At 46.7% G+C, this 72,089-nt stretch overlaps 4 non-coding genes across 4 annotated transcripts; all 4 read left to right on the plus strand.

Annotated features, from left to right (window-relative positions):
- Positions 1–13,519: 13,519 nt before the first annotated feature.
- On the plus strand, positions 13,520–13,591 carry TRNAD-GUC (transfer RNA aspartic acid (anticodon GUC)). Its single transcript has one exon. It is a non-coding gene; the product is annotated as a tRNA-Asp (tRNA).
- A 22,577-nt stretch (positions 13,592–36,168) lies between these two features.
- Positions 36,169–36,240, plus strand: TRNAE-CUC (transfer RNA glutamic acid (anticodon CUC)). Its single transcript has one exon. It is a non-coding gene; the product is annotated as a tRNA-Glu (tRNA).
- A 5,230-nt stretch (positions 36,241–41,470) lies between these two features.
- Positions 41,471–41,542, plus strand: TRNAD-GUC (transfer RNA aspartic acid (anticodon GUC)). The gene has a single exon. It is a non-coding gene; the product is annotated as a tRNA-Asp (tRNA).
- Positions 41,543–45,696: 4,154 nt separating this feature from the next.
- Positions 45,697–45,768, plus strand: TRNAE-CUC (transfer RNA glutamic acid (anticodon CUC)). Its single transcript has one exon. It is a non-coding gene; the product is annotated as a tRNA-Glu (tRNA).
- The last annotated feature ends 26,321 nt before the right edge of the window (positions 45,769–72,089 follow it).

Raw genomic sequence — 72,089 nt, forward strand, 5'->3', positions numbered from 1 at the left:
GTATTGAAGTGTGGTGTATTGGGGAGTTGGTGGATTGGATTGGAGTGGGGTGGATTTGATTGGTGTGGGGCAGATCATAGTGGGTGGACTGGATTGATGTGGGAAGGATTGGGTTGGTGTGCATTAGATTGAGTGGGGTGGTCTGAATTGGAATAGGTTGGATTGGAGTGGGGTGGATTGGTGTATGGTGAGGTGGATTGGACTAGATTGGATTGGGATGGATTGGAGTGCAGCAGATTGGATTGTGGTGGATGGGTATGGGGTGGATTGGATTGGGGTGGGTTGAGAGGACTGGAGTGTTGTGGAATGGAGTGGATTGGACTGGGGAGAGTGGAGCTGATTGGAGTGGGTGTGTTGTGGGGTGGATTGGAGTGGTGTGAGTTGGATTGGTCTGGATGGATTGAATTGATGTGTGGATTGGATTGAGTGGGGTGAATTAGTGTGAGGTGAGGTGTGGTGTATTGGAGTGGGGCAGATTGGACTGGAGTGGGCTGGATTGGGGTATACTGCACATGTAACTGTTAAAGCATAATTTCGGAAATTACACATAAGAAAGAAACAATGTTGCTTTGCAATATTGTTGAAAAGTTAATTGTCATCTATTGAGAACAGCGCCCACGAGCAAAGATAAAACAAAACATGACTGCAAATTGAGAAAAGAAGACTTGGCAAAATGAAAGAATTTAAGTATAATAAATAATAATTTTAATTTTGTTTGTCCTGCTGTGCACGTTTCTGCCAGTCACACACATTCTGTTTACAGTCACTATAAGTTAAAACAACAAAATAGCACCTCAGTCTTGTGGAGAGCAGCCAACGGGCACTGATTTAGTTGAATCAATCAGCGCTTGGTACCTGCTCCTCAGAAAGGAATAGAAATGATGCTAGGCCTGCAGTGACCAATTACGATGCTGTAAAGAAGAGTGCCACGCGAGCCAATGAATGGTAAGCAATGGGCGGGCTCCAAGCCCCTTTCTGTTTACAGCAGGGTCTCGCGAGTGAGACGCACACGCTAGCGCACGCTACTGCAGGCTCCACCATAACAATTAGCTGCAGAAGACACAGCCTGTCACTCGGCCTTTATCTTTGAAGCGGCTGTAAATGTAAAACCATAAATACAGAATTTAAAGGCATCTTTATCTATGGCCTGGACTTTGGGACCCACCATTTGGGAAACACTGCTGTACTGTATGTAATGTTTCACTAATCTGTTTAACTTGCATTTAATTTTTAATTTAATGTGTGTGCATTCATATATAGTCAGTTTTCTGAAACTAATAACAGAATATGTTCTTCTTTTCAGCCGCCCCTTGGGCCCCCGCCCCATTCTCTGACCAAACCCCATCACACCAAGGATCACAGTTTCCAAACTATTTTTAATGCACTTCGACTGGTGCTTGGCGCTTTCAGGTGTCTCTCCTGATCACCTTGATGAGGGGGGATCTCACTCAAGAACACTGACCCTGCTGTACTCAGTGCCCCTTGGATCCAGTTTACACGGTAAAGTGAGAAGGCGCCTTGCAAACCCTCTCGGCACTAGCAATGCAGTTCACCTGCGCGTACATTTTACGATTTTGTATTCAACCTGCATAGAAATGAAGCAATGCACAGAACATGCAGATGTAATTTCAGACAGAGAGTCAGAAAGGTTAAAAAGTTTGAATCTCCTCCTGGTTTCTGTTAAACGTGAACCGAAAAAGCAGGCTGAGCTGTAATTTGCCCCTTTTCAGAGCAAGGAATTAATCTATCAATTTTTTTTTTTTAAAGTTAAAAACTATTGAAGGGGTCATCCCGATTTGAACCGGGAACCTCTTGATCTGCAGTCAAATTAGTCAAATGCACTACCACTAAGCTAAATTCCCATCCCTCCACACATGCTTGCCAGAGTCTTATAAATGCAGTCTGTTCATGCTGAACGATCATGCTGTACTGTTGGTCTTCAAGGCGCTACTGACTTAATATCCCACTTCTGTTAGCGACAAAAAACGCCTTCTCTTAAATTTACTTTCTTTTATTTTTAACATGTGGGAACCCCAAGCACGCTGAAGAAATGGCAAGAGGGTGTGATGGGGGGAGGAGGGGGGAGAGGGGGAATGAGTAATAGTAATGGGGCACTGAGGGTGATGATGGGGGCGGGGGGTGCAGGAGCGGCCCTCCCCAAACACCAGTGAAGCCAGGTGCACGGCCCCGGAGGTGGACATGATGAGGGGGTGTCGGAGACCCCCAGGGGCAGCGAGGGCCCAGACTAGGGGCGTCGTAGAAAGGCATCATCACCTCCCTGCATTCACCGTGCTCGGCAGCAGGGGGCGCTGCTGGGTCAGAAACCATCAGAGGTGAACAGACCGAGGGGCCCCCGGTTACCTGAGCCCCCAGTGGGCGGGCTTTGGCACAGGGAAGGAAATCAAGTATTTGTAAAACTTTCAAACCAAGATGAACAGGAATGAATGATGTCGGATTTGAAAGATCTCACCTGAGAGGGAGTTCTTCGGGTGAGCTCACAGCCATGCAAGTTCTCCAACGAAAGACTGAGCTGAGGGATGCGCACATCCTTATGTGACCCCCAAAACCTGGAACGATCTCCCATTCCACATCAGAGCCATCAGCTCCATCACAGAATTCCACAGGAGACTGAAAACCCGGCTTTTCAATAGTTGATATGCGTGCCATACGCATGAATAATGTAAGGGAACAATGTACTCACCGGGGGGGGATGCTCACTCAATGACTGAGTTCATCATTTGTCTCCTTGTGGGGCGGATGTTGTGTTTATATTACCAGTGGAACTCTCGCCGGTTTAAGACTCGCCAGGTGAATTATCACAGACACATGCACTGATTACACCTGGCAGAGGCTCATCAGCATAGTAGAAGGACTGAATGAGTTCCAGCTCTACAGCTCTTCCCATTCGCCTCAGCTTCTGAACAGTAAACCTGATTTCTTGATTAGTAACATTTTTAATAGGTATGGGATCCATACCCAGGAACCTATTATAGTTATCTAAGTGGATACATTTTGTAACAAGCTATGTTAAAGTGAAAATAACACAATGATAATGCCATAGCAGGTGTTCTGCTGCGTAATTTGCCTTTGATTGCACATAACACACCACAGATTCTTTAAAAAAAAAAGCCCTCTCCGATGCGTTTATAAACACACAGAGGCGGCCTCCTGCAGGAAGTCTAGAGCACTTCTGACCCCTGCAGGGGGTTTGCAGGAAAACCGCGGCCACTTGGACCCCCTCTTAGGTGGAGCTTCTGTCCGGCTTACAGAAAAGTCAGGTTCAATCTCACTTCAGTGTAAATCAGTCAAAGATGGCGACGTGTAGCCGGAGCAGGACAGAAACTATCCTTCAGCACATAGCAGCGGGGCCCGGAGGGTGAGACCCTGAAAGTGTCCCCCGGGCAGCCCTGGTACCTTCCAGGGTGATGAGTATTGCAAAGAGTGGGGTTTGTTTTACCCCATTGTCATGTGTGAGGAGTGACTGTGCGTGTGGATTGAAACAAGAGAAATGGAGGATGTGATTGTGTCTATTCAGCTCTTTGAGCTGCATGGAGGGGGGGTTGTTTGGGAAAGGAAATGTCCATTGACAACTTTATTAAACCTGCACTTGGTGACTAGAACCAGGAAGTGGTGGGAGACAGCGTGAGAGTCACCATCCGAGCCTTCGGTAGCTCAGTGGGTGGAGCGGGGCCTGGAGTGAAGAGCTGACGTCCTCAGGTCGCTGCTTCAAATCCGTTTCGGATAACTTTTTTTTTTTTCTTCACAAACTCTGCTCTGTTTCCTCCGCTTTCCAACCCCGAGCAGCTCCTTTCTCAGCCCCTCAGACACCTTGGTTTTTCCCGCCTCCTCTCCTCTCTCCCCCTTCCCAGTCCAGCTCCCTCCTCCAGCTGGGGGGGCGGGAGAGTGTCCCCTCAGTCCCTTTGTGCAACCCCCCCTGATGAGACAGAGCCGGGGGCCCTGGTGTAGGAGGCTGGACTGGCTTGTAGTGAGTACCAAGGGGTACTTGCACCTTGCACCAGGCCCAGTTATCCCTTATTAGTGTATAGGGTGTCTAGCAGCTTAGGCTGATAGATAATGGTAGCTTAGCAGAGCAGCTTAGGCTGAACTAGGAGACGTGTGAAGCTACTACAGTACCACCTAGTGTCATATGCACAATATCATAAGAAAACACAATACACAGTTATACTAAAAATAAAGGTACTTTATTTTTATGGCAATATGCCAAAGTATCTTAGAGTGTACCCTCAGTGAGAGGATAGGAAATATACACAAGATATATATACACAATAGCAAAAATATGCAGTATAGTCTTAGAAAACAGTGCAAACAATGTATAGTTACAATAGGATGCAATGGGGAAACATAGGGATAGGGGCAACACAAACCATATACTCCAGAAGTGGAATGCGAACCACGAATGGACCCCAAACCTATGTGACCTTGTAGAGGGTCGCTGGGACTATTAGAAAATAGTGAGAGTTAGAAAAATAACCCTCCCCAAGACCCTGAAAAGTGAGTGCAAAGTGCACCAAAGTTCCCCTAAGGACAAAATAGTCGTGTTAGAGGGAGAATGCAAGGAAAACACAAATCAGCAATGCAACAACGATGGATTCCTGTCTGAAGGTACCTGTGGAACAAGGGGACCAAGTCCAAAAGTCACAAGCAGCTCGGAGATGGGCAGATGCCCAAGAAATGCCAGCGGTTGGTGCAAAGAAGCTCTTACTAGGCTGAAGAACTGTGAATACTGCAGGAACGACAAGGGCTAGAGACTTCCCCTTTGGAGGATGGATCCCCCACGCCTTGGAGAGTCGTGCAGAAGTGTTTTCCCGCCGGATGGACGCCAACAAGCCTTGCTACACGCAAATCGTGCGTTTGGCGTTTTTGGACGCTGCTGGGGCCCAGGAGGGACCAGAAGGTCGCAAATTGGACCTGCAGAGAGAGGGGACGTCGAGCAAGACAAAGAGCCCTCACTGAAGCAGGTAGCACCCGGAGAAGTGCCAGAAACAGGCACTACGAGGATGCGTGAAACGGTGCTCGCCGAAGTTGCACAAAGGAGTCCCACGTCGCCGGAGACCAACTTAGAAAGTCGTGCAATGCAGGTTAGAGTGCCGTGGACCCAGGCTTGGCTGTGCACACAGGATTTCCGCCGGAAGTGCACAGGGGCCGGAGAAGCTTGCAAAGTCGCGGTTCCCAGCAATGCAGCCCAGCGAGGTGAGGCAAGGACTTACCTCCACCAAACTTGGGCTGAAGAGTCACTGGACTGTGGGGGTCACTTGGACGGTGTCGCTGGATTCGAGGGACCTCGCTCGTCGTGCTGAGAGGAGACCCAAGGGACCGGAGATGCAGCTTTTTGGTGCCTGCGGTTGCAGGGGGAAGATTCCGTCGACCCACGGGAGATTTCTTCGGAGCTTCTGGTGCAGAGAGGAGGCAGACTACCCCCACAGCATGCACAAGCAGGAAAACAGTCGAGAAGGCGGCAGGATCAGCGTTACCGAGTTGCAGTAGTCGTCTTTGCTACTATGTTGCAGGTTTGCAGGCTTCCAGCGCGGTCAGCGGTCGATTCCTTATCAGAAGGTGAAGAGGGAGATGCAGAGGAACTCGGCTGAGCTCATGCATTCGTTATCTAAAGTTTCCCCAGAGACAGAGACCCTAAATAGCCAGAAAAGAGGGTTTGGCTACCTAGGAGAGAGGAAAGGCTACTAACACCTGAAGGAGCCTATCAGCAGGAGTCTCTGACGTCACCTGGTGGCACTGGCCACTCAGAGCAGTCCAGTGTGCCAGCAGCACCTCTGTTTCCAAGATGGCAGAGGTCTGGAGCACACTGGAGGAGCTCTGGACACCTCCCAGGGGAGGTGCAGGTCAGGGGAGTAGTCACTCCCCTTTCCTTTGTCCAGTTTCGCGCCAGAGCAGGGGCTAAGGGGTCCCTGAACCGGTGTAGACTGGCTTATGCAGAATTGGGCACATCTGTGCCCAACAAAGCATTTCCAGAGGCTGGGGGAGGCTACTCCTCCCCTGCCTTCACACCATTTTCCAAAGGGAGAGGGTGTCACACCCTCTCTTAGAGGAAGTTCTTTGTTCTGCCATCCTGGGCCAGGCCTGGCTGGACCCCAGGAGGGCAGCTGCCTGTCTGAGGGGTTGGCAGCAGCAGCAGCTGCAGTGAAACCCCAGGAAGGGCAGTTTGGCAGTACCAGGGTCTGTGCTACAGACCACTGGGATCATGGAATTGTACCAACAATGCCAGGATGGCATAGAGGGGGCAATTCCATGATCATAGACATGTTACATGGCCATATTCGGAGTTACCATGGTGAAGCTACATATAGGTAGTGACCTATATGTAGTGCACGCGTGTAATGGTGTCCCCGCACTCACAAAGTTCAGGGAATTGGCTCTGAACAATGTGGGGGCACCTTGGCTAGTGCCAGGGTGCCCTCACACTAAGTAACTTTGCACCTAACCTTTACCAGGTAAAGGTTAGACATATAGGTGACTTATAAGTTACTTAAGTGCAGTGTAAAATGGCTGTGAAATAACGTGGACGTTATTTCACTCAGGCTGCAGTGGCAGGCCTGTGTAAGAATTGTCAGAGCTCCCTATGGGTGGCAAAAGAAATGCTGCAGCCCATAGGGATCTCCTGGAACCCCAATACCCTGGGTACCTCAGTACCATATACTAGGGAATTATAAGGGTGTTCCAGTAAGCCAATGTAAATTGGTAAAAATGGTCACTAGCCTGTCAGTGACAATTTGAAAGTAATGAGAGAGCATAACCACTGAGGTTCTGGTTAGCAGAGCCTCAGTGAGACAGTTAGGCACCACACAGGGAACATATACATGCACACCTATGAGCACTGGGGCCCTGTGTGACAGGGTCCCAGTGACGCATACATATAGGCCACAAACTTATGAGCACTGGGGTCCTGACCAGCAGGATCCCAGTGACACATAACAAACATACTGAAAACATAGTGTTTTCACTATGAGCACTGAGGCCTGGCTATCAGGATCCCAGTGAGACAGTGAAAACAGTGACAAACACTCTGACATACACTCACAAACAGGCCAAAAGTGGGGGTAACAAGGCTAGAAAGAGGCTACCTTCTCACACAACCCCCCCCCCAAACGAAGGACAATAAGGCTAACCTTGGCCAGTTGAGACTTTATTGTCTAAGTGGTGATAAGTAGAGAGTAGCTCTGCAATAGACTGGTTACTCCCTTTATCATCTACTATATGGTTACTTCCCTGTGGGGATGTAAACCACCCTGTTTGAAGTTTTTTAGCTAACCAACAATGTGAAGATGTATTTTCAGAGTTTCTATCAGTAAGTTTTAGTTTAGAGCAGTGGGAATTATCCACTGAACCTATTTGTAATGATGGAAATGCCAGACAGGGATGCTGTCTCAGTAAAGCCATAGCTGGGCAAAAACTTTGTCCATTTGGCTGGAAGAGAGAACAGGGATGCTGTTTCTCTTGAGTTGGAGCAGGGCAGGGATGCTGTCCTATGAGCTCCACACTAGGGCAGGGATGCTGTCCTAAGTGTTGTGAGGTAGTGCAGGGTTTCTGCACTAAAGTTTCTCTGGGAGGGTTGGAGGGATGCTCCATGTTAACTAAAATGGTGCTGTTTTTCTCACCAATGTTAGTTATCCCACAGAGAGGTACTTCCACCTCAGGGAGTCCAGCTTTTCCAGCTGATGATTCCCTTGGAACAGGTGCCACCCCAGGAGAGGTTTCTCCCACCACAGGAATAGTATCCTGAATGGTAGGGTGGTTAGGGGATACTGTGATACCCTTTTTACCTGTTGATGGAGAGGGATCCTGAGTTTTCAGGCCTTCTCTCCTTTGCTTTTTCATTTCATTTGAAATGAGAGGGAACAATTCCTCAGGGATGCCCAGCATGGCTGCATGGGCATAAAACTCTACATCAGCCCAACCTGAGGCCTCTAGGTCATTACCTAAGAGACAGTCTACAGGTAAGCTAGGTGATACCACCACCTGCTTAGGGCCAGTAACTCCACCCCAACTAAACTGAATTATAGCTAAGGGAAGAAACTTAGTGGAGTTATGGACATCAATAATCTTATACTGTTGTCCAATGATGTGTTGTTCAGGAGGCACTAGGTTTTCAGTCACCAAAGTGAAACTGGCACCTGTGTCCCTGTAGGCCAAGGCCTCAACACCATTTATTGAAACTGTCTGCCTGTACTTATCCATTGTAAGGGGACAAGCAGCCAGTGTGGCAAGGCCAATGCCACTAGGTGTGACAGAAACTGTCTTGGGACTGATTACATCAGTTTCCACTATGGACCCATAAGTGAACCCAACTACACCCTTTGCTTGACTGTTGCCAGCAGTCCCACCACTAGTACCACTACTGCTAGGGGCACTAGAGCTTGATGTATTAGTGGTGGTAGGCTCAGGGGGTTTACCTGGACAGGACTTATCCCCTGGCCTATGGCCTCTGTTTTTACACACAAAGCACCAAGGCTTTTTAATGTGTGCATGTTGGGAAGAAGAGGAAGAATTTGTTTTATCCCCACCCTCTGAAGAGTGTTTAAGATTTGAAGTGGGATCTTTGGTTTTACCCTTATCCCCATGCTTATCTTGAGATTGTTCACCATCTTTCTTCTTATTGCCATCTTTGTCACCCCCTGTATGAACTTTTCTGTTCACCCTTGTTCTGACCCATTTGTCTGCCTTCTTTCCCAATTCTTGGGGAGAGGTCAGATCAGAGTCTACCAGGTACTGGTGCAACAAATCAGACACACAATTATTAAGTATATGCTCTCTCAGGATTGTGTTATACAGGCTTTCATAATCAGTAACTTTACTGCCATGTAACCACCCCTCCAAGGCCTTCACTGAATGGTCAATGAAATCAACCCAGTCTTGTGAAGACTCCTTTTTGGTCTCTCTGAACTTTATCCTGTACTGTTCAGTGGTTAAGCCATAACCATCCAGGAGTGCATTCTTAAGAACTGTAAAATTATTGGCATCATTTTCTTTCACTGTAAGGAGCCTATCCCTACCTTTTCCACTAAATGATAGCCATAGGATAGCAGCCCACTGCTTTTGAGGGACATCCTGTACAGCACAGGCCCTCTCAAGTGCAGCAAACCACTTGTTAATGTCATCCCCCTCCTTATAAGGGGGAACTATCTTGTGCAGATTCCTGGAATCATGCTCTTTTGCAGGATGACTATGGGGAATACTGCTGCTGCCACCATGGGTATCTAAACCCAACTTCTGTCTTTCCCTCTCTATTTCTAAAGACTGTCTATCCAAATCCAGCTGTTGCTTCTTGAGCTTCAGTCTGGTTTGTTCCACTCTCAATCTATTGAGCTCCCTTTCTAACAATCTGTCATCAGGGTGGGTGGGAGGGACATTTCTAGATACAGAGGTATGATGGGAATGAACAGAAGGAGACCTGTCCCTTACAGAGGGCACCCTAACAGCTTGGCTACCAGTATAATGTGAGAGCACATCATCAGTATGATGTGATTCAACCTCTGTACCAACTATGCTAGACTGTCTAGTAATGGGCAGGCTGAGAAGTTTCTTTCCTGAGCCTTTTCCTGGGGGAGTCCCTGGATCAGATTGAGAACCATTAGCTACTTTTTCTACAGATTGGGCACTTATGGCCTTATCCTGTACTCTAAGCATATTAATTAACAGTTCTAAGGAAGGATTCTTCCCTACACTCAAACCTCTCTCTATGCAGAGACTCCTTGCTCCTTTCCAGCTAAGGTGATCATATGCAAGTTTGGACAGTTCAACTTTTTGGCCTGTGCCAGACATTTTTAGAGAGAGTTAAAGTGATAGACAAAGAGAAAAAAGTTTTCAGAACTTTTTGGAAAGACAGAAAAAAACTTTTTAAACTTTTAAGAACTTTTTGAAAGTTTAGAAGTACTTTTCAGCACTTAGAAAAGAGTGAAAAGAGGAAATGCAAAACTTTTTGGCTATGTGTATATACACTGACCTTGTTTTGTATATTTTTCTCTTATGAAAAGTACAATGACAAGAGTGGTAAGCAGTTTCAAAGCACTTATCCCACCGCTGCACAACCAATGTAGGAGGCTGGACTGGCTTGTAGTGAGTACCAAGGGGTACTTGCACCTTGCACCAGGCCCAGTTATCCCTTATTAGTGTATAGGGTGTCTAGCAGCTTAGGCTGATAGATAATGGTAGCTTAGCAGAGCAGCTTAGGCTGAACTAGGAGACGTGTGAAGCTACTACAGTACCACCTAGTGTCATATGCACAATATCATAAGAAAACACAATACACAGTTATACTAAAAATAAAGGTACTTTATTTTTATGGCAATATGCCAAAGTATCTTAGAGTGTACCCTCAGTGAGAGGATAGGAAATATACACAAGATATATATACACAATAGCAAAAATATGCAGTATAGTCTTAGAAAACAGTGCAAACAATGTATAGTTACAATAGGATGCAATGGGGAAACATAGGGATAGGGGCAACACAAACCATATACTCCAGAAGTGGAATGCGAACCACGAATGGACCCCAAACCTATGTGACCTTGTAGAGGGTCGCTGGGACTATTAGAAAATAGTGAGAGTTAGAAAAATAACCCTCCCCAAGACCCTGAAAAGTGAGTGCAAAGTGCACCAAAGTTCCCCTAAGGACAAAATAGTCGTGTTAGAGGGAGAATGCAAGGAAAACACAAATCAGCAATGCAACAACGATGGATTCCTGTCTGAAGGTACCTGTGGAACAAGGGGACCAAGTCCAAAAGTCACAAGCAGCTCGGAGATGGGCAGATGCCCAAGAAATGCCAGCGGTTGGTGCAAAGAAGCTCTTACTAGGCTGAAGAACTGTGAATACTGCAGGAACGACAAGGGCTAGAGACTTCCCCTTTGGAGGATGGATCCCCCACGCCTTGGAGAGTCGTGCAGAAGTGTTTTCCCGCCGGATGGACGCCAACAAGCCTTGCTACACGCAAATCGTGCGTTTGGCGTTTTTGGACGCTGCTGGGGCCCAGGAGGGACCAGAAGGTCGCAAATTGGACCTGCAGAGAGAGGGGACGTCGAGCAAGACAAAGAGCCCTCACTGAAGCAGGTAGCACCCGGAGAAGTGCCAGAAACAGGCACTACGAGGATGCGTGAAACGGTGCTCGCCGAAGTTGCACAAAGGAGTCCCACGTCGCCGGAGACCAACTTAGAAAGTCGTGCAATGCAGGTTAGAGTGCCGTGGACCCAGGCTTGGCTGTGCACACAGGATTTCCGCCGGAAGTGCACAGGGGCCGGAGAAGCTTGCAAAGTCGCGGTTCCCAGCAATGCAGCCCAGCGAGGTGAGGCAAGGACTTACCTCCACCAAACTTGGGCTGAAGAGTCACTGGACTGTGGGGGTCACTTGGACGGTGTCGCTGGATTCGAGGGACCTCGCTCGTCGTGCTGAGAGGAGACCCAAGGGACCGGAGATGCAGCTTTTTGGTGCCTGCGGTTGCAGGGGGAAGATTCCGTCGACCCACGGGAGATTTCTTCGGAGCTTCTGGTGCAGAGAGGAGGCAGACTACCCCCACAGCATGCACAAGCAGGAAAACAGTCGAGAAGGCGGCAGGATCAGCGTTACCGAGTTGCAGTAGTCGTCTTTGCTACTATGTTGCAGGTTTGCAGGCTTCCAGCGCGGTCAGCGGTCGATTCCTTATCAGAAGGTGAAGAGGGAGATGCAGAGGAACTCGGCTGAGCTCATGCATTCGTTATCTAAAGTTTCCCCAGAGACAGAGACCCTAAATAGCCAGAAAAGAGGGTTTGGCTACCTAGGAGAGAGGAAAGGCTACTAACACCTGAAGGAGCCTATCAGCAGGAGTCTCTGACGTCACCTGGTGGCACTGGCCACTCAGAGCAGTCCAGTGTGCCAGCAGCACCTCTGTTTCCAAGATGGCAGAGGTCTGGAGCACACTGGAGGAGCTCTGGACACCTCCCAGGGGAGGTGCAGGTCAGGGGAGTAGTCACTCCCCTTTCCTTTGTCCAGTTTCGCGCCAGAGCAGGGGCTAAGGGGTCCCTGAACCGGTGTAGACTGGCTTATGCAGAATTGGGCACATCTGTGCCCAACAAAGCATTTCCAGAGGCTGGGGGAGGCTACTCCTCCCCTGCCTTCACACCATTTTCCAAAGGGAGAGGGTGTCACACCCTCTCTTAGAGGAAGTTCTTTGTTCTGCCATCCTGGGCCAGGCCTGGCTGGACCCCAGGAGGGCAGCTGCCTGTCTGAGGGGTTGGCAGCAGCAGCAGCTGCAGTGAAACCCCAGGAAGGGCAGTTTGGCAGTACCAGGGTCTGTGCTACAGACCACTGGGATCATGGAATTGTACCAACAATGCCAGGATGGCATAGAGGGGGCAATTCCATGATCATAGACATGTTACATGGCCATATTCGGAGTTACCATGGTGAAGCTACATATAGGTAGTGACCTATATGTAGTGCACGCGTGTAATGGTGTCCCCGCACTCACAAAGTTCAGGGAATTGGCTCTGAACAATGTGGGGGCACCTTGGCTAGTGCCAGGGTGCCCTCACACTAAGTAACTTTGCACCTAACCTTTACCAGGTAAAGGTTAGACATATAGGTGACTTATAAGTTACTTAAGTGCAGTGTAAAATGGCTGTGAAATAACGTGGACGTTATTTCACTCAGGCTGCAGTGGCAGGCCTGTGTAAGAATTGTCAGAGCTCCCTATGGGTGGCAAAAGAAATGCTGCAGCCCATAGGGATCTCCTGGAACCCCAATACCCTGGGTACCTCAGTACCATATACTAGGGAATTATAAGGGTGTTCCAGTAAGCCAATGTAAATTGGTAAAAATGGTCACTAGCCTGTCAGTGACAATTTGAAAGTAATGAGAGAGCATAACCACTGAGGTTCTGGTTAGCAGAGCCTCAGTGAGACAGTTAGGCACCACACAGGGAACATATACATGCACACCTATGAGCACTGGGGCCCTGTGTGACAGGGTCCCAGTGACGCATACATATAGGCCACAAACTTATGAGCACTGGGGTCCTGACCAGCAGGATCCCAGTGACACATAACAAACATACTGAAAACATAGTGTTTTCACTATGAGCACTGAGGCCTGGCTATCAGGATCCCAGTGAGACAGTGAAAACAGTGACAAACACTCTGACATACACTCACAAACAGGCCAAAAGTGGGGGTAACAAGGCTAGAAAGAGGCTACCTTCTCACACCTGGGCTGAGGAGCGAGGCCGGTGCCCCCCACCCCCGGCTGAAGCAGCCCCGGAGCTGCTTGTAGTGAGTGTGGAAGGTGATGCTGCTGGGAGCTGCTGCTGGGAGCGTCTGCTGGGGGGGGAGGAGGTTGTGTGAAGTGTTGAGGAGGAGCCGGTTTGTGTGTGTGTTTTGTGCAGTGTGAGTGTGTGTTTGTTGAGCCTGTGGTGGTGGGAAGGAGCTGGGAAATGTGAAGAATGAATAAACTGGCAGGAAACAGCGGATTAACAAACATGAGGAGGAGCCACACAGAAGACTTAGTGCCAGCTGCTCCTCGTTAGTATAGTGGTCAGTATCCCCGCCTGTCACGCGGGAGACCGGGGTTCAATTCCCCTACGGGGAGAAGAATAATATTTTTTTAATTATTCTGATTTTACAATTCATATAATAATACGCAGCATTCAATGTTAATTTTAAAATTCTTCTGATTTCATAAATTTTAATTGCGGCCTTTAATATACGCACCATTTAGCGCGTTAGTCAGGAGCCCATGACCAAATTGTAATTGTAATCGTATTTATATAGCGCTTACTACCCCTGACGAGGCGTCAAAGCGCTTTTCGATGAGTAGCACGCTACTCCGGTACCCAACAAGAATTAGTGATGGATTAGTATAATTTAAATAAGGAGTACAGTTTTAGTATTATTATGAGTTAATTTGAGTTGCGGATATGAGAGTTTGTTAGTTAGATTGACTGGAGTAATGGAGGGGTGGAGGAGGAAAGAAATCCAGAAGTGTTAGTTGGGAGTTTATCCTTCATTTACTCAATCCAAAGGCTTGAGATGAATAAAAGGGGAGCGGAGGAGAAAGAGGATGTGGAAGGGTTAGGGAGAGCATAGTAGCAGGGTGAGATGAATGCAGGAGAATTTAGTAGGGTTGTGTGGGAGGTCACAGAGGTAGAGTGAGGTTTGGTGAGTTAGATGTGGAGGTGGAGGGAAGAGCTTAGGCAGAGATATTTAGGAGATGAAAGTGGTCGAAGGGATTTGGGATGAGTCCGAGTGAGAATGGAGGATAGTTTGATAGAGACATGACATAAGAGTGATGAGTAGATAAGTGTGATAAAAAGAGAGCAGAAATTCATAGATATCTAGTATAACAACCCATGCAATGATCCACAAACATGCCAGGCACAGAAACAACATATACACATACATACACATATATATATATATTTATACACACACACACATGAATACACACACATATGCACATACAATACATAATTAGAATCATGGGTAAAAAATACTTAGTCAGACAGGTTTAAAAAGAGTGTGTGTGTATTTTATTGTTATTGGTTTAGTTTCTGTCAAATGAGCATCGGGGCCTACCCAACCGGAGTATTTTCTACGAATATGTCAGTAAGCGTTACCTAGCATGTTTTATATGCCCCGTTTATATTGTACACTAAGGGTACGTGATGGGCCACGGGGTAAGCGTCTCCAGCAACCTTGTGTGCCTTTCGCAATGTGATTGTTACTAGTGCGTTTTTGTGGAGATGTCCTTGTGCTTCTGAGCATCAACAACGCACCACCGGAATCGGCGGTAAACGCATTGGGGTCGTTTTGGAAAGCTGTCCATCATCCTGGTAAAAGGCGGGAATTCCTTTACCTACTTCGAGGGTGGATGGGGCGTGGCTCAGCGGGCGGAGCTTACAGGTGCTTTATAAAGGGAGAACCTTCTACTCTGTGTCTCCAGCAGAGGAAGATAGAACCCGAGCGTCACAGTCAGATACAGATTACGCTCTAGTACATCATCAGTTCACCTCCAGGAAGGATTCTAGATCTTTTCTGCTATGGGATCTCTGAGCGTACAGCCTTGCTTTATCTTTGCCAAGCCCAAGAGTTAGGGTGGCTTGTCCTTTCCAGAGGCTGAGCTTCAACTGCGGCACCTGCTACGTTTATATTTCTAAGTGCTTCCTGTTGAGGTTTAGTTTCTGTAAAATGAGCATCGTGGTCTACCCAACCGGAGTATTTTCTACGAGTATGTCAGTAATCGTTACCTATCATGTTTTATATGCCCTGTTTATATTGTACACTAGGGGTACGTGATGGGCCACGGGGTAAACGTCTCCAGCAACCTTGTGTGCCTTTGGCAATGTTATTGTTACTAGTGCGTCTTTGTGGAGATGTCCTCGTGCTTCTGAGCATCAACAACGCACCACCGGAAACGGCGGTAAACGCATTGGGGTCGTTTTGGAAAGCTGTCCATCATCCTGGTAAAAGGCGGGAATTCCTTTACCTACTTCGAGGGTGGACGGGGCGTGGCTCAGCGGGCGGAGCTTACAGGTGCTTTATAAAGGGAGAACCTTCTACTCTGTGTCTCCAGCAGAGGAAGATAGAACCCGCGCGTCACAGTCAGATACAGATTACGCTCCAGTACATCATTAGTTCACCTCTAGGAAGGATTCTAGGTCTTTTTCTGCTATGGGATCTCTGAGCGCACAGCCTTGCTTTATCTTTGCCAAGCCCAAGAGTTAGGGTGGCTTGTCCTTTCCAGAAGCTGAGCTTCAACTGCGGCACCTGCTACGATTATATTTGTAAGTGCTTCCTTTGAGGTTTAGTTTCTGTAAAATGAGCATCGTGGCTTACCCAAACCGGAGTATTTTCTACGAGTATGTCAGTAAGCGTTACCTAGCATGATTTATACGCCCCGTTTATATTGTACACTAAGGGTACGTGATGGGCCACGGGGTAAACGTCTCCAGCAACCTTGTGTTCCTTTGGCAATATGTGTCAGGTGAACCTTAATGGATGTGCGAGAGAGACAAGAAGATACAGAAGTATCTGTTCTGGAGAAGATGTCAGAAGGTGGATACTGGAATCTTTACACCACATACAGAATCTTTTCCATTTGAGTTTGTATGTTTTATTTGTAGCCTGGGCTCTGGCATTAGTGAGCACTTCATAACAGTCTGGTGGAATATCTAGGTCAGCAAATTCATTGAATTCAAGAGCCAGGCCAATAACCGAAGAGAAGTCGGGTTGGAATGAAGGACCTGGGGCCGATTCACCTTTAGCAAGTGCGGTATTGCTTTCAACAGAATGTGAGGGTGCCCGAGAGGAGCAGGCGCTCCGTGAACCAAAATTGGTGTGGCCATCTGGGAGCTATCAGTAGCAGTTGGCAAGGTTCACTCTTCATTTATTGCAGAATTCAGTATTAGCGGAAGCAGGGGAAAAGCGTAAGCATAGATTCCCAACCATTTGATCAAAAATGCATTCCCCATCGACCCTCTGTGCGGTTGCCAGCTTGCATAGTATTGGCATTTTTTTGTTTTACTTTGTCGCAAAGAGGTTCAAACTGGGATTGCCACCCGTGAAGAAAAATATGATCGAGAGTTGCCTGGCTGAGCTCCCACTCGTGATAGGTCGTTGAGGTTCTGCTTAATGAGCCCACCAGGGTGTTGGATACACCGGGAGCATGGTCTGCTCCGAGAGTTAAGTGATGTTGAAGTGCCCAATTCTATATCTCTTGCGCCTGAAGAGAGTGCTGGAGATTTTGTACCTCCCTGTTTGTTGAGGTAATGCATACTTGTGTTGTTGGTTAGGACCAAAATCGATGAGCCTTTGATTTTGGTCAGGAAGGATTTGAGTGCTAGGAATATGGCTTTTAATTCAAACAGGTTGATGTGGAATATTGCTTCCTGTGTGGTCCATTTCGCTCTCACTGTCAGGTCTTAGAGGTGAGCGCCCCATCCTTCCAGAGATGTGGGGTGGGGGGAGGTTGGGCTGCTGAAGTGATCTCATGAGCAGACGGCAGTTTGGTATCAACGAAATGCACGCGGACAGCATCGCCACAAAAGATTTGTAACTCCGGACAGAAGTGGACTTTATTTTGCTGAGGTAGAGCGATGGATTTCAAATCCTCTTCTGCCTGTTCTGAGAGGCGACATCTTTTGCTTGTTCTGTATCGCATTAGGTGCGATTGTTGGTAGTTGACTGAGAGGCCTAATCTCTGGAAGAGGAATAGGTATGTTTGTGTGTCTCTGGCTGCCCTGGACGCTGTTTGTGCTTTTATTAACATATTGTCCAAGTATGGAACCACTCAAACTCCTTCCTGTCTGAGGGACGCTGCCACCCTGAAGCGTAAATTTCCTGTGGCTGGGGTGACTAGGGATATGAAAATAGGTGTCGTGGAGATCCAAGGCCGTTATGAAATCCCCCTGGTTGAGCAATTGTAATACATCCCGAAGAGTGAGGAAGAAGCAAGAGTAGAAGCCGGTTCCAGTCTGAGACTTCGGTACAAGCACTATTGCCCCCTTGTCTATCATTTTGGAAATTTGTACAAGGAGCTCTTTTTTGGGCCGATGGGGGTCCCCATGGTGGTACCTCAGGAGAAGGTTGCTGAAATACCTAGGGATACCCTTTGGTGATAAAATCGAGGACCCATTGATTTGAGGTGACCTAGGACCACTGGTGGGAGGAGCTGGAAATTCTGCCCCCTGAGTGATGGAATAGGGGTTGGAGGCAGACACTTGGTGGAGGTCAGCACTGAACGAAACTGGCCCTGGTAAGGCTGGTACTGCCAATATTGGTGCAGGCCGCCTCTGTAAGAATAAAGTCCTCTTCCTCTTGTCCCTCAAAAGGGCTGCCTTTTAAATTGAATAGTACCCAGCAAATCTATCTGTGTCCAGGTCTGTTTTTATGGATTGAAGCGGGTCATCAACGTGCTTGCCAAATAGTAGTTCTCCATCATATGGCACACCCAGAACTTTCATCTGAACCTCTGGGCAGAAGGAAGTGGCTTTTAGCCACCCTTGTCATCTTAGTACTGCCGATCCGGCTAGCTGGCAGAAACCTGTGGATGACACATCTATTGCACAGTCTATGATCTCGGCAGACATCTTTTCGCCTTCTTGCAATATCTTCAGAGCTTCAGCTCTAGCATCCTCGGGAAGGAGATGGATGTATTGGGAGATGTCTGACCACATCTGTCGGTCGTATCTGCCTAGAATCGCCAAGGAGTTTGCTGCCCTCACTGTTGTAGCCGCCATTGTGGAGAACTTTTTCCCTATTGTGTCTAAGCACCTTCCTTCCTTATCCGGGGGGTGCAGAGAGGATGTGTAAGGAAATGCCTCCTTGGCATGGTTACCCCCTGACTTTTTGCCTTTGCTGATTCTAAGTTTTGATTTGAAAGTGTGCTGAGGCCTGCTAACCAGGCCCCAGCACCAGTGTTCTTTCCCTAACCTGTACTTTTGTTTCCACAATTGGCACACCCTGGCATCCAGGTAAGTCCCTTGTAACTGGTACCCCTGGTACCAAGGGCCCTGATGCCAGGGAAGGTCTCTAAGGGATGCAGCATGTCTTATGCCACCCTGGGGACCCCTCACTCAGCACAGACACACTGCTTGCCAGCTTGTGTGTGCTGGTGAGGACAAAACAAGCAAGTCGACATGGCACTCCCCTCAGGGTGCCATGCCAACCTCACACTGCCTATGCAGATAGATAAGTCACCCCTCTAGCAGGCCTTACAGCCCTAAGGCAGGGTGCACTATACCATAGGTGAGGGCACAGGTGCATGAGCACTGTGCCCCTACAGTGTCTAAGCAAAACCTTAGACATTGTAAGTGCAGGGTAGCCATAAGAGTATATGGTCTGGGAGTCTGTCATGCACGAACTCCACAGCATCATAATGGCTACACTGAAAACTGTGAAGTTTGGTATCAAACTTCTCAGCACAATAAATGCACACTGATGCCAGTGTACATTTTATTGTAACATACACCCCAGAGGGCACCTTAGAAGTGCCCCCTGAAACCTTAACCGACTATCCGTGTAGGCTGACTAGTTCTAGCAGCCTGCCACACACCAGACATGTTGCTGGCCACATGGGGAGAGTGCCTTTGTCACTCTGTGGCTAGTAACAAAGCCTGTACTGGGTGGAGGTGCTTCACACCTCCCCCTGCAGGAACTGTAACACCTGGCGGTGAGCCTCAAAGGTTCACCCCCTTTGTTACAGCACCACAGGGCACTCCAGCTAGTGGAGTTGCCCGCCCCCTCCGGCCACGGCCCCACTTTTGGCAGCAAGGCCGGAGGAGATAATGAGAAAAACAAGGAGGAGTCACTGGCCAGTCAGGACAACCCCTAAGGTGTCCTGAGCGGATGCGACTGACTTTTAGAAATCCTCCATCTTGCAGATGGAGGATTCTCCAAATAGGGATAGGAATGTACCCCCTCCCCTTGGGAGGAGGCACAAAGAGGGTGTACCCACCCTCAGGGCTAGTAGCCATTGGCTACTAACCCCCCCAGAACACACCCTTAAATTTAGTATTGAAGGGCTCCCCAGAACCTAGGAACTCAGATTCCTGCAACCTAAGAAGAAGAGGACTGCTAAGCTGAAAAACCTTGCAGAGAAGACGGAGACACCAACTGCTTTGGCCCCAGCTCTACCGGCCTGTCTCCCCCCCCTTCTAAAGACACTGCTCCAGCGACGCTTTCCCCAGGGACCAGTGACCTCTGAATCCTCAGAGGACTGCCCTGCTCTAGAAGGACCAAGAACACCAGAGGACAGCGGCTCTGTTCACCCAAGACTGCAACTTTGTAACAAAGGAGCAACTTTAAACCAACTTGCGTTTCCTGCCGGAAGCGCAAGACTTGCTACTCTGCACCCGACGCCCCCGGCTCGACTTGTGGAGAACAAACACTTCAGGGAGGACTCCACGGCGACTGCGAGAACGTGAGTAGCCAGAGTTGCCCCCCTGAGCCCCCACAGCAACGCCTGCAGAAGGAATCCCGAGGCTCCCCCTGACCGCGACTGCCTGCTCCTCAGATCCCGACGCCTGGTAAAGACTCTGCACCCGCAGCCACCAGGATCTGAAGAATCCGAACTCCAGTGCAGGAGTGACCCCCAGGAGGCCCTCTCCCTTGCCCAGGTGGTGACTACCCCGAGGAGCCCCCCCCCCGCATCGCTGAAGAGACCCCTTGGTCTCCCATTGATTCCAATTGAAAACCCAACGTGTGTTTGCACACTGCACCCAGCCGCTCCCGCGCTGCTGAGGGTGTACTTTCTGTGCTGACTTGTGTCCCCCCCCGGTGCCCTACAAAACCCCCCTGGTCTGCCCTCCGAAGACGCGGGTACTTACCTGCTGGCAGACTGGAACCGGGGCACCCCTTCTCCATTGAAGCCTATGCATTTTGGGCACCACTTTGACCTCTGCACCTGACCGGCCCTGAGCTGCTGGTGTGGTAACTTTGGGGTTGCTCTGAACCCCCAACGGTGGGCTACCTTGGACCGAAACTTGAACCCCGTAGGTGGTTTACTTACCTGCAAACACTAACAAACTCTTACTCCCCCTAGGAACTGTTGAAAATTGCACTGTGTCTAGTTTTAAAATAGCTATATGTGATTTATGTGAAAACTGTATATGTTATTTTTCTAATTCAAAGTTCCTAAAGTACCTACCTGCAATACCTTTCATTTGAAGTATTACATGTAAATCTTGAACCTGTGGTTCTTAAAATAAACTAAGAAAAGATATTTTTCTATACAAAAACCTATTGGCCTGGAATTGTCTCTGAGTGTGTGTTCCTCATTTATTGCTTGTGTATGTACAACAAATGCTTAACACTACTCCTTTGATAAGCCTACTGCTCGACCACACTACCACAAAATAGAGCATTAGTATTATCTCTTTTTGCCACTATCTTACCTCTAAGGGGAACCCTTGGACTCTGTGCATACTATTCCTTACTTTGAAATAGTGCATACAGAGCCAACTTCCTACAGGATGGATTTCTGGATCTGCGCTGGGCTGTCTGAGATAGTATGGACTCAGGTTTAGGTTGACCAATTAAACAGGCTGGTGAATTTTCTGCCGCTTTGTATTTTTTGTCCAGCCTAGGAAGTACCACTTGAATGAAGATGGGGTGTGCTTTACTTTAAGGCCCTCTTCCCAGAGGGAGTATAAAATCGGGATTGCACAAACTGATTTCATGGTGTCTTCCTTAAAGTCCTAAAGGAAGCAACCCGACTGCTTAGTTACAATGGGAAGCTGGAACCTTTTAGCTGCCCTTTCCATTACACTATGGAACCCCCCTAATGTCCTGAGGTGGAGAATCTACTGGTGGTGGCTTAGAGGGGGGTGGTGTTTGTGTCTGGTAATTATCCCATTCACTGGGGAGTGAGTCAGTGCCCTGTATTTCTCCTTCTTTCTGATCGTCTTCTGAAGAAGATGGCTCGTTTTCAGGAAGTGGAGTTGGAGGTGGTAACGGTTCTTGAGGTACTTTAAAGTCTGAAGATCGGTCTGTGGGAGCAGTACCCAATGGTATTTGCAGATGCTGCAGTGGAGTGGATGATCCTGGTGGCGGGAATCTACTATAATAATCTTGCATCATACGCTGTAAGTCGGCAATTAGTGACACTGGCATCTGCACTGTTTGCTCACGCTGTTGTCCTTGGGCACGTATGTGTTGTTGATCCTGAAATGATTGCTAAATATATACACTTTCACACTCTTCCTCCACCTCTTCCAGGCATTTGATTCGTAGGTCTGAAGGACTCCCCAGAACCTAGGAACTCAGATTCCTGCAACCTAAGAAGAAGAGGACTGCTAAGCTGAAAAACCTTGCAGAGAAGACGGAGACACCAACTGCTTTGGCCCCAGCTCTACCGGCCTGTCTCCCCCCCCTTCTAAAGACACTGCTCCAGCGACGCTTTCCCCAGGGACCAGTGGAAACAGATCATCATCAGAGTAGTCATCTTCATATTCCTCTTCATCCTCAAGGAGATGTTCTCAATGTACCGGTGACACCTTACTAAGCGAGGTATGTGAAGGTAGCAATGCCTCTCGAGTGGATTTAGGTTTAATTGCTATTAGTCTTAAGGTAGATCCTCCTGAAACTGTCGTCGACGGTGCATCTGTGGTGAAAACATGGGCCATCGATGAAGCTCTCGTTGACTGTCTTGGCGATGGTGAGCTCGTAGACAGTACCCTTGTTGATGGAGTGGTCGCTTTGTTGATGTATTAGTCGATGAAGCTGTCATCAACTGAGCCAGTGTTGTCGGAACGGCTGTCGAAGAGGTTGTCGTCGACTGAGCCATAATTTGTGTTTCACATGTCGATGCTGACTGAGCAGTCTATGGTATGCACGTCGACGATGCAGTAGACTTTAATTTCTAACCCGTCAAGGATGTTCATTTCTTCGACATCTTTATACCCGGGGTAGGTAAAGAAGACCCATACTTCAAGCTCACCGATGTTATTGTTGTCGATGACAATGGCGACAACGTTATTATCATGGGCGACGATTGAGCTGTTAACGTTGCTGTCGCTGTAGTAGCAGTTGATACAAAACCTGTCAACGGCCTCGTCAACTAGACAGATTTTTTGCATCGTGGCAAAGAGCTGGATGGTTTCTTAGGCTTTAATGAAGAGGCAGCTGGAGTGGAAGGCTCAGAATGAACTTTCTCGCCATGTTTCTTTGAAATAGAAGGAACTTCCTGAGCCTTTTCTTTCAGAGAGTGCACTTATTTGGCTGCCTTACTTCTTTTTGGAGAAAAACTCTCCACACATTTTCCTCTTTCTTGATGCCACAGAGGTATTGCTGTCATCATCAGAGAGATTCTCCCTGGTTTTACATTTTTGGAGCCAAAGCAAGAGCCTGGCATCTCACAGTGAAGCCTTAGCTTCCCACAGGTGTTGCAGAGTCTAAATAAACCTTTCTTGATTGTAGACATCACAGCTGTCGCTGTGGAAAAACAATATTAAAAATAATAATTGAGGTTTAGGAAGTATAGAAGAGCACTGACAGAGGTTTGAACATACATCGATCAAGAATTTTGGAGATAATTCAAGTTTTAGAAATATATATATATATATAATTATTGACTTTTAAAAAAAAATTAAAGTGAACACTAGATGACAAAGATCTTCCTTATTGCAAGGACTTTGATCTACTATTGATGGAATTTGGGGAAAACGCGAGAAATGTTACTTAGACAAAAGCACTTTACTGTGTGGTAAATAAAATATACCTCCAAGGGGCAATCAGTGTGGATAAAACAGTTCCCTTTCCTAAGTCATGCCTCCCACCTTCCTAGCAATAAAATGCACACTGACTCGCCAGCACCGGCCACGTGATAGCGCTTTTATGCTGCAGGCTAGCGGCGAAGCAGTACCCATGGCTAAACATTGACAAAGTCAATAGCTCTAGTGTCAAAGGATAGACCTATTGGCTTTGGCATTGCTTGTTTTTGATGGTGTCATCTTGGGTTTTGAGGCTGATTGTGGCCCTTCTAAGCTACAACAGAGCGCATTATGCACCGTAAAAAACTGAAATCCTGAGCCTGGCGCTGAACAACGAATTGTTTTATGCAAAAATAAAACTTTTTATCTGCGTGCTGGTTTAATGACCTTTCTAATGACCTTTTGACCTACTACAGGGGACCAGAGGTCACGGGGAGCGACGCCCTCCTGCAGGGAGCCTTGAGAGGAGCCCCTGTCCCCGTGCACTAACCCCTGAGAAGAGCAGCTGCCCCTCTGGTGGTGCCCTGAGAAGAACATCTGTCCCCCTGGTGGTGCCCTGAGAAGAGCATCTGTCCCCCTGGTGGTGCCCTGAGAAGAGCATCTGTCCCCCTGGTGGTGCCCTGAGAAGAGCCCTCTCTGAAAGGAGCTGTTGTCCTGCTGTAGAGATCCCAGAATACCAGGTCTCCTCCTGCAGGGAGCTGTGAGAAGAGGCGCTGTCCTCCTGCAGGGATCCCCGAGGAGATCTGCTGTCCTCCTGCAGGGATCACTGAGGAGATCTGCTGTCCTCCTGCGTGGACCCCTGAGCAGAGCCACGGTACTCCCAGAAGAGTCTTACTTTCTTCATGGTCTGTAGCATTGTCATGTTTCTTTCATGTTTAGTAATGTGACAACCACTTTTACTGTTTATTACAAACTGACACTCCCTGTAACTTGTTTTATGGCGCTGCATTTTATTTAAGAAGTGCATAAGCTTTTTAAGATAAACGTGCAAGACCGAAATTAACTTTTATGTGACCATGAGTGCATTTGTCTATAATGAGATGTGACGTAAAATTGTAATAAAAAGACGATAGACACGATTACCGGGAATGTATGTATTGTTGGCGTATTTCTTCTTTAATACGTGTTATCCGTGTGTAACATCTGTGTCTGCTGGACATTTGTAGACACGTGTTCCTGTGTTGGAGAGTATTTGTCTCTGTTGGGTGATGGTGAATGCAAGGCATGAGCACATGTCTGCGTGTTGATGGTCTCCCTCCTCTACTGTGCACGTGTCACTCTTGTGATGAATTATTATAAATCTGCAGCAATAGGGGTGAAAACGCACAAACCAAAAATATGAATAGCAATAACTGTGAATATACTGACATTTAATGCTGGACAAGAACCATCTGGTGAGACTCAACACCACAGTCCCTGGTGGTCTAGTGGTTAGGATTCGGCGCTCTCACCCCGCAGCCTGGATTTGATTCCCGGTCAGGGAAGACGCTACTTTTGTTTCCTACAATTTTAAGGTTTCAATTCCATCTTTATTTTAAAACATACACTAAATTGTACATTGATGGATGTCTAGAGTGTGAGAATTGAACATTCAAGGCACAGACAAGACTTTGACATACAAAAGAGACAAGTTTTGCAGCCGCCTAATTATTAGAATCTTTTTATTTTATTTAACGAAATATCCACTTTGCACTGTATATTTTCACAAGGACACCTCTCATTCCCGGATGTCCTTGTGGTTTCTGGGGCATGTGTTGTGTGTCCAGTCACTGACCATGGATACATTTGTTTGCTCTTGACTGACGCCTCTCAGCGCTATGAACTGTGTGATTTTGGACACATTGTCTCCGTCTTTTCTCTCCACAGGTAGTTCGGAGCTCATATAACTAGTGGTGACTCCGGGGTGAGGGGGCTTGTTACAAAGAGGACTTTATACCGCAGAAGTGGAGACATTTACAGCTCGAGCTCTTGCTTCTGTGATACAAGTATGTAAAGGTGAATGTGTTTCCTTATTTTTAACTCTACTCTCTAGGACAGCCAGTGAGGCCCTGGGTGTTAAAACAGGCAAAGAATGGAAGAAACGAACTGGGGATATATTTATTCTGTGGACTGTGACCATTAATTCTTGACTGGCCATACAGTTTGTTTTAAGTGAGTTTCATATGTTACCTGCTTAGCTTTATCCAACTGCTGCGGTTGCCGGATTACACTGGACAGGAAACGAGTAGGTGGTTTATGCTACTGTCAGTCTCTATTTTAAGCTGATAAAGTCTTCATACTGGACTTCCCAAGACCAGCTGCTGCTGGTATTCAGCAGACATAGGCCAGCAGGGATACCTCATGGTTGGCTCCATAGCTCAGGGGTTGAGAGTCCAAATCTCACTAAAGACTTAATTTGTATTTTAATTTATAGTAAAACACACTGAATTGCTTGAGCATTTTGACAAAAAGCATTCTGCTTCCAACATTAAACTTCCAAGTGAGTGACGTTCCAACAAAAATAGTTTCTCCTGCTGAACTGAATGAAGAACGTGAAACTATTATTCACTTCGAGGTCTCTATTTCCAGATCCGGACAGAGCTGGGCTCCCAGGAGGCAGATGATTCTGAGGTCAGGGGGTCTTGTGGTTGAAAAGGACTCCTCTGAGCAAGTTTGAGTAGTTGAGGCTCCTGTTAGGGGTCGGTGGGTACACGGCTGTCATGTAGGGGTCGCCAGGGGTCACAGCTTGACCCTTGCGACCCCTGGCTCTGCCTTTGCGATCCCTGGCCTCATAGGTGGCAAAATCTGTGCCAGGAACACAGGGACAGCTCCTCTCATGGATGTCTCTTGGGGACCCACTTTCCAAATTTCTTGTTAGTTTTTTACTACCCAGATAGTGAATAATAGTATTCACTATGTCTGATAAAAAATGGAGTACAATTAACTGGAATATGACCCTATATTAACTGGAAGATGAAACTATCTGGCAGTTAAGGGAAGAAAAACATGCTTTTAAATGTATGTAGTGTGCCTGCTTGCGGGTCACTCAATCAATCAGTATTTGCAAAGCACAGCTACTCACCTGTGAGGGTCTCAAGGCACTGGGGGGAGGGAGGGGAGAGGTCTCATCCGAAGAGCCACATCTTGAGGTTCTTCCTGAAGATGGTGAGCGACGGGCTTTGTGTGAGGTGCAGGGAGAGGTTGTTCCAGCTCTTTGCTACAGTGTAGGTGAATGATCGTCCTCCGGCGGTGGTTTTGTGGATGCAAGGGACTGGGGTGAAGTGGTCTGGATTGGAGTGGGGTATGTCGAATTTGGCAGGATTGGATTGTTCTGGATTGGAGTTGGGGGGTATTGGGGAGAGGGTGGATTGGATTGAAGTAGTGTGTATTGGGGAGAGGGTGGATTGGGATGGATTGGACTGCAGCAGATTGGATTGTGGTGGATGGCTATGGGGTGGATTGGATTGGGGTGGGTTGAGAGGACTGGAGAGTTGTGGATGGTAGTGGATTGGACTGAGGAGAGTGGAGCTGATTGGAGTGGGGGTGTTTTAAGGTGGATTGGATTTGAGTGGGATGGATTGTGGTGGATTGGATTGGAGTGGTGTGGGGTGGATTGGGGTGAAGTGGACTGGAGTGGAGTGGGGTAGGTTGAATTTGGCTGGATTGGTTTGTTCTGTATTGAAGTGTGGTGAATTGGGGAGTTGGTCGATTGGATTGGAGTGGGTGGATTTGATTGGTGTGGGGCAGATCATAGTGAGGTGGATTGGATTGATGTGGGAAGGATTGGATTGAGTGGGGTGGTCTGAATTGGAATAGGTTGGATTGGAGTGGGGTGGATTGGGGTATGGTGAGGTGGATTGGACTAGATTGGATTGGGATGGATTGGAGTGCAGCAGATTGGATTGTGGTAGATGGGTATGGGGTGGATTGGATTGGGGTGGGTTGAGAGGACTGGAGTGTTGTGGATTGGACTGGCGAGAGTGGAGTTGATTGGAGTGGGTGGGTTGTGGGGTGGATTGAGTGGTGTGAGTTGGATAATTCACCCCACTCAATCCAAACCACATCAGCTCAATCCACCCAGACCAATCCGGGTGGATTGAGTTGATGTGGTTTGGATTGAGTGGGGTGAATTAGTGTGAGGGGAGAAAGGGTGTATTGGAGTGGGGGAGATTGGACTGGAGTGGGCTAGATTGGAGTATACTGCACATGTATGTGTTAAAGCATAATTTTCGGAAATTACACATAAGAAAGAAACAATGTTGCTTTGCAATATTGTGGAAAAGTTCTTTGTCATCTTTTGAGAACAGCGCCCACGAGCAAAGATAAAACAAAACATGACTGCAAATTGAGAAAAGAAGACTTGGCAAAATGAAAGAATTTAACTATAGTAAATAATAATTGTAATTGTGTTTGTCCTGCTGTGCACGTTTCTGCCAGTCACACACATTCTGTTTACAGTCGCTATAAGTTAAAACAACAAAATAGCACCTCAGTCTTGTGGGGAGCAGCCAACGGGCACTGATTTAGTTGAATCAATCAGCGCTTGGTACCTGCTCCTCAGAAAGGAACGGAAATTATGCTAGGCCTGCAGTGACCAATTACGATGCTGTAAAGAAGAGTGCCACGCAAGCACATGCATGGTAAGCAATGGACGGGCTCCAAGCCCTTTCTGTTTACAGCAGGGTCTCGCGAGTGAGACGCACACGCTAGCGCACGCTACTGCAGGCTCCACCATAACAATTAGCAGCAGAAGACACAGCCTGTCACTCGGCCTCTATCTTTGAACCGGCTGTAAATGTAAAACCATAAATACAGAATTTAATGGCATCTTTATCTATGGCCTGGACTTTGGGATCCACCATTTGGGAAACACTGCTCTACTGTATGTAATGTTTCACTAATCAGTTTAACTTGCATTTATTTTTTAATTTAATGTGTGTGCATTCATCTATATTCAGTTTTCAGAAACTAATAACAGAATATGTTCTTCTTTTCAGCCGCCCCTTGGAACCCCGCCCCATTCTCTGACCAAACCCCATTACACCAAGGATCACAGTTTCCAAACTACTTTTAATGCACTTAGACTGGTGCTTGGCGCTTTCAGGTGTCTCTCCTGATCACCTTGATGAGGAGGGATCTCACTCAAGAACACTGACCCTGCTGTACTCAGTGCCGCTCGGATCCAGTTTACACGGTAGAGTGAGAAGGCGCCTTGCAAACCCTCTCGGCACTAGCACTGCATCCCACCTGCGCGTACACTTTACCGTTTTGTATTCATTAAAACCTGCATAGAAATGAAGCAATGCACAGAACATGCAGATGTAATTTTAGACAGAGAGTCAGAGAGGTTAAACGTTCGAATCTCCTCCTGGTTTCTGTTAAACGTGAACCGAAAAAGCAGGCTGAGCTGTAATTTGCCCCTTTTCAGAGCAAGGAATTACTCTATCAATTTTTTTTTTTTTAAAGTTAACAACTATTGAAGGGGACATCCCGATTTGAACCGGGAACCTTCTTGTTCTGCAATCAAATCAGTCAAATGCACCACCACTAAGCTAAATTCCCATCCCTCCACAGATGCTTGCTAGAGTCTTATAAATGCAGTCTGTTCATGCTGAACGATCATGCTGTACTGTTGGTCTTCAAGGCGCTATTGACTTAATATCCCACTTCTGTGAGCGACAAAAAACGCCTTCTCTTAAATTTACTTTCTTTTATTTTTAACATGTGGGAACCCAAGCACGCTGAAGAAATGGCAAGAGGGTGTGATGGGGCGAGCAGGGGTGAGAGGGGGAATGAGTAAAAGTAATGGGGCACTGAGGGTGATGAATGGGGCGGGGGTGCAGGAGCGGCCCTCCCCAGACACCAGTGAGGCCAGGTGCACGGCCCCAGAGGTGGACATGATGAGGGGGCGTCGGAGGCCCCCAGGGGCAGCGAGGGCTGGATGAGGGCCCAGACTAGGGGCGTCGTAGAAAGGCATCATCACCTCCCTGCATTCACCGTGCTCGGCAGCAGGGGGCGCTGCTTGGTCAGAAACCATCAGAGGTGGAACAGACCGAGGGGCCCCCGGTTACCCGAGCCCCCAGTGGGCGGGCTTTGGCACAGGGAAGGAAATCAAGTATTTGTAAAACTTTCAAACCAAGATTAACAGGAATGAATGATGTCGGATTTGAAAGATCTCACCTGAGAGGGAGTTCTTCGGGTGAGCTCACAGCCAAGCAGGTTCTCCAACGAAAGACTGAGCTGAGGGATGCGCACATCCTTATGTGGCCCCCAAAACCTGGAACGATCTCCCATTCCACATCAGAGCCATCAGCTCCATCACAGAATTCCACAGGAGACTGAAAACCTGGCTTTTCAATAGGTGATATGCGTGCCATACGCATGAATAATGTAAGGTAACAACGTACTCAACAGGGGGAATGCTCACTCAATGACTGAGTTCACTATTTGTCTACTTGTGGGGCGGATGGGTGGATGTTGTGTTTATATTACCAGTGGAACTCTAGCCATTTTAAGACTCGCCAGGTGAATTATCACAGACACATGCATTGATTACACCTGGCAGGGGCTCATCAGCATAGTAGAAGGACTGAATGAGTTCCATCTCTACAGCTCTTCCCATTGGCCTCAGGTTCTGAACAGTAAACCTGATTTCTTGATTAGTAACATTTTTAATTGGTACGGGATTCATACCCAAAAACCCATTATAGTTATCTAAGTAGATACCTTTTGTAACAAGCTATGTTAAAATGAAAATAAGAAAATGATAATGCCATAGCAGGTGTTCTGCTACGTAATTTGCCTTTGATTGCACATAACACACCACAGATTCTTTAAAAAAAAAAAAACCTCTCCGATGCGTTTATAAACACACAGAGGCGTGCACGCGCACGCGGCCTCCTGCAGGAAGTCTAGAGCACTTCTGACCCCTGCAGGGGGTTTGCAGGAAAACCGCGGCCACTTGGACCCCCTCTTGGGTGGAGCTTCTGTCCGGCTTACAGAAAACTCAGGTTCAATCTCACTTCAGTGTAAATCAGTCAAAGATGGCGACGTGTATCCGGAGCAGGACAGAAACTATCCTTCAGCACATAGCAGCGGGGCCCGGAGGGTGAGACCCTGAAAGTGTCCCCCGGGCAGCCCTGGTACCTTCCAGGGTGATGAGTATTGCAAAGAGTGGGGTTTGTTTTACCCCATTGTCATGTGTGAGGAGTGTCTGTCCCTGTGGATTGGTAACAAGAGAAATAGAAGATGTAATTGTGTCTATTCAGCCCTTTGAGCTGCATGTAGGGGGTGTTGATTGATAAAGGAAACTATATCGTGGGGTTTACAGCTTTGTTAAACTTTTGAGTTGGTGATTACATCCAAAAAACTACCTAAGTGGGCAGCCACTTGGGGCCCTTCTCATGCCATATGATGCCTCCTCAATATACTGTATAAATCCTTTGGTAGCTCAGTCAGGAGAGCGGTGGACTGTAGGGGAAGAACTGACATCCTTAGGTCGCTGCTTCACATCCGCCTCCTAGGACTTTTCCTCTGTTTCCAAACCCAAGCAGCTCCTTTCTCAGCCCCTCGGACACTTTGGCCTTTCCCGCCTCCTCTCCTCTCTTCCCCCTCCCAGTCCAGCTCCCTCCTCCAGCTGGGAGGCGGGGGAGTGTCCCTCAGTCCCTTTGTGCAATCCCCCCTGATGAGACAGAGCCGGGGGCCCCTGGGCTGAAGAGCGAGGCCGGTGCCCCCCACCCCCGGCTGAAGCAGCCCCAGAGCTGCTTGTTGTGAGTGTGGAAGGTGATGCTGCTGGGAGCTGCTGAGAGCGTCTGCTGGGAGGTGAGAAGGTTGTTGTGAAGTGTTGGGGAGCAGCAGGTTGGTGTGTTTTGTGCAGTGAGAGTGTGTGTGTGTTTGTTGAGCCTGTGGCCCCTAGAGTGTTGGGGGTCCTAGGCCCTCATGCTACTAAAATGATGTGACGCAGACACAGTGGCCTGGTTCAGGGGACTGGCCATGGGCACATGCTTCCGGCCCTTTTTATTGGCATGGTTACCTGACTGGTGACGCCTGTGTTGGATGGGTGTGGGGTGTGTGTGTAAGGCCAGCCCTCAGTCGAGTGGCTGGTGAAACACTAGAGCGAGTCCAGCCGGATTCTACATCCCTCCTAAACTTTATTGAGGAACAAAACAATAAAGTCCAACCTGTGGGAGAGAAACAAAGACACAAAATATATGCAGAGTCTCTTCAGGCGGTCCACCTGACCTGCGGCATGGACCAGGTGGAGCTGGGCACTCAGCATCACAGCAAGCCTCTGTTGTTCCAGCAGACTGCACTGGACATGAACAGCAGTGCAGATGACATCCGGATGCTTCAGTCACTTGACCACAACGTCACAGTTTGTTGTGGATTGTCGGTCCGGTCCCGCCTGTGCTCACATTGTCAAAGTCTAGGTACAACTTCTGATGCAGTGCATCTGGAGCAGTGGGGAGTTCACTGTACGCAGTTCTGGAAGGCATTCCAGCTCTGGATATAGTACACCTCCGAAGACTGCAGTTGACGTGATGGCCTGGTACACCTGGGTGTCCGGCGGCAGAGCGGCGGCAGAGCGGCAGTAGACTTCCCTCTCGTGCTAGAACTCCATCAAACAGGAGACTCCTCCAGGCCCTTTGTCAGGTTGCCACGGGACTGTGTGGACTGTGCCGGCCTATCGCAGGCCAAGCAAAAGCGTTGCAGATGAACCGCCTACAGGACCACATCCTAATCTCACATGGAGCCACAAGGGTGGTTGACGGAAGGTCAGCGTGCTTGAGCCGTCAGGATTCAGGTGCTCTGGTCATAGGTCAACAGTCTTTGGGTGACCAGTCTCTGTATGAGACCTCTGTGCTTCCCGATGTCTGACGTGGAGGTGTCTCAGACGCATCTCTCGCATCGGGATTCCTCTCTCACTGGAATTCTCTGGAGGCCCTTGCCCCTAGATTGCCACGGGATTGCGCGGGCTGTGCGGATCAACGTAGGCCACGCCAAAGGAGCTGCACTGAAATCCCAACAGGGTAACGTCCAAGTCTTGTGCAACCCCAAGGGTGGATGGTCTAACTGGTCTGGTCTGCTCTCACTGGCAGGTGTCTGGTTGTCGGGGCTCATGGCAGGTGTTCAGGTGGTTAGTTTCCACGTTGCCAGAGATGCCTGGTCAGTTCTTGTTGCTAACTCTGGGTCCACTCGAGTGGTGCTGTGCTCCTTTGGTGGTTGTGCGATGCACCACATCAAGATGATGATCTGTTTTTCATCCTTCTGCAGATCAAACAGGTGGCGGCGTCTTCATCGGCGAAAGGACGCCTTGATGGACTTCGTGGCCACTTGCGGGTCTTGCATGGCCTGTGTAGTTGGCGGCAGGGATGCCATTGCAGCCAAGCAGCTGGTGACGATTGGCAGGACGGTCACACTGAGAAGCATGCGGGTCCACCCGCGTAGCTGTCTTCAATGATGTCTGCTCATCCCGGTGGCTGTCTTGTGCTAATGGATACCTTCTTATCTGCTTGCACAAGTCCTTCGTTGTGTCACTCTTCCTCCTTCCGCTTGTGCACCTGTGATGTAGTAGATCTGTGGTGTGACCAATCTGTCACACTCCTCTCCTCTTCTCGTCCTTTCCCGTTGTGGCATCGTGCCACACTCTCTCCTCCTCTTTCCTTCTTGGTGTGGCATCGTGCCACAGGTCCCATGCTGCGTCATCACATGGACCTTTCACTGCGCCTCTGCAGATGCATCTTGCTCTGTTGCAGCCCCTCACAGGCTGAGTCCTGCTGGTAGGACTTGATCCGCTCACTCATCTGACCTCTTGCAGGTCTGGTCCGTTCCCAGATCCTCTTGGTAGACCGCTCCCTGACTGGAAGGTCACCATTCTCTTCCTACGAGTCTTCTCTTAAGGGCCCCACTCTTGTGCCTCGAGACTGGGTTGTCGCAGCACTCACACCTGCCTCCGTCTGCTTGGCAGGGTTGGTCAGTTCGGGTGACCTGGTCAACGATGGGCCAACGGTGGCCATCTTCTGTTGCTGTGTGGCCGCTGGCACGGCCTCTTGTCTTGGGCGTTATGTCACGCTCTCGGGTGCTCTGTCCATCTTCTCAGGCTCCTGCCCGTCTTGGCGCGGTGATGTCCATCACTGCTGAGGCATGTGGCGTTCTTTCAGCAGTGGCGGTGGACGGCCGCCAGGGACTGCGCAGTTCATACGCGTTCTCCTAGTGCCTCACGTGGCACTTGCATCCATTTCTTACTTGTTGCAGCTTGGTTGGGACAGTGGTTGCACACGTTGCTTTCCATCTTCCGCGCCGTTTCCGTCCATGGGCGCGCTGCTGGTCTTGTGCAGTCGCTCTCTTGGGGGTGCTGCTATAAACTTGCCTTCGCCAATGCTTGCTTTCCCTTTAAAATAGAAAGAGGATGCAGTACCTTTCTTCGGCCACTAGATGTCACTGTGGCACTTCTTTTCAGATCCAGAAACATTCTTTCCTCCTACAGGACTTGTTGGTTAAAACAGAAGCCTGTGAGGAGCCATGCTGTCTGGGAGGAGATGTCAGGCTGGTGGGGGCTTCTGCTGGCATCCAGAGCTGCAGGTAAGTGCCATTTTTTTCTTTCTTTCTTTCTTCTCTCTTCTTTTCTTTTTTCAAAACCAAAAGACACAGCCTCGTGGGAAGGGGCAGGTACTTGCATTGGGGAAACCCCTGGTCAGTTCACACATTTTTTTTTTCGAGCCTCGTGGTGTGGAGGCAGGAAAACTGTGGTGGGGGTCAGCTGTGTTGGTGCAGTCCGTCGCGGGCCTGTGATGCGAGCCCCTCTGGCATCAGACGTGGGCTTAGGTGGGCGGGGCTGTCCCCCGGGACGTTGCTTCTTCTTTGGTGCCTGTCAGCACCTCTCGCCTTCTTTTAGCTGTGCCAGCAGACTTCCATCGCGCTGCAGGTGGTGTTGCTAGAATGGGGGGGCGGCCCTGGGCACTTCTTCCGATTCTTTCTTGGTGCGCAGCAGCACCATCTCAACTCCCTCGTCTCGGCCGCGGCAGCCTTCCCTGATACTGCGGGCCACATTGCTGAGACGGGGGTCCCTGGGCATTTCTCTCCCAGTCCTTGGTGTGCAACAGCACCACGTGCTCGTCGCGGCCATAGCAGCCTTTCCTTGTGCTGCAGGCCTTTCTCATGTCATTTCTGGGAGGTGGGGGCGGCGGCCCTTGGCACTTCTCCCCTGATACTTCCTTGGGTTACTGGTGCGTGGCAGCACCACCGCACTTCCGTCCTCGCTGCAGTCTTCTTGGCAATATCGGGTCGCCATGCGGTAGCGTGACGCTGATGCAGCTCAACTCCTCTCGGCACTACAGGGGCAGATAGGCTTCTTATCGCCATTCTGCCCACATGGTGTTCGCTTCTGCCTGCGGGCTCACCTCATGCCCGGCAGGCTGTTAGACACTGTTCTCATTCCCCTCCATCGTTTCAGGGGTCGCTAATCTCCGCATGGTGTGACTGTCCTGGCACATCGGTGATCGCGTGCCCACCGTGGGTGCGGGGAGTTGGGGGTGCCATAGCCACAGCCTACTCTCCCCTCACGATCAACAGCAGAACTGCTGCTGGTGCGCATGTGGGGTCCTCGTACCCACTCGTCGCCATTGTAATGTTGGGGGCCCTAGGCCCTCATGCTACTAAAATGAGATGATGCAGACACAGTGACCTGGTTCAGGTAACTGGCCCTGGGCACGTGCGCCCGGCCCTTTTTATTGGCAGGGTCACCTGACAGGTGAAGCCTGTGTTGAATGGGTGTGGGGTGTGTGTTTAAGGCCAGCCCTCAGCTGAGTGGCTGGTGAAACACTAGAATTAGTCCAGCCGGTCTCCACAGCCCCCTGTGTTGGTGTGAAAGAACTTGGAAATTAAAAGTATAAGTAGACTGGCAGGAAACCGTGGATTGAAGGACAGGACGAGGAGCTACACCAGAGAAAGCTTACTATCTGATCTTCATTAATATAGTGTTCAGTATCCCCCCTGTCATGAGGGGTTCAATTCCCTGACGGGGAAAAAGGAAAATATTTTTTTTAATTCTGATTTTATATATTTTAAAGTCCATATAATAATACGCATCATTCAGTGTTTATTTTACAAGTGTTCTGATTTAATTTATTTTAATTGCAGCCTTTAATATACGCACCATTTAGCGCTCCAGTTAGTGCTTGCCCCGCCCCTACCTCCCTCCGTGTTGTTGCTTGCCCCCACTGCCCTCGCTCATCTGTGTTGTTGCTGGCCCCCCAACTGCTATTGGCGGTGTTCTCCTGCAAGGATCCCTGAGGAGATCTGCTGTCCTCCTGATTCCTGAGGAGATCTGCTGTCCTCCTGCAGGGATCCCAGAGAAAAGGCCCTGGCCTGCAGGGAGCCCTGAGAAGATTTGCTGTCCTCCTGCAGGGATCCCTGAGGAGAGCCATGGTACTCCGACAGGAGTCTTACTTTCTTCATGGTCGGTAGCATTGTCGTGTTTCTTTCATGTCTATTAATGTGCCACCCACTTTTGCTGTTTATTACAAACTGACTCTCACTATAGCTTGTTTTTATGGCTTCTTAAGATAAATTCAAGAGACCGAACTTAACTTTTAAGTGACTATAATAAGAGTGCACTTGTCTATAATGAGATATGATGTACCGGGAGACATGATTACCGGGAATGTATGTGTTATTCACATATTTCTTCTTTAATACGTGTTATCCATGTGTAACATCTGTGTCTGTTGGACATTTGTAGACACGTGTTCCTGTGATGGAGAGTATTTGTCTCTGTTGGGTGATGGTGAATGCGAGGCATGAGTACATGTCTGTGTGTTGATAGTCTCCCTCCTCTACTGTGCACGTGTCACTCCTGTGACGAGTTATTATAAACCTCCAGCAAAAGGGGCACAAACCTAAATTATAAATAGCACTAAATGTGAGTATGGTGACACTGAATGTTGGACTTGAAAACATCTGGTGAGCTCTATATTCATTCTCCCTGGTGGTCTAGTGGTTAGGATTCGGCGCTCTCACCGCCGCGGCCCGGGTTCGATTCCCGGTCAGGTAAGCAGCAATTTTTGTGTCATTCAATTTAAGGTTTAAATTCCATCTTTATTTTAAACGTACACTAAATTATATATTAATGGATGTCTAGAGTGTTGGATTTGAACATTTAAGGCACAGAAAAGTCTTTCACGTAGAAAAGAGACAAGTTTTGCAGCCGCCTAATTCTTAGAGAGTTTTTATTTTATTTAACGAAATATCCAATGTGCCCTGTATATTTTCACAAGGACACCTCTCATTCCCGGATGTCGGTGTGGTTACTGGGGCATGTTTTGTGTGTCCAGTCACTAACCACGGATACATTTGTTTGCTCTTGACTGACGCCTCTCAGCGCTATGAACTGTGTGATTTTGGACACATTGTCTCCGTCTTTTCTCTCCACAGGTAGTTCGGAGCTCATATAACTAGTGGTGACTCCGGGGTGAGGGGGCTTGTTACAAAGAGGACTTTATACCGCAGAAGTGGAGACATTTACAGCTCGAGCTCTTGCTTCTGTGATACAAGTATGTAAAGGTGAATGTGTTTCCTTATTTTTAACTCTACTCTCTAGGACAGCCAGTGAGGCCCTGGGTGTTAAAACAGGCAAAGAATGGAAGAAACGAACTGGGGATATATTTATTCTGTGGACTGTGACCATTAATTCTTGACTGGCCATACAGTTTGTTTTAAGTGAGTTTCATATGTTACCTGCTTAGCTTTATCCAAATGCTGCGATTGCTGGATTACACTGGACAAGAAACGAGTAGGTGGTTTATGCTACTGTCAGTCTCTATTTTAAGCTGATAAAGTCTTCATACTGGACTTCCCCAGCCCAGCTGCTGCTGGTATTTAGCAGATCTAGGCCAGCAGGGATACCTCATGGTTGGCTCCATAGCTCAGGGGTTGTGAGTCCAAATCTCACTAAAGACTTAGTTTTTATTTTAATTTATTGTAAAACACACTGAATTGCCTGAGTATTTTGACAAAAAGCATTCTGCTTCCAACATTAAACTTCCAAGTGAGTGACGTTCCAACAAAAATAGTTTCTCCTGCTGAACTGAATGAAGAACGTGAAACTATTATTCACTTCGAGGTCTCTATTTCCAGATCCGGACAGAGCTGGGCTCCCAGGAGGCAGATGATTGTGAGTTCAGGGGGTCTTGTGGTTGAAAAGGACTCCTCTGAGCAAGTTTGAGTAGTGAGCCTCCTGTTAGGGGTCGGTGGGTACACGGCTGTCATGTAGGGGTCGCCAGGGGTCACAGCTTGACCCCTGGCACTGCCTTTGCAACCCCAGGCCTCAGAGGTGGCACAATCTATGCCAGGAACACAGGGGCAGCTCATCTCATGGATGTCTGTTGGGGACCCACTTTCCAAGTTTCCTGTCAATTTTTTACTACCCAGATACTGAATAATATTATTCACTATGTGTAATAAAAACTGGAGTACAATTAACTGGAATATGACCCTATATTAACTGGAGGATGACACTATCTGGCAGTTAAGGGAAGAAAAAAATGCTTTTAAATGTATGTTGTGTGCCTGCTTGTGGGTCAGTCAATCAAGCAGTATTTGGAAAGCACGGCTACTCACCTGTGAGGGTTTCAAGGCACTGGGGAAGAGGGCCTCATCCGAAGAGCCACATCTTGGGGTTCTTCCTGAAGATGGTGAGCGACGGGCTTTGTGTGAGGTGCAGGGGGAGGTTGTTCCAGCTCTTTGCTGCAGTGTAGGTGAAAGATCGTCCTCCGGCGGTGGATTTGCGGATGCGAGGGACTGGGGTGAAGTGGACTGGATTGGAGTGGGGTATGTTGAATTTGGCTGGATTGGATTGTGATGGTTTGGAGTGGGGTGTATTGGGGAGGGGGTGGATTAGACTGGAGTGGGGTGGTTTAAGGTGGATTGGAGTGGTGTGGGGTGGATTTGGGTGAAGTGGACTGGAGTGGTGTATGTTGAATTTTGCTGTATTGGATTGTTCTGGTTTGGAGTGGGGTGTATTGAGGAGAGGGTGGATTGGATTGGATTGGAGTGGGGCAGATTAGATTGGTGTGGGGCAGATTATAGTGGGCTGGATTGGATTGATGTGGGCTGGATTAGATTGGTGTGGACAGGATTGAGGGAATGGTCTGAATTGGAATAGGTTGGATTGGAGTGGGGTGGATTGGTGTGGGGTGAGGTGGATTGGACTAGATTGGATTGGGATGGATTGGACTGCATCAGATTGGATTGTGGTGGATAGATATGGGGAGGATTGGATTGGGGTGGGTTGAATTTGGCTGGAAGGCATTGTTCTGGTTTGGAGTGCGGTGTTTTGGGGAGTGGGTGGATTGGATTGGATTGAGTGGGGTGGATTTGATCATTGTGGGGCAGATTATAGTGGGCTGGATTGGACTGATGTGGGAAGGATTGGATTGGTGTGGATTGGATTGAGTGGGATGGTCTGAATTGGAATAGGTTGGATTGGAGTGGGGTGGATTGGTGTGGGGTGAGGTTGATTGGACTAGATTGGATTGGGATGGACTGGAGTGCAGCAGATTGGACTGTGGTGGATGGGTATGGGGTGGATTGGATTAGAGTGGGTTGAGAGGACTGGGGTGTTGTGGATTGTAGTGGATTAGACTGGGGATAGTGGAGCTGATTGGAGTGGGTGGGTTGTGGGGTGGATTGATGTGGGCTGAATTGGTCTTGGTGGATTGAATTGATGTGGTGTGGATTGAATTGAGTGGGGTGAATTAGTGTGAGGTGAGAAGGGGTGTATTGGAGTGGGGCAGATTGGTCTGGAGTGGGCTAGATTGGGGTATAATGCACATGTATGTGTTAAAGCATAATTTCAGAAATTACACATAAGAAAGAAACAATGTTGCTTTGCAATCTTTTTAGAAAAAGATCATTGTCATCTTATGAGAACAGCGCCCACGAGCAACAATAAAACAAAACATGACTGCAAAGTGAGGAAAGAAGACTTGGCAAAATGAAAGAATTTAACTATATTAAAAAAATTTGTCCTGTTGGGCACGTTTTTGCCAGTGACACACATTCTGTTTACAGCCTCTAGATGTTAAAAAAACAAAATAACACCTCAGTCTCGTGGGGAGCAGCGGATAGGCACTGATTTAGTTGAGTCATTCAGCGCTTGGTACCTGCTCCTCAGAAAGGAACGGAAATGATGCTAGGCCTGCAGTGACCAATTACAATGCTGTAAAGAAGAGTGCCACGCGAGCCAATGAATGGTAAGCAATGGGCGGGTTGTCAGCCCTTTCTGTTTACAGCAGGGTCTCGCGAGTGAGACGCACACGCTAGCGCACGCTACTGCAGGCTCAACCATAACAATTAGCAGCAGAAGACACAGCCTGTCACTCGGCCTCTATCTTTGAACCGGCTGTAAATGTAAAACCATAAATACAGAATTTAATGGCATCTTTATCTATGGCCTGGACTTTGGGACCCACCATTTGGGAAACACTGCTCTACTGTATGTAATGTTTCACTAATCAGTTTAACTTGCATTTATTTTTTAATTTAATGTGTGTGCATTCATCTATATTCAGTTTTCAGAAACTAATAACAGAATATGTTCTTCTTTTCAGCCGCCCCTTGGAACCCCGCCCCATTCTCTGACCAAACCCCATTACACCAAGGATCACAGTTTCCAAACTACTTTTAATGCACTTAGACTGGTGCTTGGCGCTTTCAGGTGTCTCTCCTGATCACCTTGATGAGGAGGGATCTCACTCAAGAACACTGACCCTGCTGTACTCAGTGCCGCTCGGATCCAGTTTACACGGTAGAGTGAAAAGGCGCCTTGCAAAGCCTCTCGGCACTAGCACTGCATCTCACCTGCGCGTACACTTTACCGTTTTGTATTCATTAAAACCTGCATAGAAATGAAGCAATGCACAGAACATGCAGATGTAATTTTAGACAAAGAGTCAGAGAGGTTAAACGTTTGAATCTCCTCCTCGTTCCTGTTAAACGTGAACCGAAAAAGCTGTCTGTGTTGTAATTTGCCACTTTTCAGATCAAGGAATTGCTGTTCTCAAATGATGTTTTGAAAAAAAAAATGTTAATATTACTGAAAGGTACACCCGGATTCGAACCGGGGAACCTCATGAGCTAAATCAAATTCTCTACCGCCGACCTATATCCTCGTGAACGTATAGAATTGCAGCACTGAGTCACAGAAATGCAGTCTGTCCATGCTGCCGCATCATGTTATACGGTTGCTTTTCAAGGCGCTACTAACTTAATATTCCACTTCTGTGAGCGACAAAAAATGCCTTCTCTTAAATGTACTTTCTTTTATTTTTAACATGTGGTAACCCCAAGCACGCTGATGAAATGGCAAGAGGCTGCGGTGGGGGTCGAACGTCGCCCCCTCAGATTCTCCGCGGGGGTGGGACAATGAGTAAAGGTAATGGGGCACTGAGGGTGATGATGGGGGGTGGGAGGTGGGGGCTGGAGCGGCCCTCCCCAGATACCATTGAAGCCAGGTGCAAGGCCCGGAGGTGGACATGATGAGGGGGTGTCGGAAGCCCCCAGGGGCAGCGAGGGCTGGATAAGGGCACAGAGTAGGGGCGTCGCAGAAAGGCATCATCCCCTCCCTGCATTCTCCGTGCTCGGCAGCAGGGGGCGCTGCTGGCTCAGAAACCATCAGATGCAGAGCAGACCGAGGGGCCCGCGGTTACCCGAGTTCTTCGGGTGAGTTCACAGCCAGGAATACATGAGGCAGGTTCTCCAGTGAAAAGCAGTTTGCTTGACTAACAAGGAGTCCCGGTGCACAGAGCCTGTGTTCAGGGAGGGTTGTTAGACACAGCACTATATAGTGATGGGTGGTGTGGCCGCTTCTGCGTGACCCAGGCGTCAGCTCCTGGTGCGGGGGGACGTGGACCTATTGTGTTTGTGATTGCATTTATATAGCGCCTACCACCTGCAGTGCGGGCCTCCAAATAATGGGGAGCGAGGCCGGTGCCCCCCAAGCCCGGCTGAAGCACCCCGGAGCTGCTTGTAGTGAGTGTGGAAGGTGATGCTGCTGGGAGCTGCTGAGAGCCTCTGCTGGGAGGTGAGAAGGTTGTGTGAAGTGTGGAGGGTGAGCGGGTTTGTGTGTGTGTTTTGTGCAGTGAGTGTGTGTTTTCGTTGAGCCCGAGGCCCCCTGTGTTGGAGTGAAGGAGCCTGGAAATTAAATGATCATGTAGATGCACAGGACACAGCGGATTGAAGAAAGTGAGAGGAACAACACACGAACCCCACCCCACACCAGCAGGTCCTCGTTAGTATAGTGGTCAGTATCCCCGCCTGTCACGCGGGAGACCGGGGTTCAATTCCCCGACGGGGAGAGATAAGTTTTATTTTCAAATTCATCTGATGATATATATTTTACAATCCATATAATAATAGTAGCATTCAGTGTTTATTTTACATCTCTTCTGATTTCATACATTTTAATTGCAGCCTTTATTATACGCACCATTTAGCGCGTCAGTCTGAACTCCCAGGACCAGATAATAATTGAGGCTTATGTAGTATCGAAGAGCACTGCCAGAGGTTGCAAAATGCATCGGAGACACATTTTAGAAATAATTTAAGTTTTAGAAATAATTTTTGTGCCTTTTTATAATATACAATTGATGACTTTACTTGAAATTTAAAGTGCACACTAGACGACAAAGATCTTCCTTGTTGCGGGTATTTTATTCTGCTATTGGTAGAATTTGGGGTAAAACACGAGAAATGTTATGGAGACTAAAGCACGTTAACGTGTGATGAATAAAATACACCTCCAAGGGGCAATCAGTGTGGATAAAACTGTTCCCTTTCCTAAGTCATGCCTCCCACCTTCCCAGCAATAAAAAAGCACACTGACTCGCTAGCACCGGCCACGTGATAGCGCTTTTATGCTGCAGGCTAGCTGCGAAGCAGTACACATGACTAAACATTGACAAAGCCAATAGCTCTAGTGTCAAACGATAGACCTGTTGGCTTTGCCATTGCTGCTTGGGTTTTGAGGCTCATTGTGACCCATCTAAGCTACAACAGAGCGCATTATGCACCGTAAATAATTGAAATCCTGAGCCTGGCGCTGAACAACGAATTATTTTATGCAAACTATAAAACTTTTCATCTGTGTGCTGGTTTAATGACCTTTCTAATGACCTTTTCATCAACTGCAGGGAACCGGAGGCCTCAGAGGAACGACTGCCCTCCTGCAGCCTTCAGAGGAGCCCCTGTCCTCCTGCAGCAGAGGAGCCCCTGTCCTGCAGCAGCCCCTGTAAAGAACCACTGCCCTCCCACAGGGAGCCCTGAGAAGAGCTGATGTCCTCTTGAAGCAACCTCTGAGAAGAGCATCTGTACTCCTGGTGGTGCCCTGAGAAGAGCAGCTGCCCTCCCTGAAAGGAGCAGTTGTCCTCCTGTAGAGATCCCAGAACACCAGGTCTCCTCCTGCAGGGAGCTCTGAGAAAAGCTGCTGACCTCCTGCAGGAAGACCTGAGAATAGCAGGTGTCCTCCTGCAGGGATCCCTGAGAAGAGGCCCCGACCTCCTGCAGGGAGCTCTGAGAGAAGCTGCTGACCTCCTGCAGGGAGACCTGAGAAGAGGCCCGACCTCCTGCAGGGAGCTCTGACAGAAGCTGCTGACCTCCTGCAGGAAGGCATAGCTGGCAGGGTTTCAGAATGCTTATGTGTGACATTTCCATGGTTTCAGGGTACCTATGAGTGACACTGAACGACAAATGTGTGATACTTAGAGTGACACTTTCCCATGAGCAAAACCAAGCAGGTAAGTGTATGGAAAGAGATACATATCAGAAATGGTACACTTAAGCAATAATGAACTCTAAAGAGATCTAGAGACTGTTGAAAAACACCTACAATGGAAGGTCTCTAACCTGCTTCCCCTTAAAGGTGATACAAAAATTAGCAAAGCTACCAAGAGCCGGTATTTTTTCTCTAGCTGTACATACTTGTAACAGTACTTATAAGAAGAAGGCACTTTAAAATGTATTCTAGAGCTGAAGCATTCATCCCTGGCTGATTATTAAAGTAAACAAAGACAAAAAGCCATGTTAAAATGAACACAGATGGGTTTACGTAAAATACTATTTAGGTTTCTCGTCCAGGCCTTTGCAGAATCCTGAAACACGACTGTATCACCAGTACTTGTCCCACAGAAAGTTGGCAACCCTAAACTCTGCCCACAGTACAACACACTAGATAGTCATGCAGCACACGGTAGGACCATGACTCCGGCTGCTACTACTACAGTAGTATACTAACCTGGACCCCAATTCAGGATTACTCCAAAAAACATGACTGCTTTACAAAAAGGCCGACTACCAACAGAAACAGTACTATCTGCTCACCCAATGAGGATCGACCACGAGTGCTGGCATACAGACTTACCCACGTCACAAGCAGGGGTGGCGGGCTGGCTCCTCCACTAAGGCCCCACTGGATTTTAGAAATATCGCCAGGTTATTATCATTATTTTTCCTGGGAGAAGGGGCGGTGCTGGGCTGGAGGGAGGGGGCCAGAGGAGGGCTGGAGGAGGGGTATGTGAAGCACAAAGTGCGCATGTCTGTTTGGCCGGCATGTTGGGCTGGCCAAACAGACATGCACACTTTGGATATTCTCTACCTGGCTGTATTGCGCAGTCGAGTGGAGAACATGACAGGCTCCCACTCCCAATATGAGCGGAGAAGCAGGCCGCTCAGACCAATCACGACGCTGCTGTCATGCTGGTGACATCAGTGGTGTGATTGGCTGGGAGCCTGTGTGCAGAGCAGCCGGGAAAAGGATGTGGACGGAGCGGAGACGAACGCGTCTCCCAAAGAAGGTATGTTTTTTTGGTTTTTTTAAGACCTTTTTTTTGGAGGTTTCACCCCCCCTCGCCCTGCTACTGGCTGGCCCAGATTGATGTTTTTTTCCACCACAATCTTCTGCACTTCACAGCGACCATGTGGTGCACTCACTGCTGGGAGGGGAGGCTCAGTTTCACCTGCTTTGAAAGTGGGTTATAATTATTTTCCTTGTCCCGCCGCGTGCTGCATAAATTAATTTACTCTAGTGAAAATTATTAGATTACGATTGAGACTGCAACTTGTGTGAGAAAAGAGCTGCACAGTCGCGGCTGGCGACGGGACAAAGTGGCGGGTGGAGGGAACAAAACCAAAGTGAAAAAATATATTTTAAAAAACCGTACCTTTATTGCCTGACTGCCCCTCTCCACTGCACTGCAGGCGCAGGCTCCCAGCATGTCCTGCGGCCAATCCTGACGCTGCTCAGCGTAGCATTAGGATTGGCTGGAGCGGTGGGCGCTCCGAGGCAGAGTGGAAGTCTCTGCCTGCTCTCTCCACCCAGCAACACAGTGCCGGGTTGGAGAGAGGCTTGTGCGCATATGTGTTTGGCCGGCCCAAGACGGTTGGCCAAACATACATGCACACTGAGGGGAGAGCTGTGCATGCTCCTCCATGGCTGTCATCCCCCCATGACCCCACCCCTTGAAAAATAAAACAATAAAAAACACTGTCTATTATTGTTTTATTTTGAAATGTTTGCAGCTGCTGCTGCCGGGGGATCGACGCTTCTCCCCCATAGCAGAGAAGCCGTCACTGGAACTGCAGCTGGGCAGCACATTGCGTTCACTGCGTTAAAAGCATTACAATCTCCCCTAGTACTAGAGCACTCCCAGAGGTTGGTCCCAATGCACTATAATGCATGACTAATCTATTTTAGTGTGGTGATGCAGACATCAGCGTTAAAATCCGTTAGCCTAACGCCTGATGCGTGGTACTTGGCAGGGCTGGGGAGGTCTGAGAAGAGCAGGTCTCCTCATGCAGGGAGCTCAGAGAAGAGGCGCTGACCCCCTGCATGGAGTCCTAAGAAGATTTGCTGTCCTCCTGCGGGGACCCCTGAGCAGAGCCACGGTACTCACAGAGGAGTCTGGTTGTCTTCATGGCCGGTAGCATTGCAGTGTTTCTTTCATGTCTTTTAATGTGCTACTCACTTTCACTCTTCCTTTATCTTGTTTTATGGCGCTGCGTTTTGTTCAAGTAATGCATAAGCTTCTTAAGATAAATGCAAGAGACTGGAAGTAACTTTTAAGTGACTATAATAGGAGTTCACTTGTCTATAATTAGGTGTGACATAAACCGTAATAAAAAGACGATAGACATGATTACTGGGAGTGTATGTGTTATTCGTATATATCTTCTTTATTATGTGTTATCAATATGAAATATCGGTGTCTGTTGGACATTTGTAGACATGTGTTCCTGTAATGGACAGTATTAGTTTCTGTTGGGTGATTCTGAATGCAAGCCATCAGCACTAGTCCCCCTTCTCTACTGTGCACGTGTCACTCTTGTGATGAGTTATTATAAACTTGCAGCAAAAGGCGTAAAAAGGCACTTACCAAAATTATTTGTGTCACCAAATCATAGCTGTGATGACACACAATGGTGGAGATGTAGCATCTGGTGAAGAAGCTATTTCCATTCCCTGGTGGTCTAGTGGTTAGGATTCGGCGCTCTCACCGCCGCGGCCCGGGTTCGATTCCCGGTCAGGGAAGATATTATTTTCTTCCCTACAATAAATAAAGATTTAAATTCCATCATTATTTTTAAAACATACGCGAAATTATACATTAATGGCACTCTAGAGTGACAGAATTGCACATTCAAGGCACAGACAAGTCTTTGACATACAAAAGGGGTACGTGTTGCAGCCGCCTAATTCTTACGAGTGTTTTTATTTTATTTAACTAAATATTCAATTTGAACTGTATATTTTCACACCGACACATCTCATTTCCGGACAGACTCTTGGGAAAGCTGGCACGTGTCGCTGTGGTTACCACTGGGGGTTGTTTTGTGTGTCCAGCCACTGACCACGGATACATTTGTTTGGTCTTGACTGACGCCTCTCAGCGCTATGAACTGTGTGATTTTGGACACATTGTCTCGGTCTGTTCTCTCAACAAATAGTTAGGAGCTCATATAACTAGTGGTGACTCCGGGGTGAGGGGGCTTGTTGCAAAGATAACTTTATACCGCAGAAGTGGAGACATTTATTACTTGAGTTCTTGCTTCTGTGATACAAGTATGTAAAGGGTGAATGTGTTTCCTTATTTTTAACTCTACTCTAGGGCAGCCAGGGAGGTCTTGGCTGTTAACACAGGCAAATAAAGAAAGAAATGAACTGGGAATGTTTTTATCCCGTGGACCGTGACCATTAATTCTAGACTGGCCATACAGTTTGTTTTAAGTGAGTTTCATATGTTACCTGCTTAGCTTTATCCATCTGCTGCGATTGCTGGATTACACTGGACAAGAAACACGTAGGTTGTTTACACGCCTTTCATTCTCTTTTTAAGCTGATCACGTCTATATAACATCATTCCAAGGGCCAGATGCTGCTGGTGTGGAACAGATAGAGCAGAACGGCATGCTATAGTTCGTTTCTTAATTTAGGGGTTAGACCAATGGTCTTGTAAATCAGAGATTACAAGTTCAGCTCTTAGTGGAGCCTTCAATTTTGATTTAATCTGTATTAAAACACACTGAATTACTTAAATATTTTGATAAAAAGCGTTCTGCTTCCAACATTAAACTTGCAAGTGAGTGACGTTCCAACAAAATAGTTCTCCTGCAGCACTGATTGAACAACGTGACACAATTATTCACTTCAAGGTCTCTATTTCCAGATCTGGATAGAGCTGGGCTCCCAGGAGGCAGATGACTGACATCATGGGTCTTGTAAGGCCTGGGTGGAGATCATGGAGTTCAAACCTCTGCTGCGCTACGTGGAGTTCCGCCAGCGGCGAAATTTGGGTAAGGTGCGCTGTTCGCACTGATTTTCTGTGCAGGAGTTTCTCCCATGCTGGAAAAACAGTGCAAACAGCATCACATGGAGAGCCAGAGGGCGCTCCCTTCTTTTTCCCACTCTGGTAAATATTCAAATCGAGTGGCAGCTTTCTCATCGCGAGCGGCAGCTTTCTCATCGCGAGCGGTCGTGGCCTACTGCGACTGCTTGCATTCAGAAATCTCACTCGCGCTCGCCAACTTAGCGATTTCTCTTGCCCGCGCACTCCAACATTAAGTTGGCGAGCGCAAGAAAAAACTCCGCTCCCCGTCACTTTGCACTCCGCGTGGAGTTTCGAAAAACTCAGCAGAGTGGGTAAAACTCAGCAAACTTCACCTGCGGAGTGGAGTTATTCGCCCATCCCTAGTCTTGTGGTTGAAAAGGGCTTGTCTGAGCAAGTTTATTTGGTTGAGCCTCATGTTAGGGCTCGGTGTGTAATTCCCTAACAAGGACAGAAGACTTATAGGTCTTTGGCACACCCAGACTTGAAAGATGGTGCTGAGAAGTTTGACCCAGTGGCGTAATGTAAAATGATTCACCCCCTGCATACAGTGATGAGGGACCCCAGCATCTCCAAGATTGCACAGATATTCATTGGACTTGGGCTCAATGGGGGCCCTTGAATGCTTGCCCCCCGCTTACCGGGCAGGGACCTGCTCGGAAAAACAGAGTGGTTTCCCAAGCGTTTAACGATTTCTTATTCCATGCCATTGCACGCATTTTGCAAGGCATGCAATGGCTCAGCTTAGAGGGTGAAGGGCAGTTATCGTGTTATGCGTCACAGTGCATAGCAATTTGGTAGATGATGACATGTGTGAGACAGACGCGCAGTTTTATGGTTTTCAGTAATTGGTGGCTTTAAACAGCTGTGCTGGTCCCTTTATGGTATTTCATATGATAAAGGCTGCTTAGCTGGTTACTGCACTGGGTTGTTTAGTCTGAGGTTTTGTGAGTAGTTGTGGTCCTGAGCTGGCATGGCTGGAGGGAGAGAGAAGGGGAGGGATCTCTTGGGGTGAGCATTTTTATTGCCATCCCATATCCCAGTGTCATTGTGAGATGTACAGAAGCGATGAGAGTGCATAGACACTTGGCACCAGCAGTGGTGGACGATACTGAAGGCTTCCACGTTGTCCAGCAGTGTGTGACCGATCTCTTCTGTTATTCCATGCTAGTTCATTTGGTGATGTCTGTTTCTTGGGCTGTAGTTTACTGGTGATGGACAACCCTTGTAGAAGATATGTCTTATGTGAATACAGGAGGTATAAGTTACAGTTTGTTGTGGACTGCTGCATGTTATGGAATTAGCATTATTGTAGGCCACAACTTTTATGTATGCAAGTACGTAACAATATCATGTCACAGCGAACCGTATGTCAGCCCTTCTTCGATTAAGTGCATATCTAAAACTGTTTGCTTGTTGGGTTGTTTCCAGTCTATGTTTGCTTGTTTTCTAGGCTTTGGTCCTGGGATGTGGTGTGGTACAGTTATCTAGAAAATAGCATGTTTCCAGCTATCTTCGGAAGTGTATATGTACTTCTAATGCTGGGGTAGTGACTTCTAGAGCTTGGTGACTTTCCCACATGAGAGTCAGGGTTCTGCCCCCTTAATTTTCCCCACAATTTTGAAATTGCTTCATATTTTTTTAATGTATTATTAAAAAATGAATCTACAAGTTCACACACGCTGGCTGAGGGCTGCCCTAACCCCTAGCTACGCTTGCCTTCCAGTAAACACTGGCCTCTTATGCACAGAAATGCATCTGTATTAATCTCAGCTGCCATACATTTGCCGGGCTGAGGCTTCGCACAGCCCATAGGTCTGTGATGTCATGAGCCCAGCAAATCCATTGCCTCGTGTGCTGAACTCCACACCTTGAGACGTTTGCAATGAAGTTATCCCGGTTCGCACAAAGCAGAAGGGGCGGGGCAGAGCATCAGGGAGGGGGAAAAATAAATGAAATTAAAAATAATTAAAAAAATTAAACACTTACCTTACCGCCGCATGCCACTCCGCTCCTCCATCTCCTTGCTGCGGTCAGGCACAGGCTCCCAGCCTGGGGTGCGCCAATCCTGACGCTGCTTAGAACAGGGTTAGGATTGGCTGGGAGTGCCCAATCAGGGCAGTCCCAGGCAGACTGGAAGCCTGTGCAGGCTCTCTCCAGCCCAGCAACTCTGTTGATAAATCAGGATTTATAAAGCATGACTCATCACCCGATAGGGTATCCAGGCGGTTGCAGGTCCCGGAAGCTTATTCGAACAGCCAGGTCTTTAGAACCCTTTGGAATTCTAGAAGTGAGGTGATGGTCTGGAGGTGTGTGGGGAGGGTGCTCCAGGTTTTTGCTGCAATGTGAAAGAAGAAGGATCCTCCACTTCTGCTTCAGTAGATGCGAGGAGTATTAGCAGGTGAAAGGGAGGCAGAGCGTAGTCTTCTCGAAGGTTGGTGGACCTGGACACCTAGGCTTTCCAGCTTGAGTTTGGACTCTGAGATCGTGGAGTCTCAGTAGTAGCCTCTGTGCAGTGACACTCTACTCTGCATCACTCCAACCTGTGTCACTCTACTCTGCACCACTGCACTGCACTATGTACCATTCTATCATACGCCACTGCATTCTATTACGCTGCATTATACGGCGCTGAATTCACTGCCACTGCACTCAATGCCACTGCACTCTACATCACTATACTTTGCAACAATCTACGCCAATATGCTCTACGCCAGTCCACTCTACTCTCTGCCACTCTGAGCGAATCGACACTATGCCACTCCAATACACAACACTCTCTGCCACTCTTCTCTCCAACATTCAACTCCACTCTTCGCCATTCCACTCTACGACACTCCACGCCACTCTTCTCCATGACACTAACTTTTAGCCATGCTGAACAGCATCCACGCTGGTGTACAACATGGCTAAAACCCATTGGCAAAACAAATAGCTCTTGCATAGGTGAGAGATATATATAGGCTTCGCCAATGCTTCTTTTTAAAAGGCAGCCATCTCTGAAAGGTTAATCAAACAGCTGAGATACTTCAGCTCAAAGGAAAGAGAGGGGGATCTTGTAGGATTGCCAGCAGGGGTGGATGCAAGCGCCGGAACAACACCGATAACAGAAGTGGTGATAGAGATGGTTTATTAAGACAGAAGTCACGCATAAATCCCTACACCAACCAACGTCCTCTTCTCTCCCCGTCAACTGTCGCTCTCTCTCTGCCCATTCCAAAAGCCTCACACACCATTCCACAGTAAATGCAACATTCTCTCATCTCTCGTGCACAGAACACACGCACTTACACGTTACTAGGATACCACACCACCTTCCCCATATCAGATTACAAAGAAAATATTATAACACAATTAATTATCAAACACATAGACCCTGAACAGATTATGTTTTTTACAAGCTGAGACAAAACAAATTGAACATATCAACACAAAGTCCATGAAGATAGAACATAACACGAAGTTCACTTAACGTAGTCCTTGAACCATGACGGCTTTGATACATTTCTTTTTGGCCGAGTCTCAGATGGGTTTCGCATCTTAGTGACGCATGGAATGATTTGAGCATCTTGAGCAGTAACTTCCGGTGAAGTGTCTAGAGAGTCATGAGCACCTCCATTGGGTCCTAAACACTTAGCCACCCTATTCAAATTCCATATCTTGTGGTCTTCTGTTTTCACAGCATTCCTAAACAGTTTTATGACCTTAAATGGACCCTTGAATTTAGATGGTTTTCCCTCTTTACTTGGAGACCTTATTTTCACATAATCACCTTCACGCAATACCGTTCTTTTTACAGCTTTACGCTCATCATATCTCAGCTTCCTTTTTCCTTTCACTTCCCTTTCTCTCTCTCTCCAACCTTCAATGTTATCTACCTGATCATTAACCTATTTCCTTTTTTTATTACCCACCTAGGCTCGATTTCGCTGTATGGTACCCTACCTTTGAACAACTGGAAAGGAGTCACCCATGTGGTGGAATGTGGTGTTAATCGATATTCTCGTACTTTTCTTCTCACTTCACTCTCCCACTCAACGCCATTAACAAGCGCTAATTGCATGCATTCTTTCAGCACCTTTATAAAGCGCTCTACGACTCCGTTAGATTCTGGGTGATAAAGAGCTATTCTTTTATGTACCACATCCCTTTCTTTTAAGAAAGACTCCGTTGTTTCAGAGACAAACTGCACCCCATTGTCAGTCAGCAAAGTAGAGGGAAACCCCTCTCTCTCAAACAAGTCATCAAGAAAGTTGATTATATCTCTTGACTCAACTGAGCTCACAAATTTGATCTCAGGCCAACGTGAGTACATATCAATGCACACTAAAACATATCGGTCAACAGATTTCAGTCTGATTGGACCTAGAATGTCTAAAGCTATGTCAACCCAGGGTCCGGAGGACTCTTCACGCGTGACCATGGGCTGAGTTCTACATTTCAATACCTTATCCGAACGTGCACACTCATGGCAATTTCTCACTTCTCTTTCTACCATCATGTCTATGGCAGGCCACCAGTAGGCGTTCCTTAATCTCTCCTTTGTTTTGGAGATGCCCATGTGGCTTGAGTGGGCATGACTTATGAGATCTTTTCTCAAGCTAGCTGGGGGAACCAACTTGCTGCCCCTCATCAATAGCCCATCCACCACAGACAATTCATTTCTGACTTGCCAGTACCCTGACATCTCTTCAGATTGACTCTTTCTGACACCCCAACCATTTATGATTTTACTTAGTACTTCCTGCAAAGTGACATCTTTTAACAATTCATCCACCCACACTGGTTCCGAAATTGCTCCCTCAGTAACAATACAGACCTTAAACTCCTCATCAGCTGCGATGTCAGCAAAACACCCTCCTTCAATAATCTCATCATCCTTTCCTGTATCTGGACAAAGTCTCGAAAGACAATCAGCCTGAACATTTAATGTCCCAGGCAAGTAAGAAATCACAAACACAAATTCTTGCAATGCTATAACCCACTTCCTGATTCTATGTGAGATAATCTCTATTCCTTTCTTAGTAAATACCTCTATGAGAGGCTTGTGGTCGGTTACTATCTGAAATTTATGTCCCCACAAAAACTTCCTCAGCTTTCTCACCGCCCAAAAGACACTAAGCGCCTCTTTTTCAACAACTGAATAATTGAATTCCGCTCCCTTCAAGCATCTAGATGCAAAAAGAATTGTCCTTGTTTGACCGTCTTTCTTCTGCAATAAGACCGCCCCAAGACCTTTTGAGCTAGCATCAGTCATCAAAATAATTTCATCATGTGCATCAAAACTCCCTAAATCTGCTGCCTTATCAAGCCCGGCTTTGATATCTTGATACTCTTTTTCGCAAGCATGGTTCCAGTTAAACTCTGCTCTTTTCTTTAACGATTGTCTCATACTATAGGTTCTTTCTGCAAAACGTGGGACAAATTTATTGTAAAACTCCGCCATCCCTAGAAATTTTACAAGCTCTTCTTTATTTTGTGGACTGGGTAAATGTATGATAGTATCCACTAGACTCGCCTTGGGACGAATCCCTTTCGCCGAAATCTCATGACCCAAGTACTCTATCATGGAAATATTTATCTTACATTTCTCAGCTTTGAGTGTAAGACCATTGTCTCGTAGCCTATCTAAAACCAACCTCAGTCTCTCATTGTGCTCAACCAGATTGGTACCTGTGATTAAAAGATCGTCCTGATACACTTTCACCCCTTCCATGCCCTTCAGAATTCTTTCCATGGCCCTCTGAAACACTGACGCCGCTGAGATTAACCCAAACGGCATTCTAAGGAACTTGAATGTGCCAAAAGGTGTTATAAAAGTGGTAAGTTCCTGAGAAGACACATGTAAATTGATTTGATGGTAAGCAGAAGTCAAATCTAGAGTTGAGAAGTGCTTTGCCCCACTAAGCGAACACAACAGCTCTGTAATATTTGGGAGTGGATAGTGGTCTATGATGACTGACTTGTTCAAATCTCTGAGATCAACACAGAGTCTGGCCTCGCCGTTGGCCTTCCTTGCCATAACTACTGGTGCCACCCATTCTGAAGCCTCAACCTCTTGAATGATACCATTCGTGATGACTTTTTCAATCTCAGCCTTCATTTTATCCCTTACCAACAAGGGAACATTCCTCACTTTTGCTGCCTTCGGCAGTGCTCCAGGCTTAAGCCTAATCTGATGCACGTAGTTCTTAAGACATCCTAATCTCTTACTGAACACATCTGGAAACTCTTTCACCCACATACACACATCTTCTGAGACAGATTGAACCGTGTGGTTATCCTTAAGCCTAACAGGAGGATCTTCATTTGGATCGAGCAGAATTCGAAGAGCACGTTGATGAAACCAACTAATCAAAGAGTCCCCTTTTACAGAGACATACACTTTTGCTGGAATGAGTCGACCTTTAAATTCTATACTTCCCCAGAAGTAACCCAGCAACTTGATTGGTTCACCACCATAACCCTTGGGTAAACATCCAGTTTTAATAAGTCGACCATCCCCTTCAGACACTGATCATAGAACATTTTCGGTATTAATGTGATCTTTGCCCCAGAATCAAATAGGATTCTGAGAGGCTTACCATTAACTAAGATTGACTCCACAGGACCATCAAAAAACCCAACACTTGTTTGTAAGATCTGAACCACATTCACAGCTTCGGCATCATTAGCATCAGCATCATTAGCATCACCATCACACCACACTTCTCTTATTTTTTTAGTGTTATTCTTCACCCTGCAGCATTTTGCAAGATGTCCAACTCTACCACAGTTTCTACAGAATATTTTCCAGGCAGGACAATCTCTGTTATTGGCCATGTGACCAATGCCCCCACACCTAAAACACTTCCCAGCAAATGTTTTCCTTGTGTTTACAGACTCCCCAACGCCTCTATTGTCAGTATTGTTGCACAGTATAGTTTTCACTGAGGTTCCTTCTTCCCTTGTTGTGTCAGGAACGATGGAGTCTTTTCGAAGTACTTCAACACATTTCCTGGAGTGTTCACAGGTTCTGGCCAATACTAGTACCTCATCTAGGGATGGATTATCTTTTTGCCACATGCTTTCCTTTGCCTTCTCCAAGGAGCAGCCAAGCATGAATTGATCCCTTAAACGTTCCTCATAAGAATTTCCAAATGCACACGTGGAAGCAAGTCTTCTAAGCTCCGTTATGTATTGTTCTGTTGTCTCTCCTTGGCGTTGCACTCTCTTTCCAAACTGGTACCTTTCAAGAACTGTACTTACTTTTGGTAAGTAATGCAGATCCAATTTCTTCATACAAATTTCAAATTCATTGAGGCCATTAGAGTCTGAGTCCGAGAGATCAGGAAGGTTTTCAAAAACTTCTTGGCCCTCCGTGCCTAAACAGTGCATTAAAAGTGATGTCTTCCTTTCTGCGCTCAATGAAGTACAACACACCTTAGCATAATTGTTAAATACTTTCTTCCACTTTTGCCATTGAATAGGTGGGTCACCGGGAGCAGTTAAAAAAAAGGGTGCAGCAGGTACGTTCTGCATTACAAACAGTGAAAAGAGAATACTGTGATCGGCAGGTTGAGTTAATGTAGATTGAGAGACAAAATGATGTCTTTTTTGCCAAAATGTTCGGTTAAATGCTTAACATGACACGAGGCACAATCTTTGCAATAGAAAGAACACTGTAGGTAACATTTTCCGATAGATTTGGGCTTCAGTAGTAGACGCGTTGTCTCAGGAGGCGTCGTTGGTTATTGTTCCTAGGGATGTGTACACGAGCTTTTCGCGAAGCACACACGCGGCAGGAGATGCGTTTCTTGACGCGTCACTAGACACTGTTGCTAGGCGAAGCTCGAGGAAGAGCCGAAGCCAAAAGTAAACATGGCAGGGTAGTTACTGTTGCTAGGCGAAGATCATGGAAGAGCGGAAGCCAAAATAAACACGTCAGTACATTAATGAAATACCTCAGATGTAAATAACTTGACGGAGAAGCCTCTTAGTCGTGTTGTTAGGGATCAGCCACCATCTGTTTTCTTCTCTGTAGTGTACAGACCAGCGTTCCGCTTCGCACACTCTTCTCACGTTCCGCTTCGCAGATTCTGCTCACCATTTGTTTTTTTTTTCGCTCGTCGCCAATGTAGGATTGCCAGCAGGGGTGGATGCAAGCTCCGGAACAACACCGATAACAGAAGTGGTGATAGAGATGGTTTATTAAGACAGAAGTCACGCATAAATCCCTACACCAACCAACGTCCTCTTCTCTCCCCGTCAACTGTCGCTCTCTCTCTGCCCATTCCAAAAGCCTCACACACCATTCCATAGTAAATACAACATTCTCTCATCTCTCGTGCACAGAACACACGCACTTACACGTTACTAGGATACCACACCACTCCTGTGCTTTCATACAAGCTTCAACTAACACTAAAGGATCGGAAACATCCTTACAGGTCCGTTTTTGGAAAGGCTTTGAAATAATTGAAAAATTCGGAATCCATTGGCGACAGTAACCCACTATTCCCAAAAACATCCTCACATCTTTCTGAGTAGTTGGAGCTGGCATTTGCAAAATAGTTGCAACTCTCTTTCTCTGGAAATCTTCCTAGTTCCTTTCTCAAATAAATAACCCAGATATTTCACTTCTTTTTGACAATATTGCAAGTTAGCCGAGGACACTTAAAGACCATTGTCTCCCAAAAAGTTCAATAATGCAATTGTATCATATTTGCACCCTTTTTTGGTTCTAAACGCTATTAACAAATCATCAATTTATTGCACCAATGTTGACTGGAAAGGCATCTCTAACGATTCCAAATTCTTTTTCAGGATTTGATTAAAAATAGATGGCAACACTGAAAACCCATGTGGAATCCTACACCAACTGTAGACCATGTTTAAAAATTTAAAACAAAAAAGATATCTGCTGTCCTCATGAAGAGGCACGGAAAAGAAAACTTGACATAGGTCACCCACAGTGAACCATTCATCATCGCATGGGATTTGAAACATAATCACAGCTGGGTTTGGAACTACTGGGCAACATGTGATTGCTATGTCATTTATTTTTCTCAAGTCCTGCACAAGTTGAATTTTCTCAGAAGGTTTTCGCAAGCCCATTATTGGTGAATTACACGGACTGCTCAACACTTCTTTCAAAATTCCTTTCTCCACAAACTCTCCTATTAATGGTTTCACACCCTCGATTATGTCTTTTGTCATCAGGTATTGTGGAGTCTGAGGAAAAACTGTATTGGGCTGGACTACAACTCTGACTGGTTCAACTCCTTTTATAAACCCAATGTCTTTTCCTAAAAGATCCCAAACTTTTGTCACAACACTGTTCTGTAGATCAGCAGGGAGATCTTTTGCTTCAAAAACTGGAAAGAAACTAATTAAAAGAGCTTCTTCATGCACTGTCTCATCAAAACTGATCAAAGGAAATTCTTCAGCCACTGGCTCATTGTTAACAGTAAGTACTGGATCTTCTTCATCATCACTATTTGTTTGAATGTCGATACCCTGTTCTGAACTAGTAATTGAGCATCATGTTTTGCACAGTAAATCCCTTCCCAGGAAGGACACGGGGCTTGAATCCCAGACCACACATTTATGCAACCCTTTGAAATTGGCAATTTTAACCAGGAATGGTTCTGTAATCGGATTTGTCAGATATTGATAAGCAACTCCTACAATTTGGGTTGCCTTCCTTGATAAGGGCAGAATTGGAACTTCTGCAGTTCTTATTGTCGAGCGTGTAGCTCCAGTGTCAACCAGAAATGAGACTTTGTGACCATTCACCTTTCCTTTAACATAAGGAACTTTCTGATCCACTTCTAGAGAAGCAGCCATCACACATTCTTCTTCATCCGAACTTTCAGACATCCAAACCGTTTATTTCATTCTCAGTGGGCAATGGGAATTGTTGTACAGTACTATTACTCTGATTCACTCTCTGGCCTGTGACCATCTGAGAAAGCATCACCTGTTACGGATCCATAGATGCTATTTGAATTTCCTGTCTAGGCATTTGAATTTGTTGTCCAGGCGCTATCTGTACTTGCGGCTGCATTTGCTGAAACTGGGGCATCTGTATTTGTAGTGGCTGTACAGTTTGCATAGGCTGTAAAGGTTGGAAACCCGGCATCGGATTTACGCTATTCTGGAAATTGTGATTTTGACCTCTCATTCTCAGTCCTCTCACACTCTGAAATGAATTGACATCATTTATTTGCCGAACAACACCTCCCTGATTTACCATTGGACACTCCTGTTTCCAATGCCGATTCCTCCGCCAGCGTGACAAGGTAACATTCTTTTCCCTTGCTGCTCTCCTTGTACCATCACTTTATTCAAATCTGGATGACAATTCACACTTCCCATTCCACTATGACCTCTACTTCTGCCTCCATTCCGAAACATCATATTTCCCTGTTGCTGCTGTTGATGCTGAAAACTTCCCTGAATCCCTGTCTCTGCAGCTTTGATCTGCATCACCATTGCGTTCTCTTTCAACTTTTTCAGTTTCAATTCAATCTCATCACTGCAGTATTTTGCATACTGCACCACATCATCAATCGGCTTGGCTTGCCAACAAATCAAATGGTTCTTAATCATCTGACTAATTTCTGGTCTGAGTCCTTCAACAAACCTGAACACAAAATAAATCATATCTTTTGGCTCAATTGTTTCTGTTCCACTGTAATTTTTAAATACTTTCAATAACCTTTCATAGCATGCATGAATTTATTCTTTCGCTTCCTGAGCTATTCTATCTATGCGCTGCTAATCAATGATTTTTGGCGAAAATTTCATTTTTAAAAATTCAATCACTTTATAATAGGATTTCATTACTTCAGGAGATGGTGCACCTGTTGCTGGATCTCTTGGTGGTTCACTTGCCGGCCAATCTACACTCCTTTTGCATTCAATCCATAAGTCTGCTGAAACAACTCTCTCTAAAAAAGTGTTTGAATCCTCCTCTAAGCATTTTGCAAGCTTCACAAACCTATCTGTTTTCTGATACCATGCTACTGGTTTTTCCCTCAGCCAGGGATAATCATTTGCAAATGACACAATGTCACTTCTACTCCAAGGGACATGTACAAAATTCCCTCCTGGAATCTCTCTCATGGGTAAAACTTTCACTGCTTCTTTAGTCTGCAGTGCTTCTGTTGCAGAAGTATCAGGCTCTTTTTTCTGCGTATCTCTTTTCTTTACCCATCTGCCCTCGCCCTTGTCTAAGGCTCTCCATATCTGGATGCTTTGGCGCAATTCTCTCAGATGTGTTTTCATCCCTGTGGATCTCATGTGTTTGAAATATTTTGCCTCAAAATTTATCCTGTAGCTTCTTTTCAGACGTTTCATTTCCGAAGGGTCTATTCCGTGTTCATCTGCTATTTCAACTAGCTTTTGATGAATCTCATTTGCTTCCTTTGTAATTCTCAGACACAAATATTGCAATTCTGCTTCAGTATAAGACTCTAGTCTATTTACACCCATAGTTCCTTCAACAAGTTCACCCGCTTCCAATAAAAGCCTAGTGCAGTTGACAATTCCCTCCACTGGAAACATCTTGTGGCGTATTCATCTTTTCTAACCACTCGTTAATTGCTGAGCTGTCAAACCTTGCAATGAGATATTATTAGGCTGAGTGCTAGGCAACTGTTGAACAGTTAAACTCGGAGGTTGGGGTGCCAGTAATTTCATGTTGGCACCAATTTGCGACCCTGTTTCAGTATTCGATTGAGCTCTAAAAGGACTCAAATCTAACAACGACCCTGTTCCACCAACTGTCTTTGTGGGACAAACTAATCTTGTATTATCACTGTGTCCTCCTCCCACAAATTTCTGGTTTAGGACTCCTTGGTCATTTGTATCAATATTACCATGACTGGACCCATATTAACTGGTACAGATACAGCATCTGGATTTGGCCTGGCAGCTGCATTCTGAGTCTGCATTACCCCTGTGTTTTGACTCATTAACACTGGCATATCTGTCTGTGTACCTGTTACAAGAGTGTACCTCGGAATTATTTGTGGCTGCATTTGTGGCAGTAATAGCGGAGTTGGCTCTCTCTGAGCCAGCATTAGTTTCTGGTGAACCTGTCCTGTTGGCACTGTTAGATTTGCTGTTGCATCTACAACAGACACATCTGGATAAATCCTAGGTACGCTAGGCTGTGGCAGCTGACTCTGTACTGAAGACGTAGACGGCAAATCGAAACTGCTCTGCATCAGTACTAGCACAAAAGGACTAGTCTGTGCCGAACTCTGCGTCACGTTCGGAGTAACCTGAACAGGATTTTCAGTTATATTAAGGCTACTCTGAATTGGACTTTGTGACTCGATAACCGGAGATGGTGCAGTAGGATTCACACTAGCTCTTAGACCATTCTCCTGTGCTACATATGGTGGTGGACGATTTCTCAACAACTGTAAAATAAACTCATCATCGTCTGATTCTTCATCAGGAGTTAGAGACTTCTTAGCCTCTTTTGATTTCTGTTCTTCATCCAAAGATGAACTCCCTTTTGATTTTCTAGAGGCTTTCTTCGCTTCTTTATCATTGTCTTGTGTGATTGCAGGAAACAATTTTATACGATGTAAGGTATCCAACCTCCATTGTCTCTGGTCACTATCCCATATAGCTTCCGCTAGTGTCTTTCAAGCTTTTCTCATTCTCCTCTCAAATCTCAATGTTTATTGTTGTGTGGCTACTAGCTCCCAGATCGCTAATGCCTCAAACTGAGCTGGTCTTGGTGGAGGTCTTAAAGTATACATTACTTTTCTCAAATTTTCCCATATTCTCAAATTAAATGTTCCATTTTCTAGAAACACTAAATTTCCCTCCTTTTCTGTGACTTTGCACCAATGTTTTAACCAAAGACATGCTCCAGTACCTTTCTCTTCAATTACGATATATGCCAAAGTATCTTCTGGCGGACAAATTTCTCCTACTCTAGCAGGAATATATTCATCCCCCTGAGAGCACTTTTTAAAGCTTTGAAAAACTTCATTTTCACAATTTATATCCAAATTCAATAATCAGGAAGTGACTTTTAATCCCACAATCCTCTTCGCCTACCTTTCTGACCAATTGTGCTTCACGGTTGTCCACAAATCCGTGTGCGACCCTTCTCACAAACCAACCTATCCCAGCGCAGCACAAAAATGACGTCACACTTACACACAGTGGCTGACAAAGTCTTTCAGCTTGTCCTCCTAAACCCCAAAACATTCAAAACTAATGCAAAATTATTTTGCAAGCACCTCAACAAAACCCATAAAACAGGTAGGGTAATACAATCGCTCCAGGAACCTGACAGATTTTCACTGACGGCTTTTGCTCTAGCAGTTAGTCTTTCTTTCTCAGTTCCCCAGATTCGCAAGCAAAATTCGAGCCGCAAATTTTACTCTCAACTGATCAATGGATACTGTCCTGGTGCACAGAGGACTCGACAAATCTCAGTCGAAAAGATCTCACATTCAAGTCTATGAACCGGTGGTGTATCCATTCCAGAGAGAGTTCTGACTAAACCACACACTTTGAGGTGTCACAGGTGGGTGAACTAATTGGGTGCTCTCTCAAATAATCATAAACCACTTTGTGTAATCACGTGGAATCATGGACAATGGAAAACCAGGAGGAGGAGGACTTTGTGTAGACATGTAGAATGGAGAATCCAAAGGAGGGGATTCACCATCATCTACAAAGAAAAATTCAACAGTTCCATTAATTCAACGAACACCAGCAATCTCGTAAAACACATGACTTTAAAACTCAGCACCTCCACCTTGGGAGGGGCCCTCTTCTAATGACCTCAAAAACCAAGATCTATCTTCTGGACCAATCTTGGGGACCTCATTGCCCCACTAGTGCTTGCCTCCAACTCCTTCATTCTACTCTGTGACTTCAACTTTCACCTTTAGGATCATGCATAACCCCAAAACCACCAACCCCAAATAAGGGAAGGCAGCTGTGGTATTCAAAACCATCCTCTCCTGTTCAAACAAAAGTCCATCTAGAAATCATGTATCTTTGGTCAGGGGCCATTCCAAACTTTGGGCCTGATTTAGAATTTGGCAGATGAGTTACTCCATCACAAACATGATGGATATCCTGTCCGCTGTATTATGATCTCCATAGGCTATTATGAGATCATGATACGGCAGACGGGATATCCTTTATGTTTGTGATGGAGTAATCCCCTACTCTAAATCAGGCCCTTAATTTGTTGCAATGAATGAAATATCAGAGCCCAAGAAATTTTCAACTTTTATGTTCATTCTTATGAATTTCCCATTAGTGAATATAGTTTTGCTCCATTTCAATGGCCCAGCCAACGCGTTTCCTCCCAAACATGGGACTTCATCAGAGCCTATAAAAATATATATATGGAAAAACATTTTTTACTATATTTACAATAAAAATGTTATAAAAACATTTCTACGTATCCCAAAACATGCATGATTTCTAAATGGACTTTTGTTAGAATAGGAGAAGATATTTTGAATAGTACAGCTTAAATCACTTTGGGCTGAATACAATTATGAAAATTGAGGTTTGATGTCAGTCGGACCTCGGGGAGTGTGTGCTCGTTTCATTTTAAGGCATACACCTGTGTGGTGTGGTTGAGCCACAACTGCCACTGAACTGGATTACCTTCAAAACCACCAACCTCCCGGAAGATCTGAGCATTTAAGGATTACCCAATGAGTGAACAACTCCACCCAAGTAGCCAGACAACTGCTCGACCATGCACCAACTTCTCTGACATCACAGTTGGCAAGCCCACCACCCTCACCTGGACTGATCACTCCCTCAGCCTGCACTACCCGAAAACATAACCAAGCATACCAAGACCTCCTGATGCTGTTGTTACAAGGGACCACAGACCTTCAATCTTGATGACTGACCATGCATTGTCCCGAACTTCAGCACATGAAACCTTTCCTGCACAGACGTCTGGTGCCACTAAAAAGCACCTCCACATTTTGGTCAGAGCCATAGGCAAGCTAGTGAATGGAGGACCTCCAACTTAACAAGTACCACTACAAAAATCAGGGACGCCAATGGTGGCACACCCACAACAACAATGAGAGAGACACTTACAGATCATCCCCCTGGATCTATCACCAGTGACTCAGAACCACCAAGTGCACAACACACACTAGACGGATTCACAAGAGCTCCAACGCCTCGAAAGAAATCTTTGCCATAGTGAAGGAATCCTCATCCACTGCTGCCAGCTCAATGACCATCATGCCTTCGCAGGAACTCTGCACCCTGCTCTCCCACTACTTCACCAACAACATCTACATCTTCTAGAGCAACTTTGCAGCCACATCAGACCTCACCACCTTCGCTATACTCCAATCTGATGTCCAAAACACCCAAGGAACTGCCCTAACCTGCTGGCTTGCCATCACACCTCTGGAAACTGCAATACCATGCACTCCATCCACTCTGGAGTCCGCTCGGATCCCATCCCTTACTTCATTTTCACCAAAGGACTTGACCTCATATGTACAGCCCTCATACCAACCCTCAACAACTCTCACCATCGCAAAAGTCATGGACCCGTAGAAACAAGCCACCATCTTTTGCATCGTGAAGAAACGGTCAGCCAATCCGAAGACACTGGCCACCTACAGACCCATCTCTCTACTCCCTTACCTGTCTACAGCACTAGAAAAGCCTAGGAACAACCAACTGGCCTGCCACCTCAATGCTAACCATCTTTTGGACCCCTCCCAATCTAGATTCAGACCTAACAACAGCACCACTGCCACCAACAGCATTTGCCTAGCTATGGACAAGAGGCTACTGTTGCATTCATCATACTAGACCTCTTAGCGGCGTTTAATATCATCTCCCACCCCTTCCACACCCAACGCCAATACTAGATGGGAATCCAGGGAGCAGCACTTCAGTGTATCAGCTCCTTCAACTTAGAAACCAGACAAACAGTTAGCATTGGCCTGTAAGTGTCAAGTGCCTCCAATGTGATCTGTGGCATCCCTCATGGCTCCACACTTATCCCTGCGCTTTTCAACATCTACATGGTCCCCAACATAATTTGTCTTCACATGCTCAGTCTCATCTATTGTGCAGACACCACACAGCTCATCCTCTCCCTGACTGAAGCCTTGAACACCTAGGCAAATTTCATGAGCTGCATGTTCAAGGTTGCAAACTGTATGAAAACCAAGAGCCTAATACTCAACACCAAGAAGACAGAAATGGTCTTATTTGGAAAAGACACCTCTCTCTGGTCCTCCACCAGGTAGCCCTCGGAGCTAGGACCAACGCCGACCCCATCCAAGTTGGCCAGGAACCAAGGGATCGTGATCAACAATCAAATCTTAGTGTCCACCCAGATCAACACGGTCACCTCCACCTGGTTCCACTGCCTCAAACCCCTCAAGAAAGCCTGCAGATAGCTCCCGCTGGACATGTGAAGATCCATCACACAAGCCCTCATCACCAGCAGACTAGACTATGGCAATGCCCTTTAAGTTGGCACTACCCCCCAGCTCACCAAGAGAATACAACTCATACAGAACGCAGCAGCCAGACTCACTCTGATTTGTATCCAAAAAGTTCAAGGACCTCTACTGGCTCTCTGTCCACAGATGTGCCCTCTTCATGCTCCTCGCACACAGCTACAAGGGACTACACAAACAAGGTCCAGCATACCTCAACCACCGTATCCAGTTCAATACACCAGCTAGATACTTCCACTCAGGTGACCCTTACTGGCCCACGTCCCCATCAAGCCAGAGCTAGGGGTGCGTGTATTCTTATCTGGCCCCCAAAACCTCGAATGATCTCCCATTCCACATCAGATCCAGTAGCTCCATCACAGAATTCCACAGGAAACTGAAAACCCGGCTTTTGCATAGGCCCCAGTTAGCGCAGCATCACTCTTCTTTGGCAGCAGGATACCCTTGCGGGTGAAATGCGTGCCATACGAATAAGAATAACGTAATGTAAGGTAACAATGTATTCACCAGGGGGACATGCTCACTCAATGACTGGCCTCGGGTTCTCAACAGTAAGCCTGATTTGTTGGTGAGTAACTTTTTTAATAGGTATGGGATTCAAACATAAAACCCATTATAGTTATCTAAGTGCATACTTTTTGTAACAAGGTATGTTTAAGTGTCAAAATAACAAAATGATAATGCCATAGCATGAGTTGTGCTGCGTAATTTGCCTTTAATTGCACATAACACACCACAGATTCTTAAAAAAAGACACAACTGATGCGTTTATAAACACACAGAGGCATCTATGCACACACAGCCCTCCGTATTGAACTCTTCTGACCCCCCTGCATGGGGTTTGCAGGAAAACCGAGACCCACCCACATGGACCCCCTCTTGAGTAGAGCTTCTGTCCCGCTTACAGAAAAGTCATGTTAATTCTCACTTTAGTTAAATCAGGCAAAGATGGCGACGTGTAGGCAGAGCAGGACAGAAACTATCCTCCTTGAGCTCATAGCAGCAGGGGCCGGAGGGTGAGACCCTGAAAGTGTCCCCACGGGGAGCCCTGGTACCATCCAGGGTGATGAGTATTACAAAGGGTGGGTTTAGTTTTACCCCATTCTCATGTGTGTGAGGAGTGTCTATGCGTGTGGACTGGTAAAAAGAGAAATGGATGGTTTGATTGTGTCTTTTCAGCCCTATGTAGGGGGTGTTGATTTATAAAGGAAACTCTGTTGTGGGGTAAAAAGCTTTATTAAGCTTTTGAGTTGGTAATTAGTTCCAAAAAACTACCTAAATGGGCAGCCACTTGGGCCCTTCTCATGCCATTTGATGCCTCCTCAGTATATTGTATAGAGCGTTCAATAGCTCAGTCGGTAGAGCAGCGGACTGTAGCAAAAGAACTGACATCCTTAGGTTGCTTGTTCACATCTGGCTCTAAGGACTTTTACAAAGTCCCCTCTTTTTCCTCTGCTTTCCAATCCCAAGCAGCTCCTTTCTCAGCCACTCAGACACCTTGGCTTTTCCTGCCTCCTCTCCTCTCTTCTCCTTCCCAGTCCAGCTCCCTCCTCCAGCTGGGGGGGCGGGAGTGTCCCCTCAGTCCCTTTGTGCAACCCCCCCCCCCTGATGAGACAGAGCTGGGGGCCCCTGGGCTGAAGAGCAAGGCCGGTGCCCTCCACCCCCGGCTGAAGCAGCCCCGGAGCTGCTTGTTGTGAGTGTGGAAGGTGATGCTGCTGGGAGCGCTGCTGAGAGCGTCTGCTGGGAGGTGAGAAGGTTGCTGTGAAGTGTTGAGGAGCAGTGGGTTTGTGTGTGTGTTTTGTGCAGTGAGTGAGTATGTGTTTGTTGAGCCTGTGGCCCCCTGTGTTGGTGTGAAGCAGCTAGAAAATGTGAAGGGTGAGTAAACTGGCAGGAAACAGCGGATTAAAGGACATGAAGAGGAGGCGGGAGCCAATGTAACTACTGTTCCTCGTTAGTATAGTGGTCAGTATCCCTGCCTATCACGCGGGAGAGCGGGCTTCAATTCCCCGACGGGAGGGTGTGTTTTTTGTTTTTGTTATTAAGGAAGTATTTTGATTTTATATAAAGTCCATATAATAATACACAGCATTCAGAGTTTATTTTACAAGTGTTCTGATGTAACATATTTTAAACGCAGCCTTTAATATACCACCATTTAGCGCTTCGGTTGGTGGACCCGTAGACAATATACAAATTTAGGCTTATGTAGTACAGAAAAGCACTGGTGGGCGTCTAAAAATGCAGGGTAGACAAGCTTTGGAAGTAACTCTTGTTTAAGGAAGAATTTTGTGGCTTTTTATTGAATACAATTGACCACTTTTGTAGTCAACTGCTCGAGATCTGCCAGTAATGACCTATATGTTTTTTAGAACACGGTAATGAAACATTTTCTACCTTGCGCGTCAAGAATTTCTATTAAGGACACGGGCGAGGATTATGCTTTCTCTTTCTTTACTGAAAGAACACAGCAGCCAATAAACGTTTAGTTAAATAAAAAAAACTACAACACCCAACATTCCCAGTAGTCCAATCGGACCAATCCCTGGTCTACAGTCCATATAAATGTCCTTGACTCTTAAGTCCTTCCTTTTTCTTTACAATAACACAACAAAACATCCTGAAGAAGAACCAAATCTTGAATCCAACCAGAAACTCAGTCTAGGACTCCACGGGCCACATCAAATCCTTATGCATTCTTGGCATCAGAACCTAATAAAGAAAAAACAAATCGGTAGTGTCTTCTGTAGAATGTCTAAAAGGGAGGGAAATCATGTTAGATACAGATATCAAATATGCATCACCAATTTTGATACTTTAATAAATGAACTAAATATCAAACATATTACTTAAATACATATCACGTAAGGGTGGGATAATTCTCACCTCCGTGTCCTTAATAGAATTGAAAATTCTTGTTGCGCAAGCTAGAAAATATTTCAGTCTATGTCAGGACCGGAGGCTTTGGATTATGCTAGTTCAAAGCTGATCCACCACAACCAAAGCTACATCTAAAATAGGCTCATGGTAAAACACTTTAAATGTAGTGTCAGAAGACCAATCAGCCACATTCATAATGTCTTTCAAATGAGAACCAACTCCAAATGTCTTAGAGGCCATTGCCCCTCTCACGGAATGAGCCCCATAGGAGGAGACATTAATTCAAGCTTCACTCAACAACCATTTGACCCATCTATCCAAAGTGCCTGAGGAGACTGGTGAAAATGGTCTCTGTAAGGAAATAAGTCATTGTCCTCAAGCACCTCTTTGAAATTCCAGAGTACAATCTTCATATGCCTTGATACATTGAACTACACATAATTTAGGATGATGTGGAAAAGCTGGATAAGATATACTTTTTCAACTAGTCTTAGTATGTCTTGAAGTGGAAAAGGAAACCCCCGAAGGAGTAAATACTCTACCTGCTAAGTCAAGGGCTCTTACATCCGAAACCCTTCTGCATGAAATAAAACATAGAAAAATTGTAAGTTTGGCCAGCAATTGCTTATGTGATCAATCTTCGTTACATGGCCAATTTCTTAGAAAACGAAGTACAATGTCAACATCCCATAGAACTGAATATTTAGGCTGAGGGGGTTTGACCATCCTGATGCCCCTTAAAAGTTGATAAACTAACGGGTGTTCGCCCACCGGTTTGCCATCAACATGAGGATGCCCCGCTGAAAGAGCTGACCTGAAATTATTGATAGTCCTATAGGCTAACCCCTATGTAGCTAAATCTGATACAAAATTGATAATCATGCTAATGTGGGCCCCCAGGGGATCAATACTCCGTTCACTGCACCAACCCAACCTTCGTTTCCAGGAAGCTTCATATCTTTTATGGGTGGAAGGTGCCCAGGACTGGGAAAAAAAGAAGATAGCTTCTCTCGAAACATACGGCATTTGCCAACGTCTCTTGAAAGTCTCCACGCCATAAGGGACAACAGGCCCTGCAGTATTAGAGGATGAGGGAGGAGTCCCGGATCCAGAAGCAACAAGGGGAACAACGGCAAACAGATCGGACGGGCACAAGATAGTGCCATCGCCACCGGGAACCACGACTGAGCTCTCCAAAGAGGTATTATCTATATGATCTCCGCCCCCTGTCTCCGAACCTGAGAGAGTACTCTCTGAATCGTGGAGAAGGGGGGGAAAGGCATACAATAGAGAGGTCATCCAGACCTGAAGGAAAGCATCCTTCGCGAGGGCTAGAAGATCCGGCCTCCATCTGTAAAATAGAGGGAGTTGAGAATTGAGAAATTTCCCCCAATGATTCATAATTATCAAGAACACAGACTGCTGCAGCTTCCAGTCGCTGCCGTCCCTAAAAAAACGAGAGTTCTAATCCGCTATCACATTGGAACTTTCCGAAATGTATTCTGCCATCACCGAAATCTGATGATGAAGGCAAAAATGCCAAAACTCCTTGGCAATGTCCGCCATTATTCGGGATCTGGTCCTGCCCAAATGATTGATATACCGCACCGCTGAGATGCTGTCCATACGTAACAGTATGCAACAACTGCCATTATGGGGGGGCATAGAGCGATTTGAGAAAGCTCACCAGAAGTTCCAAACAATTGATTTGGAGAGAGAGTTCCACTGGAGACCACCTTCCCCCCATCTCTATTGTCCCACATCGAGCATCCCAGCCCCATTGGCTGGCATCTGACTCTATGACTATCTCTAGTACTGAGGCAAAAATCGCTCTTCCGTTCTAAGCATCCATGTGCTCCAACCACCAGAATATCTCTGCTCGAGCCTCCTCCGTCAAAGAAATCTGCTGCGCATAACTCCGACCCTTGCGTAGATGTAGAATCTTTAGTCGTTGAAGGGCTCTGTAATGTGAGGGGCCCAGAAATATTGCTTGAATAGATGAAGCTAGAAGGCCTACTAGCCTCGCTAGAGTCCTCAATGATAGAAGCAAGGGCTCTCTGTAACTCTTTCTTGATCATAGACCGCTTCGACAGAGGAAGTCGCAACTGTGCCTTGACAGAATCGACTTGGAAGCCTAAGAATTCTATATATTGTGAGTGGATGGTGACAGATTTGTCTGAATTGATCAAAACCCCCACATCTTGCAATATTTGGATAGTCCAATTTAGGTGGACAAGAACTAACTCTCTTGTTTGTGCAATAATCAGAATGTCATCTAGATAAATAATTAGACGTATACCCCTTTATCGAAGAAACTGTATGACAGGATGTAGTAACTTGGTGAAACACCAAGGGGCCAAAGACAGATCGAAGGGAAGGACTGTGAACTCCAACCACAGGTTTTGCCAACAAAACTGCAGGAATCTGCGATGTGGCTCGAAAACTGATATTGTCAAATAAAGGGTCTTTGAGATCCAGACGAAAAAGCCAATCCCCTTCTAACAACAGATCTCTTAAAAGATGAATGCCTTCCATCTTGAAATGGCGATAGATTATGATGATGAAGGAATTGAATTCTCTTAGACTGAGAACCAATTGATACCCTCCTCCTTTCTTTTGCACGAGAACTATTCTGCTGACAAACCCTGAAGGGTGCAACTCTGTAGATACTATTGCTCGCTTCTGAAGAAGAGAAGCCACGTCAACATCTATGAAATTGCTCTGTGCTTGGGAAAAATGTAACGGAGAAGGAATGACTGTCTGTCTGGGAGGGGAATAAAACTCCAACTGATAACCCATCACAGTTTGAAGGACCAATGGATCCTGAGATATCTGTTTCCAAGCCTGCAAATGCTCTCTTAGCCTGCCCCCCAAATAGACTTCGGAAAATGGGATTATTCTCACCTGTTGCTGCCAAGTCTGGACTGTTGTTATTTCCTCTGTTTCCACCTCGATGGGTACAACCTCGACTATTCCTGCGGGAGGGGTAGAATCCGGAAGAGGCTTGGTAGGAACCGCAGCCTCTGTGTGAATAAGTGGAGGAGGCCTGATAAAATCCACGGCCTGGCGCTCGGCTTCTATAGCGTCCGGCCCTAAGAAAAAGGCAGCCACTGAACCTCTTCTTCATGGAGGACTAAGCCTTGTCCAGGGCGGAAAAAGTGGAAACGTATTTCCCGAGATCCTTAACAAATTTGTCCACAAATAAGAGACCATTAGCCAGAGAAGCGGGTTCAGAGGAAGCCAACTCTACCAGCTTGGAGTCTATCCTCATCAAAAAAGACTTACGTCTCTCCGTAGATATGGCGCAATTGACATTGCCAAAGAGACAAACGGCTCTTTGCGCCCACTCCAGGACTGCCTCAGGATCCAAAAGGTGAATTACTCTCTTTGACTTGAACTGCCAGCTCAAGAATCTTCGTGAGAAAACCAGAAATATCCAGAAGCTTTTCCTGACAGCCTCTCCAGGCTTGGTCCAATCCCTTTTTAGGATCTTTTGGAATTTATCAAGAAAAGTGGCCATACTAGGGTCTAATTCCGGTGTATCTGCCACCTTGCCGAACAAGGAAGGACGGGGACATTCCGAACCCAGAGTGTTGCGAACATCTTTGTCAAATCCCTTGCGCCACCTGTCCTGGACATAGTGCGCCACTTCCACAGAGGGAATCCACTCAGTGCATCTTGGATGGATAATACTGTCCGGATTGAAAAATAGGTTCCTCTGAACCGATGTTTCGTCAGATGAATAATGGGATTTACGTTTCCTCTTACCCGACACCTTGGGTTCATCTTGAGTTTTCTCCGAATCAGAGGTATGAGAAGCAGAAGACTGAGAGTCCTCCTGACCCAGCATACCTTGAGAGTGTAATTGTCTAGGGATCTCAGATATATCCTGTTCATATTCATGGTCTGTGAGGACCGAAGAAGCCATCTGGCATAAGATCGCCGAGGATCTAGGTCCTCCAGAACCCTTCTGGGTCCAACTCATATCTGTAATTATAGTATCAGGCTCTCTAGCATGAGAGGGACGCTGATCAATTCTCTCTGCCCAAAGAGCACAAAAGGTTGAGTAAAAGGCTTTAAAGCCTTAATAAGGGCTTGATTTACAGAGTCCTGAACGTGGTGGCCCAGGGCCTGTACCAATCTTTCCTCCATCTGATTATCATACGGCTTTTCAGCCTCCTGCTGATAAAATTCATCCTCTTCTGCTTAATAAGCTAGCTCCGAGATGCAGATTAAAGAAGCAGTTCAATAAGGGGGGGGAAGCAGCCCTAGCAGGTATCAAAAAAAGGAGAAAAAGCTCCAATTCAAAGGAGAGAAAACTCTCAAACAGGCCCAGTAAGAAGTGGAAGAAGCACCTGCAATACTTCCCTAAGGCAAAGCCCTTTATTCGTATTTACCGCCCTGTCAGGCGTTCTCAGGAGAATAATTATTCTTGCATGCACACACGGTTCACCGCCGCTGAGATTCCAAGCTTAGATGTCTTGGATCTCGTCAGCGTGCGCGTGACGTGGAAATAAAGAGAGGACTAGCTACTCAGAAACCGGCACTCGAGCAGCTTACAGAAGCTGAAACTAACCTACTCGAGTACGGGGAAGCTCAGAAGGGTATTCCCAATGCTCGGCAGGAACCTCCGGCACCTCCGCGTCCGCTGCGTCCTCCGCGTCCACCGCCTGCTATCCCAATGGCAATAAAATCAAGCGGCGAGCGCGGACGCCACACACCTCCAAAACTGGAGTTAACAAGTGCTGTTCAACCCTGCTCCAGCTCCACGGCCATGAAAAAATAAAATAAATAACTATACATACATTTTTTAAAACAAGCAACTGTTTAGTATGACAATGACCAGCACTTAACTAATGGCTACCAGCAGCAAAGAAAGAGGAAGGACTTAAGAGTCAAGGACATTCATATGGACTGTATACCAGGGATTGGTCGAATTGGACTACCGGGAATGCTGGGTGTTGTAGTTTTTTGATTTAACTAAACGTTTATTGGCTGCTGTGTTCTTTCAGTAAAGAAAGAGAAGCATAATCCGAAACCTCCAGTTCCGAGATAGAATTGTGTGTTCTTATTGCGAGTATTTTGTTCTTACTGTTAATGGAATTTGTAGAATGCACGAGAAATGTTATTTAGACAAAAGTTAGTGTGTGTGGTAAATAAAATATACTACCAAGGGCCAGTCAGTGTGGATAAAACATTTCCCTTAACTAAGTCATGCATCGCTACAAGTCACCAAAATGTATTCTACTTTGTTCTTTGTTAGGTCTTGAGGTGTCTTCGAGACATTTTGTTTTTCATCAGTGGGCTTATAGATGCCCATTGCCTACCATTTATAGGCTTCGTTGTCACTCTCTTTTGCTCGCTTCTTATTGTTCAGCTGCCGTAGGCTTCCCACCTCTTCCTGTGTTTGTCCCTCCTCTGGATCGGGGACGCATTACTTGTGTCCTTCCACTAATTATTCTTTTAGGCACTACTTTTTTTCTCTGTGGTTAACATTCTACCAGAGTGGATGTTTATTTAGCTAGCTCTCTGGTGTATTTCTCCCCGCTTTTTCGTCCTTGTTTCATTCCAACACCTCCCATCCTTATCCATGTTCCTGCTTGCCCCCACCCGCCCTCCCTTGTCTGTGTTGTTGCTTGCCCCCTATGCGCTATAACTGAAAA

Source organism: Pleurodeles waltl, unplaced genomic scaffold (genome assembly GCF_031143425.1).
Source record: "Pleurodeles waltl isolate 20211129_DDA unplaced genomic scaffold, aPleWal1.hap1.20221129 scaffold_39, whole genome shotgun sequence".
Lineage (NCBI taxonomy): Eukaryota > Metazoa > Chordata > Amphibia > Caudata > Salamandridae > Pleurodeles > Pleurodeles waltl.